At 53.7% G+C, this 67413-nt stretch overlaps 4 protein-coding genes and 7 non-coding genes across 16 annotated transcripts in view; 7 read left to right on the top strand and 4 right to left on the bottom strand.

The window, feature by feature from the left end:
• The window catches only part of VAMP2 (vesicle associated membrane protein 2), a 3816-nt gene extending 112 nt beyond the window's left edge, over positions 1–3704 (top strand). The window contains exons 1-5 of the mRNA XM_030861510.2: positions 1–42; positions 549–669; positions 1132–1290; positions 1387–1438; positions 2049–3704. The exon at positions 1–42 is cut by the window's left edge and continues 112 nt beyond it. Coding sequence (XP_030717370.1) covers positions 41–42; positions 549–669; positions 1132–1290; positions 1387–1438; positions 2049–2065 — 351 coding nt within the window. The 5' untranslated portion in view covers positions 1–40 and the 3' untranslated portion in view covers positions 2066–3704. The remainder of the gene's footprint in view (positions 43–548; positions 670–1131; positions 1291–1386; positions 1439–2048) is intronic.
• Positions 3705–5465: 1761 nt separating this feature from the next.
• PER1 (period circadian regulator 1) lies at positions 5466–20511 on the top strand. 4 transcript variants are annotated; one of them, XM_030861503.2, is made up of 23 exons: positions 5466–5556; positions 10904–11320; positions 11438–11536; positions 11625–11779; positions 11876–11997; positions 12089–12290; positions 12444–12495; positions 12634–12776; positions 13159–13237; positions 13315–13421; positions 13608–13761; positions 13836–13944; positions 14033–14164; positions 14580–14685; positions 14785–14956; positions 15044–15174; positions 15372–15551; positions 16184–16417; positions 17250–17815; positions 18241–18427; positions 18615–18804; positions 19142–19292; positions 19687–20511. In XM_030861503.2, the coding sequence occupies exons 2-23, from the start codon at positions 11046–11048 to the stop codon at positions 19954–19956; spliced, it is 3816 nt and encodes a 1271-aa protein (XP_030717363.1). In that variant the 5' UTR covers positions 5466–5556; positions 10904–11045; the 3' UTR covers positions 19957–20511. The 4 variants fall into 4 exon arrangements, with proteins under 4 accessions (XP_030717363.1, XP_060146496.1, XP_060146497.1 ...); XM_060290513.2 differs by lacking the exon at positions 5466–5556 and adding an exon at positions 5611–5918; XM_060290514.2 differs by lacking the exon at positions 5466–5556 and adding an exon at positions 6137–6289.
• Positions 20512–20922: 411 nt separating this feature from the next.
• TRNAT-AGU (transfer RNA threonine (anticodon AGU)) lies at positions 20923–20996 on the top strand. Its single transcript has one exon. It is a non-coding gene; the product is annotated as a tRNA-Thr (tRNA).
• A 401-nt stretch (positions 20997–21397) lies between these two features.
• Positions 21398–21479, top strand: TRNAS-CGA (transfer RNA serine (anticodon CGA)). Its single transcript has one exon. It is a non-coding gene; the product is annotated as a tRNA-Ser (tRNA).
• Positions 21480–35585: 14106 nt separating this feature from the next.
• Positions 35586–35656, bottom strand: TRNAG-GCC (transfer RNA glycine (anticodon GCC)). The gene has a single exon. It is a non-coding gene; the product is annotated as a tRNA-Gly (tRNA).
• Positions 35657–35811: 155 nt separating this feature from the next.
• Positions 35812–39907, top strand: HES7 (hes family bHLH transcription factor 7). Of its 3 annotated transcripts, XM_060291029.1 has the most exons (5): positions 35812–35920; positions 36278–36343; positions 38347–38442; positions 39012–39099; positions 39429–39907. In XM_060291029.1, exons 3-5 carry the CDS (start codon positions 38347–38349, stop codon positions 39905–39907), a joined length of 663 nt encoding a protein of 220 aa, XP_060147012.1. In that variant the 5' UTR covers positions 35812–35920; positions 36278–36343. The 3 variants fall into 3 exon arrangements, with proteins under 3 accessions (XP_060147012.1, XP_030718199.2, XP_060147011.1); XM_030862339.2 differs by lacking the exons at positions 35812–35920; positions 36278–36343 and adding an exon at positions 37373–37414 and having other exon boundaries at positions 39012–39094; positions 39409–39907; XM_060291028.1 differs by lacking the exons at positions 35812–35920; positions 36278–36343 and adding an exon at positions 37373–37414.
• Positions 39908–40454: 547 nt separating this feature from the next.
• On the bottom strand, positions 40455–40541 carry TRNAR-UCU (transfer RNA arginine (anticodon UCU)). Its single transcript is given in 2 exon segments — positions 40455–40490; positions 40505–40541. It is a non-coding gene; the product is annotated as a tRNA-Arg (tRNA).
• A 507-nt stretch (positions 40542–41048) lies between these two features.
• Positions 41049–41130, top strand: TRNAL-UAG (transfer RNA leucine (anticodon UAG)). The gene has a single exon. It is a non-coding gene; the product is annotated as a tRNA-Leu (tRNA).
• Positions 41131–41563: 433 nt separating this feature from the next.
• Positions 41564–41635, bottom strand: TRNAQ-CUG (transfer RNA glutamine (anticodon CUG)). The gene has a single exon. It is a non-coding gene; the product is annotated as a tRNA-Gln (tRNA).
• A 577-nt stretch (positions 41636–42212) lies between these two features.
• Positions 42213–42285, bottom strand: TRNAK-UUU (transfer RNA lysine (anticodon UUU)). Its single transcript has one exon. It is a non-coding gene; the product is annotated as a tRNA-Lys (tRNA).
• Positions 42286–42582: 297 nt separating this feature from the next.
• On the top strand, positions 42583–62776 carry ALOXE3 (arachidonate epidermal lipoxygenase 3). Its single transcript, XM_070044508.1, is given in 19 exon segments — positions 42583–42799; positions 43368–43605; positions 44212–44424; positions 45494–45571; positions 46118–46133; positions 46135–46241; positions 46543–46668; positions 49243–49346; positions 49884–50056; positions 50781–50847; positions 50850–50917; positions 51046–51249; positions 51343–51392; positions 51394–51427; positions 51842–52011; positions 52567–52688; positions 57223–57323; positions 57896–58066; positions 62579–62776. Coding segments are annotated over 19 exon segments (2457 nt in total).
• The last annotated feature ends 4637 nt before the right edge of the window (positions 62777–67413 follow it).

Below are 67413 nucleotides of genomic sequence, written 5' to 3'. Positions count from 1 at the left end.
ATCACTGCTGCTGCCAAGTTCTCCGCCCGCTGCCCCCGCCATGTGAGTTGGCGCCCGCGCCCGCGCCCGCACCGGGTGGCCTGCGCCGGCCGCCGGCCGTCGCCCTTAGGCCCAGGCCCAGGGAGGGCCCGGGGTTCGACTTGCGCCCCCCGGCGCGACCCGCATCCCGAGACCAGGCCGGCGCCAGTGACTGCGCGCAGGCAGCCGGAGGGCCCCGCGTCCCCGGCTGGCCGCGCGGGCCCTGGCCGCGGGAGGGAGCGGACCCGGCGTGCGCCCGCCCCGCCCCTGTCATCGCTGCCGCCTGTCGTTTCGGGTCCACCCTCATTTGACAGGCGGGGAAACTGAGGCCCGGGGGGGAGGGGGCCTCACTCAAGGTCACGCAACAACTCGCTCGCGGGGCCGGACGGAGTCCAGGGTTCCCATCGGGTGGCTTTCTTCCCGGGAAGCAGGAAGGGAGGGACGGATGGATGGACAGGCGGATGGGCGGGGCCCTGGCTGCGGAGCCAAGGGCTCCAGGCCTTGGGTCTTGATCCGTCCCTGCCCTTCAGGTCGGCCACGGCTGCCACCGCCCCCCCTGCCGCCCCGGCTGGGGAGGGAGGCCCCCCTGCGCCCCCTCCAAACCTCACCAGTAACAGGAGACTGCAGCAGACCCAGGCCCAGGTGGATGAGGTGAGTTGTGGGGGGCGGGTGTCAGGCCAGTGGGAAGGACCCTGAGGGTTGGGAAACAGGTGTGCGGGCCCATCTGGGGTTGGGGGTGACGGCACTTCATGTCAGTGAGTTTGGGGACAAAAATATGTCATGCCCGGTCCTTGTCAGCATGCAGTTGGGAGGGCCGTGAGGTGTCAGTCAGCCTTGCTAGCCTGGGGTGTTTCACCCTGGGCGGGTGTGCTCTGGTGATCGGCAGGCTGCTTGAGGCTCGGTAAATAGAGGGTGCTGCTGTGATATCTGAGATGTCTGCCTACCAGCATGCCTTGGCGCATCTGCGGCTATGCTAGGCATGTTCTGTGTATGTTCTTGTCATGTTAGCCAGGCAGCATCAGGGTGCGTGTTCTATATGTGGGCTCATGGTGGAGGAGTGCCCTTTGCGATGGGCCTTGGCACACTCCCCCTGCTTTGCGGGCCTTCCCCCAGGTGGTGGACATCATGAGGGTGAACGTGGACAAGGTCCTGGAGCGGGACCAGAAGCTGTCGGAGCTGGACGACCGTGCAGATGCACTCCAAGCAGGGGCCTCCCAGTTTGAAACAAGTGCAGCCAAGCTCAAGCGCAAATACTGGTGGAAAAACCTCAAGGTAAGGGTGGAGGCAGGCGGGAGGGCAGGTAGGAGGAGTGGGGGGTGGATGGGAGTATCATGGTCTGTCTCACTGACCCTCCCCTCTCGCCCCCAGATGATGATTATCTTGGGAGTGATTTGCGCCATCATCCTCATCATCATCATCGGTGAGTAGGTGGGAGTGGCTAGGGCCCCTTCCTGAAGAGGTTTCCCCTGTCATTTCTGGGTTTTGAAGGTCATTAACCTAGTTTTTACTATTCAGCAGAAAGCACATATAGCTGCCAATAGAAGTTCTGATTTATACACAGCCCCAAACCTTGAAGCTGTTTAGCTTGCTCTTTGCGTGAATCTGGGCAATTTCTCTTAAGATTTTTGGAAACAGGAAAGCTGGTGGATCCCCACTGCTCCCTTGAGGACCCTTTGGGCCTAGGAGCCCAGTCTGGGAACCCTGGAATTGGGGAGTGGGAGAGCAGCAAAGACCCAGGGGCTTGAGAAACAGCTAGGAAGCCAACCACCCCACTGTCTGAGAGCTGTGGTCTCAGAGGCCCAGAGAATTAGGGGTCTGTGGCCCCAAGGCCATACCGTGGAGTTGAAGAGACCTTGGAACCGACCTGTCCAGCCTCTTTGTGTTACAGATGGAGAACCTGAGGCCAAGAGGGGAAGGGATGTCAACCGGCTGGGAGGTGGGGAAGATGGGAGCAGGGCCGGGCTGACACACTGCTTTCTCTCTCTCTTTCTCCCTTCTCCCTCTTCTTCCTTCTCTTTCCCTCTCCACAGTTTACTTCAGCTCTTAAACCCCTGAGGAGCCTGCCCTGCCCAGAGAAGGGCCTCTCCCCCCCACCCCCAGCTGCTCCTCCACCTCTCAGCCATATCTTCCAGCCCACCTCCCTGGATCCGTGTGTGTGTGTGTCGTGTGTGTGCCCCCTTGTAAATAGCCAGCTGTTATTTATACATATATAATATTATATATATTTGGTCTGTTTGTAGTTTTATTACTAGAAGATTTTTTCCGGTTGTCCTTAACACCCCTTCCTGAGGTTCTCATCACCTCCTTTTTCTCTTTCCCTCCTTCCCTTTCTTCCTGACCAGCCCCAAGTCCCCTTCATTTGCATCTGTTATGCAGTCCCCTCTTCCTCCTTCCCTTGGATTTAGCTGATCCTTCCTCCCGCCCTGGACTTCCCCATACCTCCACCCCCTGCAAAAATTATAAAAAGCAACTGTCCAGGCCTCCCTAGGTGCATCTTCTTTGCATCTTTGGGAGGCTCCGAGACTGGTCCCTTATGGTCCTGAGAATCCCAAGGTCTTTTGGGAGCTTCCAGCATGTTAATTAGCATCCATTTGCCTACTGACATCCCTTTTGGTTTCCTTCTCCCCCCCATTTTCTCTTCTGTTCAGTCTTTCAACCTGTGTTTCTTTTTTACTGAGGAGTTAGTCCCTGTTGGTCCTTGTATCACACTTTCATTTGCATGACGTTACTTGCAGGTGGTGGGGAGCCTGGGCTTTTGGGGAGCCAGGCTCTTCTGGCCCCCAGGATTGCCTCCTCCTAGCCCCCCTAGTCCAGTTTGCCTCCCCTACCCCGATTTTCCAAACCTCTTGTCCCTCCTTTCCCTCCCCCCAGCTGGTGTGTAAGTGTCTTGGAGTTCAGTGTGTTATGATGGACCAATAATTCTGCCACTTGGAGTCTCTCCCCACATTCCTGCTCCCCAGTTTCCGTGTGGGGTGCTCAGTTGACATTCCCATGGGGTCTCCCTCCCTCCCATCTGCCTGATCTGCCTCCTCCTCCTCCCACCAGGAGAGTTGGGGGTTGGCCACAATCTGATCTCTCTTGGGAGAGGTGGCTGCCAGTGTGTCGGGGGGGTCATCACTGCCTTGGGGAGGATGGGGCAGGGCAAAGAATCCCTCCAGTTCCTTCCTGAAATCTCTGGCCCCACCCCTGCTGGGGGCTGAACTGAAATCCCTCCTCCCTCATTGGGGGGTGTTGCCCCGTCACTGCCCAGCTCCTCTGACTGCCCCCTTGAACTCAGGCTGGGAGTACTGGTCACTGCCAATGTGTGCATGGGACGCGCTGCAAGACGGGGATTCTTGCCCCTCTCCGGGTCTCCTCCTTAGGTGAAATGATGAAGGAAGGGTCTAATGTCTTTTTAAATGGCACAATTTTAGGGGTCTGAGGGTGCAGTCCCTTAACCTGCCACTGGAGGGCACCCCCTAAACTCTTTCTTCCCCCCACAGTCGAGGTTCCTGTGTGGAGGGGGAGCAGGGAGATCGAAGCTGTGGTGTGAAAGGGTAGGGAGAGATGCTGGGGGTGAGGGTGCTGTGTTCTAGACCCCCCATATTATCCCAGTATCCCCTGCCCCCCTTCCCTCACCCCATGCCCCCAATTCTGTGGCGCATCCAGATTGTGAAAATGTACAATAAATGTGTAATGAGTCACCAGGTGGTGTTTTAAGATCTTTTCTTAACCAGTGGGAAGCGTATTGGATCTGCAGGTGTAACAGGAAGGTTGAGAAGATACATCTGGAAGGGACAGCTTTGCCAGGGGGCCTGACCTTGGGCAGGGCAAAGGCAAAGTGTGATTCACCAAGTGGCCACGAGGGGGCACCAGGAGTTGATAATGGGAAATGTTCATGATCCCACTGTCTCTCGGTCCCGTGAACCCTGAGGTCTGGGCTTCCCAGCTCCCCCCCCCCCACTTCCCTGCGGGCATGCTCCTGCTGTTTATTGGATCCCTTTCTACTCCTTGATTTAAGTCTCAAATGCTCTGCAGTCTCTCCCGTGGTCATGTACTCCTAGGCGTGAAGTAGATGGACAACAGTGAAACGTCTCTCCCTCATTGTGCCTAGCACAGTGCTACATCCAGAAGGCGTTAGTAAATACTTATTGAACAAAACAGCCCAGGGAGATCCAGCTGAGTGCGGTGTGGAGCTGGCTGTAGATGGCCTGCTGCCCCTGCACTCTGTTGCCCGACTGGTGGCTCTAGACCCCATACTGAACTCCTTTAACCTCCAGCTCCATAACGCCCTTGACGTGGCACCCTAGCATCCCTGCCCACAGGCACTTCTAACAGTGGGTGGTGAGTGCTAGGTGAGTTCTGGAGGGCCCACTTTTCTGTGCTGCAGCATGAGGATTCAGCAGCCTAGGAAACCTAATAGTGTTTCCCAAACTTCTAGGCTCCTAAGAACTACCGGGAATGCTTTTAAAAATAGATTTTCAGGCCCCTTCCCCGGAGATTGATTCCGCAGTTGTAAGGGACCCCGGTGATTCTTATCATTATGTATACAGTCATTATAATGTTCATCACTTGTTGAGGGCTTACTATTTTCAAGACAGTGCTCAGGGCCTTTTTGTGCTTCATCTACTGAGTCCTTCACATATTTAGGGTTCCCGCAGGCCTTAGGGCCCACCTTTATCGTATCAGGGACCTGAGTTCAAATGTTGACCCCACCAGAGACTAGCGTGTTAATCCGGATACATTATGTAACCTCTCTGGATCTCAGTCTCATTTGAGACAGTGGGAAGTAGATCAGCCGCCTCCTCCGGGTTTGTAAGCGCATGGCCTGGCCCACAGAAAATATAATCTGGGAGGTGGCTATCATCTTCATCGTTACCACGCGGCACTGAGACCTGAAGATCGCTTCACCGTAATGCCAGCAGCTTCCAGCTTCAGGGAGCTTCAGGAACCCAGGTCCACAGTCCCAGCGCGGGGGCGCTCTTGTCACGCGCCTAACGGCTCACAAAGCGCCCCCACCAAAGCCACCACTGCTCACATCTGCGCCTGCGCAGACTCGGCCGTCCTGGGTTAGCGTGTCGTCAAGGAAAATCCCCAGCTTCTAGGTAAACAAGTTGCCGCGTGAGATCGGCCGCACGTGTCCTCTACAGCTCCGGGACTTCTCAGCCTATGAGAAAATTTGGAGGACTGGACTGGCGTCCGCGTCACCGATCTAGGCGGGTCGGGGGACGCTGCCACAGCCAGTAAGAACTTCGGAGGTGGAAGTGGGCGTGGCTTTCGGTCAGCTTCCAATCAACGTGCTAGGGTGGCCCCTCCCGGACGTGGATCTGTCACTGCTGGTTGGCAAACTGACCAATGAGAAGATGAGGGAGGCGGGTGGCGCCAATGGTGGCAGTGCGGGGGCTGCGCGGCCGCACGCGGCGCGGGGCATGGGTCGGCGCCCTTCGGCCAATAAGCTTGAGGGGCGTGGCATCCTGGTCGGCGGGCGGGCCTGGAGAAGCGAATCCAAGTCTCCTTGATCCTAGTTAGGAAGAAATTGGACGGCGTGCGCGCTGAGCGGTAAGTGCTCAGGCGTGGAGGGTGAGGAGCGGCGGTCGGTATGGGTTTTTCCACGGTGGTTCTGTAAGGAGGGGTGTTAATGCATTGCCGTGAGGGGGATCTTGCAAATGCGTGATCACCGCGGTGGGAGCTCTGATGGTTACGGGGGAATAGGGGCTGCGAACTCAGCTCTAGAGAGAGGGGAGCGGGAATCCTTGACATCAAATCCCTCAACGCCCTAGGGTCCCTGTACCCCTGACTGCCGCGGGGAGGGGCTCAGAAGCCAGCGAACTGAGGGAGCTGAGAACCCTACTCCCAGGGAGGTACGGGACAGGACCCCTGAGAGCCGGTGGGAGACGTTCCAGTGCGTGACTGCTGTTTTGGTAGGTGCCTTAAGCACTTGAAATAGGCAGGGGTTCTGAGGCTGGAGAGAGGTCCTGCTAGGGCAGTTGAGAGGGTACCAAAGGGGGTACGGTGATTTGAAAAAGGGTGGGGTGATGATTTGTGTGACCCTGAGCTAGTCACATCAGGGCTCTGGATGTCTTTCTCATGTGTAAAGGGGAGGGGTTGGGACTCGGAGCCATCTTTGGGAGTAAACGTGGGGTAGCAACTGTCGGATCCTGAGAGGGAGGATGGGCTTGTGCAGATTGGTTGTATACTTGTCTTCCTGAGCCCCTGGCGGTGAGGAGGCACCAACAGAGTGCTCTGGTGTCTGTCTGTACAAGCAACGAGGCCTGTGGTAAAGTGACCTGCAGTAAGGTGGAAGAGTGAGGAAGTGGGGTTCCTAGGAAGTCACTGGGGCTGGTGGCTGCTAGGGTGATCTCAAGGACTTTGTGAGCATGTGAAAACTGGGACTGTGATGATTTGAAGTGTGTGGAGAGTGCAAACTGAATGTCCCAGGGTAGAGGAGAGGTTGGATGGAGTCTGTGTTTTAGGCACCAAACTTAGAATTGGCTGAGTGTTTGAGAGGCCCAGGTTCCCAGAGCTGGTAACACCTCAAAGGTTCCTGAAGGGTAAGAAATCAGAATGACAAGCCATTATCAGAGCTCAGATTTGAATCCTGGGTCCCATTTGTTAAGAGCCTGAGAACTGATTATGGGACATTTTAGGCAAGTTTGGTAACTTCTGAGCCTTAGTTGGTCCTTGTGGAATGGGGATAATTATACCCATCTCACAGGATTCTTCTGAAGATTAAATAAGATAATGTATGTAAAGTGCTCAGCGCAATGCCTGGGTCATGTTTTTAATTTTTTTTTTTTTTAGGTAAAAGAAAATTGCTATAGGGTGACAAAAGAACAGTGACAGGGTGTAAGATTTATGTGAATGCTGTGGTTGGGAACTATTCTCATACTTTTTTTTTTTGCAAATTTTGGTGACCCCCGCCCCATTTCCCTCTTCCTGGTTCTTGTCTTGAGGCACCAGCCCCAAACCTTCATTCCTCCCTTTTATCCCTCTCCCAAGATCCAAGGCCCCAGGCTGGGCCACTTGCTCTTTCCCAGTTCGAGTTCCTCATCCTAGACCCATTCTCCTCCCTATCCCTCCTCCCTGTCTCTGCTACCATCGTAACAAGAGATTCAGGCTCTGAAGGGGGCCTCAGGGAAGGAGCAAAGGTCTCTTGCAGAACCTGGCCTCCAACTTACCCGCCCTGGCTTTGGGATCGGGCCAGCAGATGTGTACAGTCTGGAAGAGGGGGAAAGCCAATGCCAGGAGCTGTAGGAGCAAGCCAAGGGGAGGGCGGATGCGAGTCTGGAGAAGAGAGCCAGGCGTGGGGGCGGGGGAGGGGGGACCCCTTCCTCCTAATCCTCTCTCCAGGAATCCCTGGCGTTGGGACAGGATGGCTATCGTTGGGTTGGGGGGAGGCGTCCAGGCTCGGTGCATGTCCTGGGCTACCAGCCAAAAGAACATGATGTTCCCAAGTTCTCTGGCCGCCGCCCTCTCGGGCTGGCCGCCTCCCAAACCGCTGCCTCTCCAGCCTCCCTGCCCCACATTCCCCGGCTGCCTCGCCCCGCCCCCTTCCTCCGCTTGACGTCACCGCCGCCTCCCGCCCCCTCTCCTCCATTGACGGCAGCAGGGTCTGGTTACTGTGGGGACCGTGAGGCAGGATCCTGATTAGGGCCTTGAGAGCTGCTGGAGCGCTGGACCCTTTTGTCTACGCAAAAGGAAAATGTGGAGGTGGAGGTGGAGAGCAAGGATCGCCTGTGCCGGGGGAGATCACATCTAGAGCCCTAAGGAGTGCTGAGGAAGAAGAAAAAGGATGTTTCCAGAGAAGAGGTGTCTGAAAAGGAGACAAGGGACTGGGCCACAATATATGAGTTGGGGGGGCATTTTCAAGGAGAGAAGACTGAGAATCCAGGCTCCTCAATCCTTTATTTCCTGTGTTTTCTTGCTTTGGTTTTTCTGGGTTATTCTGTAAGCTTTTCTACAGAGCCCTGACCCTGCCCACCCCCTCACCCCACCATGGGGAACACAATTGTTAAGGAAAGCTTAGGCCACGTAACAGGCGTGTGCACCCACGCTGATTACGTCAGCATCAGCCTCTTCACTTGCCACCCACGTTTCCAGGGAGCCCTGAGAGGAACTACACATCAGTCTTGGATGGAGGGGGTCTGTGTAACTGAAGCTCTTCGCGGCCCAAGCTGGCACTTTATTCCCCCAAATTTAGGACTCAGTGTTCTGCTTCTTGCCTCTTAAAAAAAAAAAATTATAATTTCCAGCTCCTTCTCTATTACTGAGGCCCCTCCCCCTCCCCTAGCTCTAGTTACAAAGTCACCATGTTTATGATCACCTACTGCGTGTCAGGTTCTCTCCTGGGGGCTGCGGAATACAGTTAAGGAGACAGGTGATGAGGTCCTTGGCTTTCTCTTCTCCTTGCGGTGGGGACCTGAAGCCCTTGCCACCCCACCTTTGTCTAAGGTCTCTTCTCTCAGCCACCGCTTTGTTCCCCTGCAGCCCTGGCTGCCTGGCCCCTACTTTTGGTGCAGCCGTAACTGTGGGTGGCTGCATCCTCAGGAGAGAAGCACTAGTCACCACGTAGGTTGCCCGGTGACCTTTTCTCTGATTGGCCATGGAAACACCTGCCATTGTTTCCCTTCACAGCTCCTGTTGGCTCTGGCTGCCCCTTCTATTGTTTGCATCCTTCCCCCCACTCCACCCCCTCCTCAGATGTGGACCCTCGATTACCCTCCTCCTAGCTGTCCACAGGATTTGAAGTGTCAGAGGAAGGGATTGGGTAAAAGGGCTCTATTGTGATGACAAGGCTGGGGAGGGGAACCTAGGAAAGGCCAAGCTGGGTTTTCTGTCCATCTCCTCCCAGGGACCAGCTGTCTCATCCAGCTTGGTCCACCTCCTAAGGTCTGCATTCTTTCTGCCCACCCCTGGCAAGGCCAGGGTGTCCTGTTGTGCAAGGCTGGTCGGTTCAGGAAGTAGAGTTATCTTAAATACCTACTGTGGCCCTGGTATGTTCTCTGAAGAGGGACAGCTTACCTCCCCTCCCTTCCCCTCCCCTCCCTTCCATTATTTACTGTACAAGACGTCCCGCGCCCATTGGCTGGGCTGTGGTGTCTGGGGCCCTTCAGCCCAGCGCCAGCACCCAGATCCACGTGCGCCCGTGTGTGTGACACAGCCCTGACCTCAGTGGGGGCCAGTAGCCAATCAGGCGCCGGGACGAGATCCCCAGCCAATTGGGGGCGGGGCCTGTGGCTCCGCCGGCAGGAGGCCAATGAGGGGCAGCGCCTGGCGTTATGCAACCCGCCTCCTGGCCCCGCGGAGCTTGCACTCAGCTGCGGGCTGCAACGGCGGCGGGCAGGCGACCGGAGGGCGCTCGCGCGGCCAGGTAAGCATCTCCGCGGCCACCCCAGGGGCCGGTCTTCGGCCCGGAGGCTGACTGCCGCCACTTCCAGCCTGATGGGCCGCTTTCGGCCTGGGCACTCAGACGGCACACCAATAATCCGCCTTCCTTGCCGTTGTCCACCCGCTCCCTGTCCCCGGGGACCTAGGTATTCCTCACAATCCTGCACTGGGCGTCCGCACTCCTGACCTGCCTACCTTACCTCCAGCTTTGCCCCCAACTCCCAGCTGCCCCGGCCCCACACCTGACCCTCATCAGGCATGCCCCCTGCTGCCTTTGTCACTCGGGGGTCTCCGGTTTTGCCCCAGCACCAGGACCCCTTCGGGCTTTCCACGCTTCCCGCGCTCCCTCCTCCAGTCCCTGGCCTGGCGCCGGCTGTGATGTCAGCCCGGTTCAAACTGGAACATCTCGTTCCCGGTGCTAGTTCCTGCTGTTGGCCACAGCCTTCCCTTTTCTCCTGAAGCTCAGAAAATGCTCTGAGGTTGGGGGTGTGGTTGGAGGGAGAGAGTAAGGGAACAGACGTCTCTGGCCTTTGTCCGTCCCTTGGTCAGAGCAGAGTGTGTCTGCTTCGGATGGCTGTGGGGGGGGGGGGGTGGCGGTGGCGGCGAGTGTATAGAAAAGTAGGGGACCGAAGAGAGGATTCCTGGGTTCCTGACAGGCCTCGGTCCTGGGGGTCGGGAGAAGGTGCAGGGGCAAGAGGAGGAAAGGCTGTGTTGTCTTAACCAGAATGATTGGGATCCTGGAGAGCGCCGGTCTAGGGGCTTTTGCGCGGAGGGCGGTGGTGGTTGTGTTTTGCCCTGGGGAGCAAGGCCAGCCTCTGAAACCCCGATGGCTGCCCCTCTTCCTACGGCCACTCGGCCCTCCGGGGACTGGGGATCTATTAGAGGTGGGCGACCCCTGGTCGCGCTTGCGAGTGCGGGAGTGTGTCGTTGCCCCGTTTCCGCCGAGAAATGGGGGAGGGGTCGCCCCCTCCCCCGCCCTCTTGCGGGCCCTCCAGCAACCGCTGAGCTCAGCCGCTGACGTCGGTTTCCCTGGCGACCGCAGTGGCGGCGGAAGCGCGTGGTGGGGCCGCGCAAGTCCGCGCGCATGTGTGGCGGAGGTGGCACCGCCCCCGGATAAAATTAGCCCGGAGGCCTAAATATAGAAGGCGGCAGGCTCGCACCTTGCTCCGAGGCCTTGGAGTTCCAGGCGGAGTGGGGGCCTGCTGGGAATTTGGGAATGGGAAGTATCCAGGCTGTGGCTCACAGCTGAAGTTCTTTCTAGTCGACCGCTTAGGTATTACCTCCTCAGGCCACGCTGGCAGGGGATGTGGGGGAAGGACCAAGAGAGGCCCCTTTCCACCTGCAGCCCCCCGACGCTCCCCCGCCCCGTACGCGGACAGGAAACAGAAATTGCTTAGGCTCCATATTGGAAGCCTGGGTCTCAGGAGCGTGGGGACCTGAAAGGGAGGAGGCTGAATGAAATTGGCAGGTGTTGTGAATTTACAGCCCAGGTTTTTCTCCTTCTTGTCTCTCTTTTCAGGCGCTGGCTGTGATCAAACTTCTCAGCTCTCTGAGGCTTGAGTCTCCCACCTCGCTCCCCTGGCCAGGCCTCCCGGCCCCCTCGTGCCTCTCTGGTGGCCTCTCCGCCTTCCCTGTTCTCCTGCGCTCCCCATGGCCCAGACATGAGCGGCCCCCTCGAAGGGGCTGATGGGGGAGGGGACCCCAGGCCGGGGGAATCCTTTTGTCCTGGAGGGGCTCCATCCCCTGGGCCTCCACAGCATCGACCTTGTCCTGGCGCCAGCCTGGCTGACGACACGGATGCCAACAGCAATGGCTCCAGCGGCAATGAGTCCAATGGACCGGAGTCCAGGGGTGCATCTCAGCGGAGCTCACATAGCTCCTCCTCCGGCAATGGCAAGGACTCGGCCCTGCTGGACACCACTGAAAGCAGCAAGAGGTGTGTTTGGATGGGTTGCAGGTGCTAGGAGTGGTCTTTTGAGCAGACTGAGCTGGGAGACAGGCCCGTGCTGCTGCCCACTTTCTCCTCATCTTGGGTCTGTTGCTTCTCCCCTAGCACAAACTCTCAGAGCCCATCCCCACCCAGCAGTTCCATTGCCTACAGCCTCCTGAGTGCCAGCTCAGAGCAGGACAACCCGTCTACCAGTGGCTGCAGGTTCGTGGGGTGAGGGCTGGGGGAGAGGGCTGGGGGCCACGCTCTGGGGCTAATGTCTATACCCGCTCCCTCCCTGTGGGCCCTGCAGCAGTGAACAGTCAGCTCGGGCAAGGACCCAGAAAGAACTCATGACGGCGCTGCGGGAGCTCAAGCTTCGGCTGCCACCAGAGCGCAGGGGCAAGGGCCGCTCTGGGACCCTGGCCACGCTGCAGTACGCACTGGCCTGTGTCAAGCAGGTGCAAGGTGAGTGGTGCTTCCTGGGAGGGCAGTGTTCAGGTCCTGGGCTAGTACCATGGGGGCAGTCTCCTCACTAAGTGTGCTGCTGCCCGCACCCTGCAGCCAACCAGGAATACTACCAGCAGTGGAGCCTGGAGGAGGGCGAGCCTTGTGCCATGGACATGTCCACCTACACTCTGGAGGAACTGGAGCACATCACATCTGAGTACACGCTTCGCAACCAGGTCAGCGCAGCCCAGCCTCTGTATCCCGACGCACCCCCAGCCCCACTCCCACAGCTCCTGAACCTGCTCTTGTCTTTGCTTTCTCGCCTAGGATACTTTCTCCGTGGCTGTCTCCTTCCTGACAGGCCGCATCGTCTACATTTCTGAGCAGGCAGGTATCCTGCTGCGCTGCAAGCAGGATGTGTTCCGCGGTGCCCGCTTCTCAGAGCTCCTGGCTCCCCAGGATGTGGGCGTCTTCTATGGTTCCACTGCCCCATCTCGCCTGCCCACCTGGGGCACGGGGGCCTCGGCAGGTGAGGTCCCGAAGTGCTTGGGGGGAGGGATGAGCAGTTCCAGGAAGCACCTGCCATGAGGGGCCAGGGGCCCCAGGCTTTTCCTTGCTGGGTTCTTCTCAGCCCAGGAAGGGGATGGGGAGCTGTGCTTACTGTCCTCCTGGTCTGTCTCAGGTTCAGGCCTCAAGGACTTCACCCAGGAGAAGTCGGTCTTCTGCCGTATCAGGTAGGCAGGGGACGTGGGAGCAGACCCCTTGCACCTCCCACACCCCGTTTTTCTTTGCTGTGTGGCCCATGACCTTGAGGTGGGTGGTGGGTGGCTCTTCACTGACAGTCCCTAATGCCTCTTTCTCTTCCTTGCTAGAGGGGGTCCTGACCGAGATCCCGGGCCTCGGTACCAGCCATTCCGCCTAACCCCATATGTGACCAAGATCCGGGTCTCTGATGGGGCCCCTGCACAGCCGTGCTGCCTGCTGATCGCAGAGCGCATTCACTCTGGTTATGAAGGTGGGCGGGCCAGGCGCCTGGCCTGGTTGGGGTAGGAGGAAGGGGGCCTTCTCTAGGCTGGGGGTGAGGCAGGACGGGAGTGTGGGAGACAGCTTTGGAACACAGAAGGTATTGTTAAAATGAGGGTTTGAACGCCTCTTTAGAGGTAGAGTTGGGTGAGAGCCCTAAGCTAGGAGAAGGCAAAGGAGAGTACCTTGGTTTTCAGTTTCATTATCGGCATGGGGCACAAAGATTGTCCAGACCATCTTTGTAGGCTAGAGGGCCCAAGGCAGAGCTGTGGAGAGAACTGTCTGCCAGCCAGCCTGGGCCTGAGGCAGCATGGAGGGCTGAGGAGCTGGACCGTTCTGGAGGAAATCCAATGGCCACACTTTCTGTGCCTCAGCTCCCCGGATTCCCCCCGACAAGAGGATCTTCACTACGAGGCACACGCCCAGCTGCCTCTTCCAGGATGTGGATGAAAGGTGAGGTCAGGACCTGGAGAAAAAGGAGGTGTCCAGGGCCGAGGCTTTGGCCATTCTGATGCCTCCTGTCATTTCAGGGCCGCCCCGTTGCTGGGCTACCTCCCCCAGGACCTCCTGGGGGCCCCAGTGCTCCTTTTCCTGCATCCCGAGGACCGACCCCTCATGCTGGCCATCCACAAAAAGAGTGAGTTCCTTTCATCCTGCGCTCCCTTCCGGCTGTCTCCAGGGCTTCCTAACAGCTGTCCTTGTGATTGTGTCTTTCAGCGCCTTGGCCTCTTGGATTTCGGGTGGGGGGAGGCTCCAGGGGGCTCCACAACCTTACTTAGCTCTCCTTCCCACTGACCCGCACCTCATTTCTCACTCCCTTCAGTCCTGCAGCTGGCTGGCCAGCCCTTTGACCACTCCCCTATCCGCTTCTGCGCCCGGAATGGGGAGTACGTCACCATGGACACCAGCTGGGCTGGCTTCGTGCACCCCTGGAGCCGCAAGGTGGCCTTTGTGTTGGGCCGCCACAAAGTACGAACGTAAGTGGGTGGTGCCCTGGAGGGCGGGCCAGTGTGGAGGGGGCAGGGCTCAGCTCATCCTTCCCACCCCGCAGGGCGCCCCTGAATGAAGACGTGTTCACTCCCCCAGTCCCCAGTCCCGCTCTCTCCCTGGACCCTGATATCCAGGAGCTCTCTGAGCAGATCCACCGGCTGCTGTTACAGGTGAGAGTTGAGGGGACGGGGCTTGAGAATGAGGAAGGGGTGCGGAACAAGGCCTTGGACATCTGACCTGTCGCTCTTCCTGCCTCAGCCTGTGCACAGCCCCAGCCCTACCGGGTTCTGTGGAGTCGGCCAGGTGACTTCCCCAGGCCCTCTCCTCAGCCCTGGCTCCTCCAGTGCCAGCAACGGGGGTGACGCCGAGGGACCTGGGCCTCCTGCACCGGTGAGTGCCTCTCTGCCACTTTACCCCTTTAGTCTCCCGTTCCCTTGTTCTCAGAGTCAGCACTGCCAAACCCAGAGGAGCCGCGTCCACCTCCTTTTCTTTCTCGTCCTGCTCTCATAGTGATCTCTGCTCCTCCCCACTGGGGCCTTTTTCTTTTTTTTTTTTGCGGTACGTGGGTCTCTCACTGTTGTGGCCTCTCCGGACGCAGCGGCCATGGCTCACACACAGGCCCAGCCGCTCCGCAGCATGTGGGATCTTCCCGGACCGGGGCACGAACCCACGTCCCCTGCGTCGGCAGGCGGACTCTCAACCACGGCGCCACCAGGGAAGCCCTGGGGCCTTTTTCTTGCACTACGCTCTGGGCTCCCCAGGCTGGCCACGCCCCCCCAATGCTGCCCACTGCCCTGCCCCACAGGTGACCTTCCAGCAGATCTGTAAGGACGTGCACCTGGTGAAGCATCAGGGGCAGCAGCTTTTTATTGAGTCCCGGGCCCGGCCTCTGCCCCGGCCCCGTGTCCCTGGTGAGTTGGTGAGGGTGTGGGTGAGGAGTGAGGCCTGGGGCGGGGCGGGTCCCATGACCCTCAGCCCAACCCAGAGGAGCTTTTCTCTCCTCGGCCCAGCTGCAGGCACATTCAAGGCCAAGACCCTTCCCTGCCAATCTGCAGACCCAGAGCTGGAGGTGGCACCTGCTCTGACCCAGGCCCTAGTAGCCTCAGCTCCTGAGGAGGCTGAGCGGAAAGAAGCCTCGGGTTGCTCCTACCAGCAGATCAACTGCCTGGACAGCATCCTCAGGTAAGGCCATCCTGGCCCATTCTCCCGCTTGGGCCCCGGCCCTGCCCCACCCAGGCGCTGCTCTCATGTCTTCTGGTGCTTCCTCAGGTACCTGGAGAGCTGCAACCTCCCCAGCACGACCAAGCGCAAGTGCACCTCCTCCTCGTCCTGCACCGCCTCTTCGGCCTCCGACGAGGACAGGCAGCGGGCGGGAGCGGTCTCTGTGGGGGCCGAGAAAGGTGAAGAGCCAGGCCATCCTGCCTCCACAACCCTGTCCTCTGTTCCTGCGTCTGCATTTCTGTCTTTGGGGCCCCACCTCACTCTGTCCCGTCCCCGCCCAGCCTCCAGATCTCCACGCTCCTCTCTCTCCCCACCCCCACTGGGGTTTCCTCTCCCAGCCTCCCAGCGGGGCGATAACCGGCATCTCTCCGTACAGATCCATCGGCAGTGCTGTCTGGGGAGGGGGCCGCCCCTCTGAAGGAGCCGGTGGTGGGAGGAGGCGCCCTGAGCCCGCTCGCCCTGGCCAATAAGGCGGAGAGCGTGGTGTCCGTCACCAGTCAGTGTAGCTTCAGCTCCACCATCGTCCATGTGGGAGACAAGAAGCCCCCGGAATCGGGTACGGGCGTGGCTGAGGGGGGTGGTGCCCGGGCTCCCTCTGCTCCCCCAGCCAGCGTCCCCCCTCCTGCCGGCTGCCTTCTCCCGCCCTCTGGTTCCTGATGGAGAGAAGGAGGCCCCCGTCTTAGCTCAGGGCTGCCGCTTCTTGCTCTCCACCCGCCCGCCAGCCTCTGCCGCCTTGTCTGTCCCTCATCCTGCTTCCTGTGTTCTCACCGTCAGTTCACACACAAAGTCTGGGGTGTAGGTCAGCCTGAGGTGCTGCCCGCAGACGGTCGAGGCAGGGACTGTTGAAAAGCCCTGAAGGGTCTTCGGGCATTGACCTGGAAAACGAGTGAGGGAAGTGCGAGGTGTGGGCTTCCCTTCCAAGGAGTCACGGGGGGGTCATCCTAGGGTAGTGCCACTGACGAGGACTGAGTATCCCTTTCTTACCCTGGGACGGCTTTACACGGGGAAGAAGGCCCAGAGCCAGTTCTCGGTGGGGAGGTGGCCAAGAGATGCAGGGGAGGCCCAGGCTCGGCCGCAGGGCAGAGCCCAGGTCTTTGGCTAAGCTGCTGGACATGGAGGGTGCCGTGTGGTGTGGGTGTGCTAACACTTAAGGTGATTCTGACCTTTCCCCTGTCTCATCTTCCTCAGACATCATCATGATGGAGGACCTGCCTGGCTTGCCTCTTGGCCCAGCTCCCAGCCCAGCCCCCAGCCCCACGGTGGCCCCTGACCCAGCCGCAGGTGCCTACCGGCCAGTGGGCCTGACCAAGGCTGTGCTGTCCCTGCACACCCAGAAGGAGGAGCAGGCCTTCCTCAGCCGTTTCCGCGACCATGGCAGGCTGCGTGGACTTGACGGCTCCTCCACGGCCCCCTCGGGCCCCGGTGAGTTGGGTAGCCACCTGCCTGCACCTGGTCTAGGGCCAGACTGTCGGGGGAGGGGTTCTTGAGGGAGATCCTTGTGCTCCAGGGACCCAGGCTATTGCCACCTCCGCCACCAGGGCCCTGCCTAGGGATGGCCCCTCGCTAGCTCCTCCCCAGCGGGCAGGGGTCCAGGCTGCCGCCAGAGGAGGGCAGCACTGAGACAGGCAGGCAGGGGCGCTCTGCTCCAGGTAAGCCACTCCAGGCCCAGTCTGGGGGCTGGGGCAGGAAGCGAGCCCACTCAGGACTCAGTTGCTGCTGACTGGGAGATCTGTGTAGACCGGCAGGGAGGACTGGGACGACTTCGGGTGGGGGCAGGGCTTCAAGGGCAGGTGGCAGCCCTCCAGGTGCCTGAGGGAGGCCCCCTGCAGGCGGGCATAGGGCTAGGAACTGGGCTTTCCCGCCCACCTTGGCTCCATCATGAGCCATGCGGAGCACAGCCCCACTGGCAGGAGGGTCGCCCAGGCTGGTAGTTGCCTGCTGGACCGGAGCCACCTGCCCATTCGTCCACGACCTCGCCTGCCTGCTGTCCGCCAGCAGGCCTCGGTCTTCTGCACACCTGCAGCACCCCGCCTCGTGTAACCTCTCCTCCCCCGGCCGCTTTGTCAGTGATTCCCGCGTCTTCCCTGAAGGTCCCCCCACCTCTCCAGAGTCTCCTCTGTTACATGTGGGCCAGGGAGGCAGACTCTCTGGGGCCTATCCTCTCCCTGGTCCGAGTGGCAGGGCAGCCGGCCGGGGTGGCAGGGCTGCTAACCCCCAGGTCGAGGGCCTTGCTTACCCTAGTCTCTCCCCTCAGGCTGCCGCCACGGCCCCGCAGCCCCCGGCCGCCGCCACCACTGCCGATCCAAAGCCAAGCGCTCCCGCCAGCACCCGACCCCTCAGGCCGAAGCCCCCTGCCCCGTCTCCCACCCGTCACCTGTGCCATCCTCTGCCCCCTGGCCCCCACCACCAGCCACGCCGCCCTTCCCGGCTGTGGTCCAGCCCTGCCCCCTCCCCGCGTTCTCCCCCAGAGGAGGCCCCCAGCCTCTCCCTCCTGCACCCACATCTGTGTCTCCTGCAGCTTTCCCTGCCCCACTGGTGACCCCAGTGGTGGCCTTGGTGCTCCCTAACTATCTCTTCCCTGCCCCACCCACCTACCCCTGTGGGGCACCCCAGGCCCCCGCTTCCCACTCCCCTTCTCCGTCCCTGCCCCTGCCGCCCCCCAGCCCTCCCCGCCGCCCCGACTCTCTGCTCTTCAACTCGAGATGCAGCTCCCCGCTCCAGCTAAACCTGCTGCAGCTTGAGGAGCCCCCTCGTGTCGAGGGGAGTAGTGCTGGGCACCCCCCTCCCAGCGAGGAGACTGCCGACCCAGCGGCCAGACCGGTGAGCACCGAGGCCCGCCCCCATCCTCTTAGGGCCCCCACGCGGCCCTCTCCCCTGCTCCTCCCGTCGCTCTTCCTCCTGCCCCCCGCCCACCTGGCGTCCCCAGAGGGTGGTGTCGTGGGGTGGGAGGCCCCAGCTGCGTTTCTGAATGAGGCAGAAATCAGCTGCCTCATCTGTGAAGTGGGGACAGGCCCGTCTGTCTGACAGGTGGCGAGGACATCCCAGTAACTTCTGAGCGTGCCTCTGCTGCTTGGAAAGGGCCCAGCGCCACGGCGCTGCTCTGCGCCAGCTCTCATCACTCAGCCTGGGCCCACTGTCATGGAGTGGGAAGAGGCCGCTTGGCTTGGGTGCGCTCCCGGCCAGAGGCAGCAGTTGAAGGGAAGCCTAGGTGCTGATCCCTTAATCCCTCCCCTCCCCTCCCCCAGGTGGAGATAACTGAGTCCTCCAACCAGGACGCGCTCTCGGGCTCCAGCGACCTGCTGGAGTTGCTGCTGCAGGAGGACTCGCGCTCTGGCACGGGCTCTGCTGCCTCGGGCTCCTTGGGCTCTGGCTTGGGCTCTGGGTCTGGCTCAGGCTCCCATGAGGGGAGCAGCACCTCAGCCAGCATCACGCGTGAGTGCCCTGCCTCCCACAACACCTCCCGGGGTAGGACAGTGTCTGGGGGGTTGGGAGGCCAGGCCCCACTTTGGCCAAGCAGCCTGGGCCCCTGCCCTGCTTCCTAAGGCCAGTGGGCTTGAGCGAGGCCTGGTGGAGCGCCGGGCGGCCTGACTCTGTTGGTTGCCCGCCCCTCACTCTACAGGCAGCAGTCAGAGCAGCCACACGAGCAAGTACTTCGGCAGCGTCGATTCTTCCGAGGCTGAGGCTGGGGCTGCCCGTGCCAGGGCTGAGCCCGGGGACCAGGTCATTAAGTACGTGCTCCAGGATCCCATCTGGCTGCTCATGGCCAATGCTGACCAGCATGTCATGATGACCTATCAGGTGCCCTCCAGGTGAGGACTTTCAGGGACCTCCTCTGCCTCTTCTTCAGAGGAGTGGGGAGGCTGGCGGCCCACCCTCACTGCAGCTAACTTGGGGTTTTCTTTCTGGGCCTGGCTCTGCTCTGGGGCTTTCCTGTTCTGCCCTCCGCCCCTTGGAGCCCCACCATTAGTCAGGCTGAGGGCAGCTTTCCTGGTCCTGGAAGGCCTGAATTCCCAGAGCACCGGTTCAGGGGAGGAGCATGAGGCAGTGAGTGGGGAGCTGGGGAGTTGAGGTAAAGGAAAAATGCCAGCCTCGTGGGCCCTGGCCCCAGCTCCCATTCTCTGCCTCCTGAACCCCTTCCCGGAGCAGGGACATGGCCTCTGTGCTGAAGCAGGACCGGGAGCGGCTCCGGGCTATGCAGAAGCAGCAGCCTCGGTTCTCAGAGGACCAGCGGAGGGAACTGGGTGCTGTGCACTCCTGGGTCCGGAAGGGTCAACTGCCTCGGGCCCTTGATGTGATGGTGAGAAGTCAAGTCTGGGCCAGGAGGGAGAAGAAAGAATTGAGCTCAAGTTGAAAGGGTAGAGGCTAAGGGCTGATCCCCTCATTGTTCCTTGAATCATTAATTCTGAAGGACGTTAATTCCACTAAATTTGCTGCTGGGTTATTTAGTGTTAAACCACGTGTGTTTTGGTAGACCTTTTCTCGGCCAATCTTATGCTAGTGTATAGTGCGGTCTGGGTACAGGGTACGATGCATTTTCCAATCTTGTTGACCCCATGCGCATCTGTATGGATTAATGTTTCTTGGGCATACATTTTGGGAAGTACTCTCGAGTTGGGGAACACGGGGAACTGGGGTGGCAGGTCAGCAGTGAGAACTCTGCCTGACTCGCTCATATCCTTTCTTTCTCCAAGGCCTGTGTGGATTGCGGTAGCAGCACCCAAGACCCTGGCCACCCTGATGACCCACTCTTCTCGGAAATGGATGGACTGGGGCTGGAGCCCATGGAGGAGGGTGGGGGCGAGGCGGGTGGCGGTGGTGGTGAGGGCGAGGGCGGTGATGAGGCCCAGGCCCAAGCTGGGGCCGCGGTCTCAAGCTCTCAGGACCTGGCCATGGAGGAGGAGGAACAAGGTGGGAGCTCATCCAGTCCAGCCTTACCTGCCGCAGGAAATGGCACCAGCTAGACTACATTTGGGGCCACCTCCGGGAATGCATGAGAAGCTTCCTTCTCCCATGTCCCAACTCGCAGAACTCAGACGTGGCTGGACCAACCAATAGAAAACTGTCCCGGCTTCTCCCGCTGTAGGGGGTGTGGGACCTCCCCCCGTCAGCAGCCCAGGATCCAGGGGCTGCCTCTGGCCTCTTAGAGAACAGAGGGTGGCACTCTTTAGCCCAGCCCAGAGAAGCCGCACCTCCCATCCCTGCTGAGGAGTCGTTCCTTCCCCTGGACAAGGTTGCTGACAAGCTGCTGAAGTGGTTCTCCAAGCCCCAGCTGAGCCGGAGTCCCTGTCCCTGCGGCTTGGGGCTGCGTTTATTTATTTGGAGAGCCAGCCCTCTGAGGCCCAAGCAGGACCCGGTGGTCCAGACCCCTAGCTGCTCCGGGGTGGGGGAGGTTGGTGGACCGTGGAGTCCCTGGTGCTGCCCCTCAGGTGGGACCCAGGTGTTCTCAGCTGTACCCTCTACCGCTGACATTTGTGTTTTTGATATCGTGTCTGTTATTTTTTAATATAAAAAGAAAAAATACCAGGACTTTGTGGAATGAACTTTGGGGGTTGGGTTAGGGGAGCTCTTTGTGGGGAGGTGTGGCGCCCCCGTTTCCGGAAGGTTGTAGTGAGAGTGAGCCATTCCCTCCTCTCAGGACCCGCATCCCTCTTCTCCACAAACCCTTTCTCACTGAGAAAGCAGGTCAGTCTAGGTGGCTAAGGGACGGGGGGCCACGCAGCCATTCATAGTCGAGTTGGTCCCCAACGGTGTGGGAGAGAGGCGGGTGGTGCAGAGTATTAACCCTCAGGCTCAGAGCTTGGGAAGGAAAGGGGGAACCTTGGAAAGGATGAGTCACTGAAGCCCCGTGGCAGCCGTTATTTCGGTCGTCTCGATTAGTGACCCTCAGGAACAGCTGATCTACATCTAGACTCAACAACCCACCCAACGGCGCCGTGGCTTAGCTGGTTAAAGCGCCTGTCTAGTAAACAGGAGATCCTGGGTTCGAATCCCAGCGGTGCCTGGGACGGTTGACTCTAGTATATTATTGCTGCGAAGGGGACACATTTCCAGACTTTGACAGGGCGCCTCTCTGTAGTACATATGGAAGGATTATTCTTCTTACCAGCCATCCCATTGCTACTTGAGTCTCCCTCCCTGTGCACTTTTAGTGCGAATTTGGAGGCTGACCCCAGCTGTCAAGAACCAGGGTGTAGCGGCATCCCTTTGTCTGCCTTCAACGGTGTGGGAACGGTTGGGCCCATTTTGTACTGTGGCTCGGGGCAGGGAGAGAGAACTGGAAAGTCGCCGCTTCTGTAGGGCCGTTGCCTCATAAGCGCACGCGCACTGACATCAAGACAGCGCTCGCAAGAGGCGGGCGTGTTGATAGGCAGCTATAGTTCCGCAGGCCCCGGTCCGCAGGCGGCTGTGATGGCCGAGTGGTTAAGGCGTTGGACTCGAAATCCAATGGGGTCTCCCCGCGCAGGTTCGAATCCTGCTCACAGCGTCAGTAGTTTTGGGAATGAATACTACTGCCGCCTCCGGTGAAGAAAGCAACTTGTTTTTCCAGTGCTGTCTTTCCCTGGAGCAGATCCCAATTTTATTCCAAGACTCTCAGGGACTCAGCCACCCAGGACCTGTCCACGAGCGCCCTCTTGCGGGCCTCAGATTCCTGCTTCTACTCCTCCTCCAAAGGTTATATCAAGCAAAAAGCCGTTTTAACTGCCAATTTGAATTCATAACTCCAAACTCAGGTGTTTTCTCAGTGCTATTAGCAATCATATCACATTTCCCCATCCATTTCCCCTCCATCTCTCCTATACGACTCTTTCATTCCTTTTCACACCAAACCACGAATCCCTTCATCCTCCTTCAGCTTTACTTCCTGTTTCACTATGTTTCAGTACCAAAACACTATGGTACTGGCACAAAAACAGACATATAGATCAATGGAACAGGATAAAAGCCCAGAAATAAACCCACTCACCTATGGTCAATTAATCTACAACAAAGGAGGCAAGAATATACAATGGAAAAAAGTCTCTTCAATAAGTGCTGCTGGGAAAACTGAACAGCTACATGTAAAAGAATGAAATTAGAACATTCTCTAACACCATATACAAAAATAAACTCAAAATGGATTAAAGACCTAAATGTAAGGCCGGAGACTATAAGACTCTAGAGGAAAACAGGGAGAACACTCTTGGACATAAATTGCTGCAATATCTTTTTGGATCCGTCCCCTAGAGTAACGGAAATAAAAACAAAAATAAACAAATGGGACCTAATTAAACTTAAAAGCTTTTGCACAACAAAGGAAACCATAAACAGAATAAAAAGAACCTACAGAATGGGAGAAATATCTGCAAATGATGCGACCAACAAGGGATTAATTTCCAAAATATACAAACAGCTCATACAGTTCAGTTCAAACAACCCAAGCAAAAAATGGGCAGAAGATCTAAATGGACATTTCTCCAGAGAAGACATACATGTGCCAACAGGCACATGAAAAAATGCTCCATATCGCTAATTTAGGGAAATGCAAATGAAAACTACAATGAAGTATCACCTCACCCTGGTCAGAATGGCCATCATCAAAAAGTCGACAAATAATAAATGCTGGAGAGGGTGTGAAGAAAAAGGAACCCTCCTGCACTGTTGGTGGGAATGTAAATTGGTGCAGCCACTATGGAGATCAGTATGGAGGTTCCTCAAAATACTATAAGTAGAGCTACCATATGATCCAGCAATCCCACTCCTGGGCATTTATCCGGAGAAAACTTTAATTTGCAAAGATACATGCACCCCTATGTTCACAGCAGCACTATTTACAATAGCCAAAACATGGAAGCAACCTAAATGTCCATCGACAGATGAATGGATAAAGAAGATGTGGTATATATATATATATATATATATATATATACACACACACAGTAGAAATATTAGCCATAAAAAAGAATGAAATCATGCCATTTGCAGCAACATGGATGGACCTAGAGATTACCATATTAAGTGAAGTAAGCCAGACAAAGACAAATATTATACGATATGGCTTATATGTGAAACCTAAAAACAAAACAAAACCAAAACAAAACAAATGAACTTATTTACAAAACAGAAATAGACCCATAGTCATAGAAAACAAGCTTATGGCTACCAAAGCAGAAGTAGGGGAATAAATTAGGAGTTTGGGATTAACATATACACACTACTATACATAAAATAGATACCCAACAAGGACCTACTGTATAGCACAGGGAACTATACTCAATATTTTGTAATAAGCTATAAGGGAAGAGAATCTGAAAAAAATGTATATGTATTCACTGAATCAGTGTGCTGTACACCTGAAGCTAACATAACACTATAAATCAACTATACTTCAATTTAAAAAAAGGCATTCCGAAGAAATTTTCCTACTGACATCGGCAATCGCACCTGCCTACCTACCTGAGTCTGTGACCACATGCTATTCCCCTTCCTCCTAACTGTAGATGAACCCTTCCACCTAACTAAGGCCAACCCCCACACCAACTAGATCTCCCATTCCCTCTGGCCCACTCAAGGACATTGCTCTGTTTTCTTTCTTTACCATCAATTTCCCCCTTTTCTAACTGGATTATTCCCACCAGGCTACAAACATAATGAAGTTTATCTCAATTTAGAACATGCAAGACAACAAACGCCATCTTAACCCCACAACTCCCCTCCAGCTACCACTACGTTCCTCTGTTCCCCTCTACAGCAAAACAACTTCTCTTATGCCCACTGTTTCCAATACCATCTTTCCACTTTCCTTTGAACCCTCTCTAATCAGGTGCCCCCAACCCTGCACCTGCCCCCAACAAAACTGCTTTTGTTAACGTACAAAATGACCATCACGTTGCTAAATCCATTGATCACTACTGAGCAGCAGTTGACACAGATGCTTACTCTCCCTGCTTAGAAACGCTTTCTTCACTTGCCTTCTAGGACACCACACTCTTCTTATATTCCTTCCACTTCGTTAACAATTCATTCACAGATGCCTTTGCTAGTTCGTCATCTCCTGGATCTCTAAATGTTGAGGTGTTTCCAAGGCTCAATTTTCTAGCCTCTTCTCTTCTCTATCTGTATTCATTCCCTTGATGATCTCCAGGCTCATGGTTTAAAATATGAACCTACATTACATTAACGCATCCCCAATTTTCATTTCTAGCTCCAAAACTCTTCCCTGCATTACAGATGCATATATCCTATTGCCCACTTATTGTTTCTACTTGGATATCTAATAAGGAATCACAAACTTAAAATGTCCCAACCAAACTTCTGGTCATCTCCCCCAAAACTGCTTCACCTGTAGTCTTTCCATCTCAGTAAATGGAAATTCCATTTCTTCAGTTAGCCAGACCAGAAACCTTAGAATCATCTCTGATTCATCTCCCTTTCTCTCACACACACACAGTCCACATCAAATCAGTCAACAATTTCTTATTTAAAATAGGTAAAAAATTTGACTCTTTGTTACTACACTTCAATACTACACCTTGGTCCATGCCACCCTCATCTCTCACCCAGATTATTGCAATAGCCCCTAAATTATTTCCTTGCTTCCACTCTTGTTCCTTGTTCCCTTACAGTCTACTCTGAACACACTGGGCAAAGTGATCCTTTTAAAACATAAATCAGATTCTGTCGTTCCTCTCTTTAAAATCTCTCAGTAGGGTATAAATATGAATTCATGGTTTTAATGTGTATAGTTAAGGAAGGAAATGTAATATAAGGAAATGTATGCACATACACAATGTATACATTCACCTATATTTCCTAGCTCTGTCTGCTGAGGGAGCCTAAAAGGAATGACACACAAGTAGTGATAAACACACCAAGTGCTCAGATCTTGGTTACTAAATACCATTTTCTACTAAAATGAACCAGCACTCCTTGGAGAAAAGGGTGTCTCTAGGGCTGCAGCTGGGGAATTACAAAATGATCTTAGAACATTTTGTTTCACCAGAAAGTAAAGAAGTGCTCAGAAATATTGGGTGTATATCAAAAAGACACAGCAGCTAGGGGCTGTGGCTAAAGGGGCTTCCACTGGCTAAATCTTGGACAATCTGAGCATTAAAATAAATAATGCACTGAATCAAGTAAGAATCCAAAGTTCATATCAGTATAAATAAATAAATGGGGGCTTCCCTGGTGGCGCAGTGATTGAGAGTCCGCCTGCCGATGCAGGCTACACGGGTTCGTACCCCGGTCCGGGAGGATCCCACATGCGCGGAGCGGCGGGGCCCGTGAGCCATGGCCACTGAGCCTGCGCGTCCGGAGCCTGTGTTCCGCAACGGGAGAGGCCACAACAGTGAGAGGCCCGCGTACAATCAATCAATCAATCAATCAATCAATCAATCAATCAATAAATAAATAAATAAATAAATAAATAAATAAATAAATAAATAAATAGGACCTAGTCAAACCTACAAGCTTTTGCACAGCAAAGGAAGCCATAAACAAAAAGACAACCTGCGGACTGGGAGAAAATATTTGCAAATGATGTGACTGACAAGGGCTTAAGTTCCAAAATACACAAACAACTCATACAATTCAACAACAACAACAACAACAAAACCAATCGAAAAATGGGCAGAAGACCTAAATAGACATACAGATGGCCAACAGGCACATGAAAAAATGCTCATCATCGCTAATTACTAGAGAAATGCAAGTCAAAACTACAATGAGGTACCACCTCACACCGGTCAGAATGCCCATCATTAAAAAGTCTGCAAATAATAAATGCTGGAGAGGGTGTGGAGAAAAGGGAACCCTCTTACACTGTTGGTGGGAGTGTAAATTGGTGCAGCCACTATGGAAAACAGTATGGAGGTTCCTCAAGAAACTAAAAATAGAGTTGCCATATGATCTAGCAATCCCACTCCTGGCATATACCAGGAGTATATCCCACTCCATAGGCATGCACCCCTATGTTCACAGCAGCACTATTTACAATAGCCAAGACATGGAAACAATCTAAATGTCCATCGACAGATGAATGGATAAAGAAGATGTGTGTATACACAATGGAATATTACTCAGCCATCAAAAACAATGAAATAATGCCATTTGCAGCAACATAGATGGACCTAGAGACTATCATACTAAGTGAAGTAAGTCAAAAAGAGAAAGACAAATACCATATGACATTACTTATATGTGGACCCTAAAATACAACACAAATGAACATATCTATGAAACAGAAACAGACTCACAGACATAGAGAACAGATTTGTGGTTGCCAAGGGGGAGGAGAGGTGGGGAGGGAAGGATTGGGAGTTTGGGATTAGTAGATGCAAACTATTATATATAGGATGCTAAACAACAAGGTCCTACTGTATAGCACAGGGAACTATATTCAGTATCCTGTGATAAACCATAATGGAAAAGAATATGAAAAAGAATACACATAAGTGAGTCACTTTGCTGTACAGCAGAAGTTAACACAACATTGTAAATCAACTATACTTCCATAATTTTTTTTTAATTCCAGGATATATATAAAAAAACTGAAGATCAAGAATCTTCCAGATTAAATGAAACTGAACAGACAGAACAACTAAATGCAGTGTGGGATCCTGGATGGAATCCTGGATTGGGAAAAAAGGGCTATAAAGGACATAATTGAAACATTTGAGGAAATTTAAGTATGGACTGGCATTAAATAATACTATCATATTAATTTTAATATTCTGATGTTGACAGTTGTACTACTATGTACTATTATTACTACAAATGTCCTCATTCTCAGAAAACACACTGAGTAACTTGGGCAAAAGGGCCTGACATTTTCAATTTACCCCCAAATGATTCAGAAAACAAATATTTTATATCTATATTATATTTGGAGAGAAATGATAAAGCAAATGGAGCAAACGCGAACAATTAACAGAGAAAAGAGTACACAGGAGTTCCTTGTCCTTTCTTCCTTTTTTTTTTAATTGAAGAATAGTTGATGTATAATCCTTGTACTTTTTTGTAACTTTTCTGAAAATTTGAAATTATATAAAAATTAAAAGTTCCAAAAACAAACAAAACAAAAAAGCTAGGGGGAAAAAAGTCCCCCAATGGCTTCACATTACACTCAGAGGTGACAGAGTCCTTGCGATGGCCTAGAAGGTTCTACATAATCAGCCTACTGCTTTGTCGCTCTGATCTCACCTGCTACATCCACTCCAGACAACCCCACTCCGCCCCCTGCTGCTCTGTTCCCTTGACAAGCCTGGCAGGTTGTCCTACTAGCCAGCCTGTCCCTCTGTCTGGAGTGCTTTTACCCCAGGTGGCCCTGTTTGTGCCCTCACCTCTGTAAATTTCACCTTCTCAGTGAGTCCTTCCCTAATCTTACTGTCTAAAGTCACAATTCCCACTCTCCACTCTTCCTTGCTTCACTTTTCTCCATAGCACTTATCACCAACTGACAAATGATAAATTCTGTACGATGTGCATTTGACTGTTTCCCCCACAAGGACGTATGTGCTGTAAGGCAGGGATTATTGTCTGTTTTGTTTGGGGCTCTATAGAGGTCTTCTATCCTGATTCTTCCCTTGGCCCAGGGGCCTGGGCCTCCTACTTCCCCACCCCCAACCCCCAGGTCCCAACTCTCCAGGAACTCCCCCCTACCAGGACCCAGGGGGTCCCAGGAAGCCAGCCTTCTCTTTGAAGAACAAAGAGGGAGGAGCTGAGCCTCGGAACCCAGGCCTGGGGAGACGTCACAGCGGGGGAGGCAAAGCAGCGACACTAGGCCAGCTGTGCTGTCTCAGTTCCTTCCCCGCCTCCCGCCTCCCTAGGGCCCCAGCGCGTGTGGGACACGAGCTCCCCTCCCCCAAGCCCTTACGCTGCCCCGTATTGAGAGGGCGGCCAGGAACAGGCCAGAGGCCCAGACACCCATACACACACCATGTACACAGACAACCACAAGGGACACGTACACAGGCCTGCGCTGACACGGAGGCGTGCCATCCACAGAGGCCCCCAACCCATAGCCTTAGAAACCCTGGGAATGGGTGTGGAGGATGCCCTCACAGCCACATCTACACAGGAGCGATGGCTGCAGAAAATCCCCCAACCAGGCCAACTGGTCTCAGGTTTGGGGAGCCTGAAGTGTATATAATTGTTTTGGGGGGTGAGAGCTTTTTAAGAAAATAATATAAAACTAGGTACAGGGGCTTCCCTGGTGGCGCAGTGGTTGAGAGTCCGCCTGCCAATGCAGGGGACACGGGTTCATGTCCCAGTTTGGGAAGATCCCACATGCCGCGGAGCGGCTGGGCCCATGAGCCATGGCCGCTGAGCCTGCGCGTCCGGAGCCTGTGCTCCGCAGCAGGAGAGGCCACAACAGTGAGAGGCCTGCGTACCGCAAAAAAAAAAAAAAAAAAAAAAAACACTAGGTACAAAAAGTAATATTTACAGTGTAAAGCAATTATGCTCCAATAAAGATAAAATATTTACAGTGAAACAAGAGATCATAACCTACAAACTGAAAAGGCTGGCAAATGACACAAAGGTTACAAAGTCCAGAAAAATACCTTATTGGTATCAGTTAATTGCCTGCATAGCCCTGTAATACTCTCCACAGACTGGCTACTGACTTTGTATATTTCAAATCTCATTTTTCCTCATTTTTCCTCTACCACCCATGTACTTATAGTGACAAGAGCACTGGATGCATTCACATCACATGGGCCCTTGGGCTTTGCACCTTCACTGCACGACGCCTAGTGAGTGGGCACAGGTGACAGGAGTTTCCCTGGAAGCCATTCCCACACCAGGATGACTGGGCTAGCTTAACTATGTGTGGGAGTGACTGGGAACCACATTAACTGCATTACCATTAACATACCCTCGAATGCCCACAGCGACTCCAACACCGGGGGCGGTGGGCGGGGGGAAAGGGTGACAGAGGGGAAGCTGGAGTGAAAACAGACAGTGGGCTTTACCATTTGCAGTTAAAGTGTCTTATTTTGGCAAGTTTTACAGAAGCATATGGCCATGTGAGCACATTGCTGGGACCCTCCCAGGGGCCTGAGTGAGAGGTCCTGAATTGTACATTTCATCAGCTTCATGGTGCATTCACCTCTGAAATTGTCATTTTTGATTCCACATCTCAGATGGACTCTCAACCTGCCTAGAAATCCTATTCTATCATAGAAGGTTTGTTTTCCTACTCCCCAAAATGAACATTTCACACCTTCTTTCTCCTCAAAGGACCTGTAGCTCTCTCTCCTCCAGCAATAAGCTTGATTCATTCTTTCTTTAAAAATTCTCTTTTATTGAAGTATAGTTGACTTACAGTGTTGTGCTACTTTCTATGTCTATTTCTAAGTGATTCAGTCACACACACACACACACACACATACATACATATATATATATATACACACACACATTCTTTTTCATATTCTTTTCCATTATGGTTTATCACAGGATTAATTCATTCTTTGGGAAAACAGGAACCACTGGAGGGAAACTGCCTCATCCTTCCCACACTCTAAGTGACCCACACCCCCTGTCTTCCCCATCTCCCTGGGGGTGAGGACTCTTCCCTACTACCTGAGACCCATTTCTCCACCTGGTAGCGAAGTCTACCCACCCACCCACCCACCCTTAGTTACTCCCACCAGCATCAAACACACTCTAGCAACCCTCATCACTTTCTTCTGCCCCGGCTGCCAACAATGTTCCTCCCCATTCACAGCAAAGCTTGACAGAGTTGTGTCTATAGCCACCGTCTGCATGCCTTCACATCCCATTCTCACCTCGACCCACTCAAGTGGGACCGCACAGAGTCACTCTCCCCCCAGGTCATCTGTGATCTCTAAGAGCTAAACCGGGTGGTTGCTTAGCTCCCTTCTTACTTGACCTCCCAGCAGCTTAGCTAGAACTGACGGCTCCCTCCTTCACACACTGTCTTTTCTTGGTCTCCAGGTCACTTGGCTTTTTTGCTACTTCTCTAACCCTACATCCCTTTGACAAGTCTTCCTCCTCAACCTGACCTCGAAGCGTTGGGGTGCTCCACGCTCCTTCTCTTCTCTCTCCACACTCTCTCCCTAGGCACTCCAGTCTCATGGCATTAAAAGCCATCTATCTTCCAATGGCTCCTCCATGTTTACCCTCCAGCTCTGACCCCCAAACTCATGAACAGAGATGAGAACAGTGCCCAGCGTTTTTACATAATTGGCAAATGCTAGGTCTTTTAGAGCATTTATAGATTCTCCTGCTGGGCAGACACCTGGAATGGCCTATCACACAACATTTCAAAGGGGCTTAATTTAAGCCTGCTTCTGTGAGCAGGGCAACTGGCAAGGCCTTATCCCAAGTTAAATTAGTCTCTCGACATATATTAATGATGTTCCTTTTTAGTGTATGATTTCTTTTCTTTTTTTTTTTCCCTTCTGTTGATAGAAAGGGATACTGAAGTTCTTGGCCGTCCCCGAGTAGGCTTCAGGGCTAGTGCCAGGGTTTTTCCGGATTGATGTTCACACACAGATCCAGAGAGCTGACAGCATCATAGGGCTCTAGGTGGATGACGTACTCAGAGCAACTCTGTGCTTGATTTACTATCATGGTCTTCTGCAAACACCGTTGGTTATGTTCTTTAAATAAACCCACAGAGGTTTATTTATTGGTCTGCATCAATTGTGATGTTATATAAAGTGGCCACTGGATTGTTTTGCTTAGTAGGTGTAAACTTCGCACAGAAGTAGAGAATTTGAGGTTTATCTCAGCATTCTTGCTGAGCAAAGTGATTTTTTTCTGGTGTGAAGGAAGCATTAGCAATACTCTGTGACCAGAGGGGAACGACCTGTCCAAAGACACCAATGGACACATCGGTGATGGAATCCCCATTTAAATCTCCACGGCCATCCAGGGATCTCCCAAAGTACTGAAGATGGCTCCTAAAGGCTCCAACAGATCCCAAGATTTTCTGGGAATACCTCATGCAAACACTGCCCTCACGACCATGGTAGATGTACACAGCTCCTGAGTTCTGATTTTCCAAAAGTGAACCAATGATCACGTCATGAAAGCCATCCACGCTGACATCTGAAAGAGCTGCGACTGCTGAACCAAACCGAGCATTTTCAACACCCTTGGGGCCTTCCAGAAATTGGTGCCAATTCAAAACGCCCTTTGTGGTAGAGAACAGCTAGACTCTTCCCTCCTCTTTCTTTAGGTCATCTGTGTACGTTGGTGCAGTAATGTGTCTTTATCCACATCGACTGAACTCCGCACACTACCAACTTAGGAGCCAATGTGGTTACCCCCGTGAGACTGAATAACTGCGACACTGTCATTCTCATTAACACTGTACAGTAGTATCCGGTCAGTACTATTTGTCCGAGGGGCACCAGCAACGAAGTGGACACTTTTTCCAATAGAAATTGAAGCCACAAAGTAACATAACTATGAGCGCCATCTGTAGGCTTAAAGCCTGTTCTGATGGGACTGACGTCAAGCTGTCGTGGTGAAAAAACTTCAGGGTGAGGTCTATCAGAAGGTTAATCAGCTCATTTCCCACTGTCGATTTTACCCGGGACTCCTGTGGGGAAATTGGAATTGGGTACCTCAAGTCCAAGGGAGTCCCTGGGCCTCTTCATTCATCAGAGTGTTCCTCTCTTTCTGCCACGCGAGAGGCTGTCTTCTTTTATCGTTTCTTCTTCTGTTTTAACCTAGGGCAATCTGTTTTCCAACGTTCTTCCTCCTGACAGTAAGCACGTTGTTCCTTCCCCAGTGGGGGCTTACTTCTTCTCAGGTTACTCGCCTTCTGGGAATCCAACGCCACTATGCCAAAAGAAGTGGCATTTCCTTCTGCATTCTCTTTCTTCTGTTGTTGCTTTTAAAGTGTTCAACAGGGAACGACATCTACCAGCTGAGAAGGGTTCAATCAAGCACCATCTCACCTTTGCAGCTCTCTCCTGATATCTGAGGCACTTCGCCCCCCGAAACGTCAACTTTACCATTCTAATATTTTCAGGGGCCTCGGGGTCTCCACTAGTATGATGTTTGTAGGCCTGATAAATCCTTTCTAAAAATTCCGAGAGTTCTTCATTTGTTTTGCTGAATTTCTTGAATTTTGTTCAAACCCTTTTGCTTTGGTTCCCATTTTCAAAGCCCTGCCAAGGTGCACGAAGAAGCAGTGCTCTAATAAGGGCCTTCTTCCCTCGCTGGGGTCCCAACTGGGTTCAGCTGTGGGGGCTGCCAAGTGGGCTTCAGGTGTAAAGGATCCTCCTTGTGAAGTAGGGTTGAAATCTTTCCAATTAAACAAGCCTGAGAAGCCCCGCCAGCCGGCATTCAGGCCCCCTAAGAGACAACCGCATAAGGGAAATCGCCTCGCCCCGGGAGTACCCTCTGGCCCGAACTGGGCGCCCAGTTGGGTCTTATGTGACAATACCAGACCAAGTCCCTGTGCCCCAGAAACTAACAAACACAGGATTTTCTAATGGATCCCTATGAGGAGGGGAAGTCCTGAGCCCCAGTGTCAGGAAGTGGGGCTGGATAGGAGTGCAAGGTGGTGGAAGGAGTGGATATATTGGCATAATGATCAGAGCAGCTAAGACAGCTTGCTTGGCTGGAGGAGTTAAGGTTTGCAGCAACATATTCTCGCTCTCATTCCCTTCCTTTTTTCATTTTCCCTGATGTAATAGCACAAATGCTTACACATAAAGGATTTCATTATTCTTCCCTGCTTTCTCACAGAATAGCCACCATAAAATCATAAATGCAATTGATCACTTCTAACCATCAAAAGGATGCCTTTTTGCTTTGGCATCAACCAACCAGGCTGAATTCTGGGATGGGGCTTTTGGTGATTTTAGGAACCAAGTGGAACCCTTCTCTTCTCTCTGGGAAAGTCCCACAGACTTCTTTTTTCTTTTTCCTGTTGTTCCTTTCCTCCATTTGACATCAGTAAAAGCACTAACTATCGCAAAATTGATTTGGTTGTAAATGGAGAAACAGTACCAAACAAAATGAAATGAAAAACCCAAGGGACAACAGAAAATCCTAAATAAATCCTCAAGTTTGGTCTTGGGATTTTACATATACCAATGACACAGGAGACCACAAATGACATAATTAACACAGCAAGGGTAGCAGTACATGGTGCACAGGGTCCCAAGATAACCGTGCCTAAACCCCTTCTGGAGATCCTAACAGGTACTGTGGCCACACATTGTTTCAATAAAATATATTCGTCCCACTCATGAGTTCTTGGCTGTAATCCGATCATTTATCAAAACATGCCTCAGAGAACTTTCTTTAGGGATAGTTGAAACATTTCCCCATTTTTAAATACAGAAATGCAAGACAAACAAAACACAAATGGCACACACAAAGGCTAGCATCCAAAGAAACAAACGAACCGGTTCACAAATTAGGTAAAAGTTCAACAACTCTTTCCTCTCTCCAACAAGGCACCTCCACTCAAATACAAAACAAATTGGCTTATTCCAGACAAAACCCCCCAAATATAGAGGAAATAAAGTTTCCCGCTGTACACACCGGAGTGACTTACCCTACAGTATAGAGCCTGTTAGCTCCCAAACGTGGATTCCTTGCTCTGCCTGCCAAGTGCTGGGGCAGTCGGTGCTGCTTTGGGGAATTTTGAAGGGCAGATCCTCAGGACGAGTGGTCCTGGCAGCTGCTAGGGCCTTACCCGAGAATTCCTCAACCAGGGTCAGCTGGCCGTGAGCAGCAGCGAGGCTTGCTCACCAAGTCGAAGCCCCTACTGCTCACTGCCACAAGCCGATAAATCAAGAGATGAGTTGTTGGGGGCAAGGAATAGCTACTTTACTTGGAAAGCCAGCTGACCAAGAAGATGGGGGACTTCTGTCCCAAAGAACCATCTTGCCTGAGTTAGAATTCAGCTTCTTTTATACCAAAAGGGGAGGGAGTAAAGTCAAACATTTCTTGGTTCTGGTCAGCCTCCAGAAGGGATGTGTCAATGTCTTCCTTCCTGCACAGGTGGGCCTGGTCAGGATGTTTCCTGTGAGCTAATAAAGGTATTTTATCTTAATGCTCATTACCTGGGAGGCAGGGTTCCCAGAGACAGGCCATTATGTGTAATTTAAGATTATAGGCAACATCCCTTTAGTGATTAAGTTGTAACAGAACACAAAGGTTCTTCCCTATTACGTGATCACCCAGAGTAAAGCAGCCCTTCACTCTCAAGTCATTGCCACGACCGGTTGTCCCTGGCCCCACCCTCATAACCATCTTAGATTATTTTCTGCTTTCTTACTTATTTTCTGTCTCCTCCCCGCCCCCACCATAATGTAAATGTAAGGAGAGCCCAGGTCCAAGGCACCCTCAATGCCTAACAACACTTGGTGCACAAGAGGCCCTCCATAAATAGCGGCTTCGTGACTGAGCACAGCGGCTGTGCACACCGACATACAGATGCCCAGACAGTTGTAGAGTTTCCTTCTGGGGCCCACTGTCACGCCTCAGAGTTGAGAAGAGAGCATGCCCAGTCACTGACACAATCCAGAGACGAAAAAGAAAGACCCCAAGCCTACCCCAGATGAAGCAGGAAGATGAGGCCCAGATGGAGCTGGAAGAGATAGGAGACAGGATCCAGAGGCAGAGACCCAGACCCGGGGCGAGCTCCGGAGAGAGGGACCGAGAGGGACCAGACTCAGCGAACTAGAGAGGCGGGCCCGTGGCAGCCCGGGCAGCAGCCAGAGACTGTGCCCGGAGGAGGGGCGTGAGCGCGGGGGAAGACGGCGGAAAACCAGCGCCCGAGCCCGGGAGCCTGGGAGCCCGGGAGCCCGGGAGCCTGGGCCACCCCGCCCCCGCTCACAAGTGGCCGCGGCAGCTGTCTGGAGCCCGGCCGCCCGCCGGCCCGACGCGTGCGGGATCAAAGCGGCCGGGAAGGGGCGGGCGGGGAGTGGCAGGAACCTGGAGGTGTGAGCGAGCTTCCCAGGGGATGGCCGGAGCGTGGGAGCACAGAGGGCCGGCAGGGGACAGAGTCCTGGAGACACGATCCCAGAGATCGAGACGCAGACGCGGAAAGGGATGCAGAGGCCGGAGAGACCCGGAGCCAGAGATACAGAGACCACAGAAGACCCAGAGAGACCCAGCGTAGCCGTTGTGAAGATACCTGGAAAGAATGTGCAAGAGACAGAGACGCCGATAGAAGGCGGGACAAAAAGGCCGTGACCGTGGACTTAGAGAGAAAGAAGGCGGGCTCCAGAGAACAGAAACAGAGAGCGAGGAAGAGAAAAGGAAAGAAGAGCAACTGGGCCTTAGAGCTCAAGGGGCGGAGGACCTCGCCCCTCCCCCGCGGAGGGCTGAGAGGACCCCCGGGGCAGGGATCCCAGCGCCGGGTCCTTTCTCAGGGTCACGCCTGCGGAGGTGCGGGCAGGGGGCGGAGGGAGGGGTGTGGACAGCCGGAACCCCAGGCTGGGAGGATGGGAGTGTGAGGACGTTCGAAATCAGGGGCTGGATCCGGCGCCTCAAACTCTGCTACAGAGTAAAAAATCTAAGTATTAATATTAATATTTGGTAGAAATCTTAAAGATGCCTTTCAGATACATCAGAAAAGACATCTTTGGAGAAAGGACGAAAAGTCAGACGATGCATTGGCCGGGAATCGAACCCGGGCCTCCCGCGTGGCAGGCGAGAATTCTACCACTGAACCACCAATGCAAGTGAAGGTTGAGCTTCGGTAGATCCAACTCAGTTTGTAAGGAGTCGAGGCGACTACGGCCAGGGAGGCTTTATGGCCAGGAAGGCTTTATAGCCAGGGTCTTCGCAGAGAAACGGTCCCAATAGTTGACATGGGTGGAGCGCCAGGCCATCCTTCCTCCCGCCTGGATCCGGTCACCCGGCCATAAAGTCGCCCCATATGGCCAGGGGCGGCCCCACACCCGGGTGCGAACTGCCACCGGGGGCCCCGAGCCTCGCGTGCAGGTGAGAAAAACTCAGCCCAGCCCAGGTTCCCAAGGAGGGGGGCAGCGGGGGGTTCTGGGGCCACACATCTGCGCTCCCATTTGGCTCAGGTAGGGGGAGGTGGGATGTGCTGGGTTCCCTGATTCCAAATGGGAGCGCCCTCCCCAAGGTCTGTGTTCCCCTGGCTCGGACTTTGGCAAGGCAGGCTCCGTGAAAAAACCAAGCTGTGGACGGGCGCTGGGAGGGCTCGGAGGAGCCCCATCCGTCTCTGACTCCGCAGCTATCTTCTGACTCGGTCTGCAACGCCACCGTGTCATTCTGTGTCCTTGTCCCTGGCATTCTTGCTGTCCCGTTAGATCTCTGATTTTATCTTCTCAGGCACTTTGTCTTGAAGTCTGCAAGTCTCACGCATCATTCTGCAGAGTGGCATACTCTTGGTTTGAGGTGGGTGTTGATCCCTTTTTTGTTCCCTTTCTTATCTTTTTAAGAAAACTGCCTTCTCCTTGTCCCCCCCATAATCACGAGGGATCCCCAGGAGCAAGCAACACGAGCTCACTTGTATCAGGTGTCCTGGCAGCCGCACCCCTGAATCTCCTATAATTAGTTTTGAATCAAATACTTCTAAGTGGAAAGATCTCTCCACCCGTGCTTCAAAGCCTTGCTTCCTCTTCCATGAGGCTTCCCCCACCCCAGTCCAGCCGTCCCTCACGATGACCCTTTCCCAGAGCACCTAATTCACTGTGCTTCTAAAATAGCTACTTGACAACACATAAGCGTTTTCTACCGAAACTTGCAGGAATAAACTGGGCCTCCAGTCCATATCTCAGTACGATCGGTCCCAGCCTAGACCAGTGCCCAGTGGGCACAATGAATACGCAGATATTGGGGAACTGAATATGACTGACTTAGATTGAACAGAGCTTCTCTTCCACCTGCAAAGTCCCAGTTGAATAAACGGATCCAGCCAGCACACTCAGGTGGCTCATTATCTCAAGTAGGAGGTGAATTTTGGGGAAAGATGTATAGGATCCAGCCTAGGGGCTGAGGGATGCTAACTTTTCGATTTCAGGGTTAGTGGGGAGTACAGTGAGCTCCCAAGAAAGCTGAAATAGTGAACGGGGGGGAACTCTGAACTCCACTCCTGAGTTCTATCCCCAAACTACTCAAACTCTCTCTTCTCCTAATTACCTCCTCCCTTCAGCTGGGTCCCGCCTCATTATACAGCCTTATGGTCCTTAAACAGCCGGTGCTGCACTGGCCTCTCATTTCCCACACTCCCAGGCCAGTTCCACTCGTACCCCTCCCCCTTGTGCTCCTCCCCTTTCCGGGAGCCTCGTGCCCAGGGTAGAGTCCGGCAGGAGCCAGGTGCCGAAGGGGCGGGTCCGGGTCTTTACCACCCCCTACTCGGGAGCCTGCGGGATATAAGGCTCAGGGAGAGCGGGGACTCGGTCCACACAAGGGTCCGGAGGAGCAATGGTCACCCGGGATCGAGCCGAGAATAGGGACAGCCCCAAGGTGAGAGGCGGGAGAGGAGGAAGCAGAGGTCCCTGGGCTGGTCAGGGGACAGGGTCCCTGAGACCGAAAGTCAGAGAAGAGGCTGGAGATGCAGGGCTGGAAGGGGGAGAGGTGCGCGGGGAACCCGAGGAGCCAGGAGCTGGGGAGGAAGCTGCGAAGTATGGAGAAGGGGTTAGCGTCAGAGCTGGCACTGGGTGGGCGGCAGAAGCAGAGGTCTGGGGCGTAGGTAATGGCAGTTGACACCTTGCGGCCTGGCGGGCTTGGGCGGGGGTCAGAGTCCGAGTAAAATAAGCAGGAGGAGCACAGAGCTAAGGGACGAGAGTGGAAACAAAAAGCGGAGAGGATAGGCCCTTGCTCCATGCGGGCTGTGAGCCGGAGCTGGGCCAATGCAGCCTTGTAAGAGAAGGTCTGGAGGGCATTGGTTCCAGAGGCCCGAGCCCAGGTGGAAGATCTTAGAACCAACGGAGAAGGGTGACCGCACAGGCGGGTTAGTGGGAGAAGAGGGGGCGCGGTCGCTCTGGGTATCTCCCTTTCTACACTCAGGGCCACCAACTCAGCCCGCCGCCTTGCGGCCCACGTGTCTCGGCGCAAAGAGGGCCCCCAAAGTTCTCCACTGAGACAGAGAAAGACTGCACGAGACGGAGACGTAGAGAGAAAAGAGGAGGAGGAGAGACACAGAGAGGGGAGGAGGGAGGACAAGAATGAGAGAGGAGAATGCAGAAGACCCGGGAGAGGAGGCGAGCTACAGAAATTGACCCTAGGGGCGTTGGGAGGGGGAGCGGAGAGGGATCGAATGGGTCCGGCCTTAGGTTCTCTGGCGTCTTGGGGAAGAGGTGGAGGCCGGACTATCCCAGCGGCGGGATTCCGACGCCTGCGCGGCCGCGCTGAGTCTCGGTCGGGTCGGCCCGCTCTCCCTTTCCTGCTGGTCGCAGATGCTGAAGCCGCTTGTGGAGAAGCGGCGCCGGGACCGCATCAACCGCAGCCTGGAAGAACTAAGGCTGCTGCTGCTGGAGCGGACCCGAGACCAGGTCAGTTCTTCCGCCATCATCGGACTCCCAAGCATTCCGTCCTCCTGTCTCAGGGCTTCCCACTTGGGTGGGGACATATGCTGCTTTGGCGACCCTGGCCCCAAGGCATCCTGACCCTTCGAATCCCATCCCAGACCCCCTCTCGCTCTCAGAACGCGATCTTCATCGCCACCCCTCGGGTCTGTAAGTTTCACACCCGGCTCTGTAAATTTCATTCCCGGGGGTCAGTTTCAACCTTTGGGTCTGTAAATTCTCCCTCCTCCTCCCCCACACTCCCCGAGATAGCCAGCAAGGTGGTTAATTTCATTCCCCGGGTTTTCTGTTCAAATCCGCTCCTCACACTGTGGGTTGGTTTCATCTCCTCGGGTTGGACAGTTTCGTCTCAGGGTGGGCCAGGACCATTCTTGGTCATCTCCACTCCACATTCGGTAGCGCGCTCTGTGGTCCGCGCACAAACGCGATCCAGGGGCACCCCCAGCTCCTGCATCCCCCCTCCCTTCTTCCCCCTGCCACTTTCCCCCTCTCTCCCCACCCCTTTCTGTCTCTGCGCCCTCCCCTCCCATCTGTAGAACCTCCGGAACCCGAAGCTGGAGAAAGCAGAGATACTGGAGTTCGCCGTGGGCTACTTGAGGGAGCGAAGCCGGGTGGAGCCCCCGGGTACAGCGCGGGGGTGGGGCAGCGGAGGGAGGGAGGGGAGAATTCACTGGGGCCCGGGCCGGGGTAGATGGGGCGGACCCTGTGGTGGACGGTGGGCTTGGGGTGTGGCATGCTCCGCTCCGAGGCGAGGTTAATAATAACACCCGCGCGTGTCTGTCTCTGTGTCTCCCTCATTTTCTCCCTCTGTCGGTCCATCTGGCTTCCTGACTCTGTCTGTGCGCCTGTCCGGCCTCGGTATCTCTGCGCCCCGCCCCTTCCCCACCCCCTTCTGGGACCCCTGCCCTGCCCTCCCGTCCTCCCGCCGGCCGTACCCGCTGCCGCGGCTTCAGGTGTTCCCCGGTCCCCAGCTCAGGACGCCGAGGCGCTCGCCAGCTGCTACTTGTCCGGCTTCCGCGAGTGCCTGCTTCGCCTGGCGGCCTTCGCGCACGACGCCAGCCCGGCCGCCCGAGCCCAGCTCTTCTCCGCGCTGCAAGGTTACCTGCGCCCCAAGCCGCCCCGGCCGGAACCGGTAGATCCGAGGCCCCAAGCGCCGCGCCCACCGCTGGACCCCGCCGCCCCAGCGCCCGGCCCCGCGCTGCACCAGCGCCCCCCAGTGCACAAGAGCCTCCCTAGCCCGCGCTGCGCATGGTCCCCGTCCCCCTGCTCCCCCCGAGCCAGGGATTCCGGCGCGCCGGCCCCCCTCACCGGACTACTGCTGCCGCTGCCGCCGCCGCCGCCGCCGCCGCCGCCGCCGCCGCCTCACAGACAAGACGGGGCGCCCAAGGCCCCGCCGCCCCCGCCGCCCGCTTTCTGGAGACCTTGGCCCTGAGCTTTGGGGGGGTGGGGGTGGGGACTCCAGCCCGAGCGCAGCAGAGGGACCCGGGCGTTGGGGTGAGGAGGTGTTGGGGAGGGCGGCGGGGCGCGCGTTCGCAGCGCGCGGGTGAGATGTGGTCTATATTAGAGTATCTATATAAATATATATTTCCCTGGTTCCTGTCCCTTCTCCCTGCCCCCTTTGCGTCTAGGATTGTACCCTCTCTGCCCCCGGCCCAGCCCCAGTCCCTTCCCCAGTCCCTAGTGCATGGAATAAAGTGGTTATTAAATCCCCGTGTGTCCCCGAGCCAGGGGCCTGCCTTTATCTCGGCGTCCACGCCCACTTTCCCTCCCATTCTGTCTCCCGCCCCCCCCCCCCAAGTCCTGCTCTCCTTGGCCCAAGACCCGGGGCAGACAGGTAAGTAAAGAAGAGCAGAGCGGAGGCTGAGGTTGGAACTGAAACCAGATGGAAAACAGTGAGATAGGATGGGGGAGAAGGGATGGGAGCCTTTAAGAAAAAGCCGGATAAAGAGGAAAGGGAAAAAAATAAAATAAAATAAAATCGACTCTGGTGGGATTCGAACCCACAACCTTTGAATCGCTCTTTCGTCACTAGAAGTCCAATGCGCTATCCATTGCGCCACAGAGCCACCTGGCGGGCGGCGGCGTCTGACGGCTTACGGGTACTAGAATGGGAAAGGGGCGGGGGGAGGGGGAGGGTTGTGAGGGAATTGGGCGGGGCGTGTGACAGAAGCGCGTGGTTTGGACCTCAGAGGCTTGCCTGGAAGAGGTAGCGTGCGCAAAGCACGTGAGCCAGGTGGGAGTGCGGGAGCATAGGGGTGGAAGAAACTGGGAGCGCAACTGAATATGAGCGAGCGAGTACAGAGCTCCAGCTGCCCGCTTGGGGGATGCTTCCAGTCCAGGCGCATCCCACTCCCAGATGTGGCCCCACCCATAAGAATAAACTTGTTTTGTTGGAAATTTTCTGTGTGTCTCTGTTTCTTCTGGTCTCTCTGCCTTCCCATCTGCTGCTCCGCTCTCCGAAGGAATCTCGATAGTTGCCAAAGAAGACCAGCCAATTTAGCAGAACTATTTGTAGCTCCACTCCTCCTTTCTAGTCTCTTAGGAAGACTGCGAGGAAAGGTTTCCCCCACGCAGGTAGCGTGGCCGAGCGGTCTAAGGCGCTGGATTTAGGCTCCAGTCTCTTCGGAGGCGTGGGTTCGAATCCCACCGCTGCCAGACCAGAGTTTTTCTCGAGGCTTAAGCACTCTTTAATTCATAAAGTAAATTACTTACTTTTATGAGAACTCCTGGTAGCGGTCTCACCAACGTGTATTCCAGACAGAACTTAGGTCTGCCTCCCAGCCCCAAACCAATACATAATGGAAACTGCCAAAGAAACCTCGGACCTTCATAATCGATCTCCACTTTAACATGTCGTCAAATAACATTCCTATCAAAATTAGTGCAACTTTCTATATATTTAAGTGACTTACTGTATGTTCTCCTGACGGTGTGCTACAGGCTCGAATTACCTAGCCTGAAAAGCTCAGAAGGTAAGACCCTAGTTTAATTTTCTTTCCAGATCCTTTCAGAACATAAGAGAATATCATACATGAAGCTAATGAATAATATAATAGAACATTGGTATTGAGTGAAAACGAAAAAGGAAAGGTTCCACCGAGATTTGAACTCGGATCGCTGGATTCAGAGTCCAGAGTGCTAACCATTACACCATGGAACCCATTCCCTAAGAAAAGCTTCTGACAGTATATATATTATTGTACTTCCTATTCTGTGCCTTTACATACTTTGCCATTCATAGAAAACAAAAAAGAGTTGTCGGATTAGGGTGGATACCGCTATCGAGCACCTGAAATATGAATTTAAATGTGCTGTAAGTATAAAATACACACTGTAATTAGTACAAAAAATGGTTAAAATTTCATTAATAATTTAAAAATATTGATTACATGATAAAATAAGATTTAGGATATAATGGGTTAAGTAAAATGTTATTAAAATTAATTTCAAAAAAATTTCACCTATTTCTTTGTACTCTTTTTAATGTGTGGCTCCTAGAAAATTTAAATTCGCATGTATGGCTCGCATATGCACTGCTCTAAAACATCTCCGCTCTCCCTCCACTGTCATTCGTTCTGCCTTCTGAAAAATACCCTGACGCACTTAATACCGTTTCCTCTTAACACCAGGCAGCAATACTTGCGTTACTCTTTTCCTCTGTTATGTTTGAATGAATACAATTATTTACTCAAAAATATTCTAAAGATTTTCATGTACCGGTGGAGAAAAAGGGCAGACGCCCGAACAGGGACTTGAACCCTGGACCCTCAGATTAAAAGTCTGATGCTCTACCGACTGAGCTATCCGGGCTCTGCTGCCCAAGCGCTTCTACTTCCTATAAGAGATTCGCATTTACGAAAATGCTGAGGATAAGCGGTATCCTATGCACGCGCGCAGGAGACTACAGAACGCACCTCGAGGAAGCCGGTGAAGCTAATGGCGGATGATTGCGCTTTATCGGACCCCCCTCCGTACAGCGGCCGCACCTGTTAGGACGCTGGGGGCTGGAGCGCCGCGGAGGCTAGGTGGGTGCGGTGTCGGTATCGGCAGCACGGGGGCGCTGCCGGCCGCGGGCTTCCCTCGAGGAGAGGTTTCCTCCCAGTCCGGATGACCGAGACCCCAGGCACCCCACGCACCTGGGCTCTCCCGCCTACCGCCCCAAGGCCAAGGGCGGCCCGGAGCGGAAAGAAGGCCACATGGGGCCTTCAGATGCTGTGCGCCCGGAGACCACTTCGGTCCCCAGACCGGCCCTATTCCAAGCGAGAGACTGAGATCGGGCGTGCCAAGGACCGGGGACACAAGAGGGCCGGGCTTGCGGGTGGTGGTGCCGAGTTTAGGAGGTGACAGGAGGGCTGTTTCTGACCCCTGTGCAGTGTGCAGAGATGCGTGTCCGACTCGCGTGTGGCTGTAGTCACGTGTGATTTACGGCTCACTTGTGTATAGTGATTCACATGGATGATTCACAAGTAGGAATACGGGTGCCCTGTGGCCAGTTCTGGCTGAGAGAGAGGATGAAAGAGTCTTGGGGGAAGTTGGGGAGTGGGTGGACAAGGGCCCCAGGGCATCAGTCGGCCCCTGACCAGGAGCAGATCAGTGTCCCAGTCATACAGGCATCACCTAATCCCTGTCTCCCTCTTGGCATCTGGTCCTTCCCTTCCCAGTGGGACCCGGGCTCCTGACAATCATCTGGGTGAACCCGGTCCTGCCAGTCAGAGGGACCGGCTGTGCCAGATGCAAACAAACAACTATTAGGGCGAAAGGCTGTGGGCGGGAAGAGGGAGCCCTCAGCTAGCAACAACAGAGAGCTTCTGGAGCCAGCGAGCCAGCGAGTGAGCCCTAGAGCATCCCAGAGACAGCTGGACTTTTCCTCAAAGGCCTATCCTGACCCCCAGGCTCTGACACAGCGGCTCAGCAGCCCAGCCATGCCTGGGCTGCGGCTCACCTCCTCCAGGCCGGCTGCCAGGGGCATCCTTCCTTCCCTCCCATCAGGGCCGTGTACCGCGTGTGTGTGGGCACTGCTCCCTACCTGATGGCCGGCACACTGGACAACATTTTTGTCACACTGGTGGGCACATGTGGTGAGAGCCCCAAGCGGCGGCTGGATCGCATGGGCAGTGGCTTCGCCCCTGGAGAGAGGGAGGAGCCACCCCGAGGAGCAGAGCGGACAGGGGACCCTGAAGGAGGAGAGGGTCTTTCCTCCAGAGTTCATCAAATCCTGCAGAACTCAGGATGCCGGTCCTGACCTCATCACTACCCCTATTCTGGTCTTGTCTTTTCTGGGGATGATAAACCCTATCCAGGCAGGGCTGTGGAGAAGGAGCCCTGGGCAGTGGCTCCGGAGAATTCCACTGGCTTCCTAGCTCCTCCTCCAGTAACTGAAGGTGGGCTTTGGGGAAGGCGCTTGCCCTCTTTGAGCCTGGGTTTCCTCTTCTCTGGAAGGGGTCCACCTGCCTCTGCCAGGCCCCAGGATTGTTTGCTGCTGGCCTACATAAGGTGAGGGCTCCAGGGAGGCTAGGGAGATCCAGAATCCACTCTGCTCACACAGGACTCCTGCAGCGCCGTGGCTGCTACTGCCTGGATGAAGGATGCCTTTTTCTAATTCATGCAAAGGCACCACATGGGTTACGGTCAGCTCGGGTTTGTATGTCAGACTAGGTGTCGGTGTAGTCGCACTTTTCAAGGTGCAAGGATGACGTTGGCAGTTCCTTGCCTCTCAACTGCTTGCTCTCTTGCCCCCCAGGTGCAGAAGTACAAGGTACGCTGCTCAGAGGAGCTGGGTGAGCTCTTGCTGCTGCGGCTCCACAAGGAGCGCTACGCTTTCTTCCCCAAGGACTCCTGGTACTGCAGCCGTATCTCCATCACTACCCCTGGTGGTACTCTTTGCCACTTTCCCTGCTATCAGTGGATTGAGGGCTACTGCACCATAGAGCTTCGACAAGGAACAGGCGGGCCAGAGGCAGGGGCTGGCCTGGGCTGCAGAAGACATCTGCTGGGATCAGGGGGAGCTCTCACAAGAGCCCAGGGTGTAGGGAATAGGGCTGGAATTAGGGTAACTGGAACTCAGGGCTCCCAAGTAGGTGCTTTCTGAAAATATAAGCCTCTAACGCCCTGAAATGCAGGGGCTTTCTGGGCAGTATTTACCCACCACCCCCCAGACACACAGAGACTAGGCACACACACACTTACATACACTCACACCACTCAGAAACACACACACAAACACACAGATATGTGTGCTCACCACTGACACCCTCTGCCCTTCCCCAGAGCCAATTCCTCTGAGAGGAATTAACCTGCAAGCTGAGTTACTGAATTTCAACAGGGGGAGAAGCCCTGAATGTTTAGAGAATTTAGCTGGAGAGGCCCTGGCCACTACCACTGGCTTTTCTGGTATGGATGAAGTCCCTGTGAGGGGCTGTTCAGATTCTTTCTTGAATTTGGGGGACATTTCAAGGTTGCTGGGCTGAAGGTCCTTCAGCCCCTGGACCCCCATATCTCCTGAGCAGCTCTCTCATCTGCAGAGGCAAGACTAAGGCGAGTCCGAGCGTGGAGATGAGTCTTAGGCATGAGAGATGATGTTCTAGGTCAAGGTGAAGCGAGTGAACATCACCCTTGCTAGTACTGTGAGTTACTCATAGATTTCACTCTGAATCCCCATCTGTCATCACAGCACATCCACCCATCACTTCACAAAATATACTCGTTCATCAGTCCTTTGTCAAGTGCATATTATATGCACGGTGCCAGGCACCATGCTGGATGCTGGGAATACACAAAATGAATACGACGTGTCTTCTGCCCCCAAGGAGCCAAACATGCAAACAACTAGGAAGATTGTTCTAATCTGGGGGTGAGGTTGTCCTGAATCCCTTCTACTGATGAATGCACAAAGAATGTGGGACATCCGTGTCACTGAGGGATGGGGTTCAAGGGTTGGGGGGTTCAGGACAGGCATGCTGGAGGAGGTGTCATTTGACAAGAGACTTACCAATGAGTAATTTTCATTTCTCACGGCAAGAACTATTTGTCAGGACTCCCTTCCCCTCCTTCTGGATCACAGGAAATGGGAACTCCAGGCCCGACAGGAATGCTACCGGTGAGGGTGGCCTAATTTGACCTCTTTGCTATCTTAATCTGACCTCATCCTTAATCAGACTGGTACTAACTCTAAACTCAATTCCAACTTTGGCGGCCCAGCTCTGATCACGACCCTCATTTAAACCTAACCTTAATCTAATATTGACCCTGAGCCCAGACCCAAAATGCCAGTACTGACAATTGTCCCAACAACATCAATGAACCCACACTCAACCCCAGCTGTCCTGATGTGACCCAGATACCAGACATGACCCTAGGATTGACCAACTTCAGCCCATCCTCAGCCTCACCCCCAAACCAGCCATGATCTTGATCTCAACACAAACCCAACTCTAAACCAGTGTGGACATTCATGTCATCCTCAAATGCTACCCTGATCTGAAGCTTAGTGCCTTCAGGAAAAAAAAAAAAAACAACTTTAATTCTTTGTCATCTACCCAGAAAATGGGTGGTTTCTGGGAGTTTTAAAGTCATATCTTTGAAAGCTAAGGTTCCTGTTTACCCTAAGCTTCACTTGCCACCTCTGACCTCTTTCTCCTGGAAGCTGGAAAGTCTACGCCTGCCCCTGGCTTCCCGGGCATTGTAGACGTCAGCAGCTTTGAGGAGGTGGAGTCAGATAAGAAATTTGCTTTGATCAAGAGGGTGCCTTGTGCAGACCAGGGCGACAGGTGAGGGTGAACTGAGATTTGGGGAAGAAGCTGGAGGGGAGTGAAGGGTCTGTTGTGAGGACTGGGTGGGCGGCCTGGAAAGCAGCATCGGTGACAAACGCAGTTTAATTCAAGTGTCTGGAGAAGAATGGGTGGGGATGGTCCCTGGGGTCTGGCAGAGAGGAGGGGAGAGGGCAGGGGAGGAGCCTGGAGTGAGGGGAGGCCTGGGGATTCTGGGGGAGGAGAGAGGAGAGGAATTAAGGGGAGTGGGCTGCAGGTCCCTCTGACTGGTTTCTGTCTTTCTGCTCCCTCCACTCCCCAGCAGTGGGAATAGGTACCTGCCTGGCTTTCCCATGAAAACTGACATCCCGTCCTTGCTGTCCATGGAACCCAATATTCGCTACTCGGCCACCAAGACAAGCTCGCTGCTCTTCAACGCCATCCCTGCGTGAGGCCACTGCCCTCTCCGCACTCCTGCTCACTCTTCCTTCAGCCTCTGTCCCTTTGATGCACATCCATGTCTCTGCCCCCAGTCTCCCATCTCCCTGTCTCCAGTCTCCCCTCTCCTTGTCCCCAGTCTCCCCTCTCCCTGTCCCACCACCCCGTCTCCGCTCTCTCTTTAAGCAACTCCATTCTCTAGCTCCCCATCACCACCTCTTTGCTCTTAATTATCCCTTCTCTTTCCATTCCTCAAATCAATAGAATTAATTCAGCACCTACTCAGAGCAGAGCATGGTCCCAGGCACTGTTGGTGGGACCATGTTGAGTAGGACCAGAGAGGCCCAGCCCTTAAGATTTAAGGAGGTGGTCAGGCCACCTCAGGTTCAATTTCCAGACCAAAACTTTCTAGCTTTATGACCTTGATTTTCACTTAGCCTCTAAACCGTTTTCTCATTTGTAAAATGAAAATAATATTCATATCTACCTCATAGGTGTGGGGGAGACTTTAATGTGCTAACATCCAGCACAAAATAATCTCTCAATAGAGGTTACTGACTAGTATTAGGATAGAGTTTTGGCCAGGAGGAACTCACAGTCTCCCTCGGGAGACGTGCAGCACAGTTAATCAGCAATCGGAGGGGTCACAAGCAGCTCAAGTCTGAGGCTGTGAGTGTGATGTGGCTGGAGGGGGTACAGCTGACATCTAGTGCACAGAGGAGGCGGGTCAGCGGGGCTCAGGAGGTGGTTGCTGGGGAGACACGTGGGATTGAAGCTTTGGGCAGGCGGCGGGGGGGGAGGATCAGTGAGGGGAGAGCGGGTGGGCTCTGGGCAGACCCAGGTCAGTATGGCAGGAGGAGTGCAGGGCTCGGCCATCTGTGCAGGGGCTGCATTAGGAGGCCCAGAGGAGGCCAGGGCGAGGAGCCGGATCCTCGTGTTCTGGGCTTTGGTGCCAGAACGGTTCTTCTGGAGAAGCACTAGTGGGAGGGGATGCAGAGGTGAGGCGGAGTGTGGAGCTTGAGTGTGTCCACAGTGGATTGGGGTGCACAGGCAGACACGGGGGCTCAGGCTTCAGGACAAGGACCCGCTGAGAGGCCCTGGCAGGGCTAAGGGACCAGGGGAGCATCCCGGAAGGTAGAGTCACCTGAGTTGGTCCCCGGATGGATATGCGGGTCTAGGCAAGGGAGGGCCCAGGAGACCACGTGGACAGCCTGTGTGAGGCTCAGAGAAGGGCCCATGGGAAGAGGAGCTGGCGTTTGGCAGCCATGTGGTCATTTACAGAGGGGAGGGAGTCACTGGGTTTTAGTGTGAGGTGACTGCAGGGTGTCCTGAAGGACATGTGTGGCAGGCCTTGGAAAAGGAAGGCCTGTTCTTTCTTCTCTCTTGCCTCCTCAGCCTCTGCTTTAATGACCAAGCTCCCATCCAGTTTTTCCCATCCCCAGGTCCTGAGCGGGCAGGCGCTCAGCAAAGACCCATGGAAGGAGGAGTGAGCGGCTTAATGAGCACGTAGGAAGCTGCCCTTGGGCTTGTCAGGTTACTAAGGCCCCTGCGCCCTCTCCAGGTGCCCACACTCTTCATGGCACATCAGCATCCTTCCACAGCCTACCTTACTGACCAACTGCCATAACCTCCTAACCTATGTTCCATTCCCTTCCACTTGACTTGGCCTAGCTAGTGAGCAATTATTACGAACTGGGTATGTCAGGCATACACAGCCCAGTCCTGGCCCTAAGGAGCCCACAGTATACTAGGAGCTGATTTGAGTACACTGTAGGATAATAAAGGGAGTGATGTACTTAAGGGTTTACGATGGAACGAAGGAAGTCATGGGTACTTTGTGAAAGACACACACAAGGCATGTGTTTGGGGGGCCATCAGGCCATGCTTCATGAAGGACTTTGCATCTAAGATGCACACAGAAGAACAGATAGGTTTGATACTAGGTGGAGATGTAGCAGAAGGTTTTCTAGAAGAGGCACAGCTTGAACAAAGCCCTGGACAGGGGAGAAAGCTGACTTCATTTCAAGCATTTTTTTCTGATTATAAAATAGTACATGCTCATTGTAAAATAATTAAAACAGTACTGACATCCACAAAGTGAAAAGTGCCGGCCCGTAGGTTGGCAAGCCCACTTTTACTGGTTCAGTGTACAAAGTACATCTCTGGCTATGTTTAGCAAGAAGGCTGTGACTGGATTGGTTAGTGCAAAGGGTGGGAGAAAAAGCTAGAAAGGTTGTAGAAATCAGCTGGTGGGGAGCTTCCTAGGCAGCCTGAGCAGTTGGGGCTTTGTCATGTGGGTGGAGGGGGACCAGGGAAGGTCTGTGACAAGCTGAGAGCTTGGAGAAAGCAGGACGAAACACCAACGAGGAGACTTGTCTGCACCCTGCACGCCACCTTTGCACACACATGTGGAGTCACCCCTACAAAGCCTCAAGTAGCCTCTAGACTTTTCTCCCATGTGGACTGTTAGGTACCTCTTCTCTGGGCGCTGACCTCGTCAGATCCCTCCAGGCCTCTAGGCTGGGGGCACAGTGCAGTTGGCAGCCCCTAGCCCCCCTGCCCACCCCCACTTCCCCTCCCACAGGTCCCTGGGCATGAAGGTTCTGGGTCTGCTGGACCGTAAGGGCTCCTGGAGGAAGCTGGATGACATCCGGAATATCATGTGTTGCCACAAGACCTTCACCTCAGGTGTGCAGAGCCAGGCAGAGATGTCCATCCTCCACCCTACCCCATACTCAGACCCCTCCGCCCCATCCTGGGAAAGGGCCTTCTTCTGGCCCTCTCAGGGGGACTGCTGGATCCCAGAGGGAGGGGCTCCTGGCTTCACTGGTGGCAATCTCCCAGATTCCCCTCAGGAACCAATCTCTCCTCCCTCTGGGAGGGGACAAGAATAAGTGAGTGGGGACAGAGAGAGGGTCACGGGTCACTTAGGAGTCCTGATCCTGATCAGATGCACTTGCCTTTCTTCCCCTACCCCTGCCACCAAGAGTTCTGGGCTTTGGGGCCAGACTTTGGTTCAAATTCCTGCTCTGCCACCCAACTGAGCAAGTCACTCTACCTCTTGGAATTTCGGTGTCCAGTGTTAAACTGAAGATATAATTATACCTACTCTCATAGGATTGTTGGAAGGAAAGGCTAAACCACGGTGATGAGCAAAGGGCTGGGTTGAGCATGATCTAGTGAAGCAGTTTCCAGCTCAACTGGCCCCCCTCTGTTGTCCCCTAGAGTACGTCACTGAGCACTGATGTGAAGACCACTTCTTCAGATACCAGTACCTGAACGGTGTCAATCCTGTCATGCTCCACTGCCTCTCCAGCTTGCCCAGCAAGCTGCCTGTCACCAGTGACATGGTGGCCCCCTCGCTGGGACCAGGCACCTGCCTGCAGACAGAGCTAGAGGTGGATGAGTTGTCAGTAGGGAGAAGGGATGGGTATGGAGGGTAAGGGTGGGATGGCTGCATCCAGCCTGCAGGCCTCGTCCCCCAGCCCTGCGCCTTTAAGTAGAGCAGATATGGGTGAGAGCCAGATGGGGCTCAGGCTTGAGGCGTGAGATGGGGCCTGCTGAAGTGGTATGAGTGAGCATGACAGCCTGGAGGAGGAGGCCCTGTCCCTGTTCTGGGGCCCCCAAGATCCCAGGTGCTGAGGCCTGAAGAAGGCTGTTTTAGGACAGGCCAAAGGCAGCACCACTAGAGGAGCAAGAATGATCCTTGAGAACTAGAAACTCCGAGGGTGTGGGAGGAGATGACGGCCCAGTCAAGCCCTCAGGCATCCTCCAGGAGGCTGGAGATGGGGTTGGTGGATTCCCCTCCTGTGTTGATTTTGCTGATACTGGATACAATGAAGTCATCTCACTTGAGAGAATAGGAAGGCCCAGGTATGGGGAAAGGGGGAGAGGATGCCGGCTTGTCCAAGCTGCTGGGAAGCCAGGTGAGAGGCTGCACAAAGAAGGACTCAGCTGGACCTCATTCCGGACATTTTGGGAAGGGTGGGGTACCCAACACTAGCCTTTAGTGCAGGCACCAATAATTACTGAGACCCAGGCTGGAGTGGGAGCGGCCAGAGAACGGAGGGAAGCAGAACGCGGGTGGGGAGAGCACTCTAAGGCTCCGTGCAACTTCCCCAGAGGGGGCACATCTTCCTAGCGGACTACTGGATCCCGGCAGAGGTCCCCATCCCCTGCATAAACGGCCGCCCGCAGCCTCCCCACTCTGCCTGTTGTGGCTCAACCCCCAGGGGGCGCTGGTGCCCTTGGCCGTCCAGGTGAGCCTGGGGCCGGGCTCTGGGGGGTTGCGGGGGGTGGGGGGGCGCGCGGCGAGGCTGCGGGGGCGGGGCCTCAAGGGGCACACTAGCAGTCTAGAGCCTCAGCCCCTTATTATTCCTGGACGCAGCTCAGCCAGACCTCCGGGCCAGGCAGCCCCATTTTTCTGCCCACTGACTCCGACTGGGACTGGCTGCTGGCCAAGACGTGGGTGCGCAACTCGGAGTTCCTGGTGCACGAGAACAACACGCACTTTTTGTGCACGCATTTGCTGTGCGAGGCCTTCGCCGTGGCCACGCTGCGTCAGCTACCGCGCTGCCACTCCATCTACAAGGTCTGGGTGACCCCCGGGCGGGGCCAGAGGGAGCGGGGCCGGGGCGGCCTTCTCCCCTGACCTTCGGCTCCTGTGATCTCAACCCGCTCGCAGCTCCTGCTTCCGCACACTCGCTACACGCTGCAGGTGAACACCGTCGCACGCCACGCTGCTCAAACCAGAGGGCCTTGTGGACAAGGTGCGGCCTCCCGGCTCCCCGCCCGCCCCTTCCAAGGGGCTCCTTCCCGAGGGCACCTTGCCCCGCCCACAAACCCTGTCTCCCTCCCTTCGATCCCACCCACCGGCCCCACCTCCTAGGGCTCGGGTTTCAAAGGCTCCTAGAGTTGGACGAGGCACCCCGGCCTGAGCCCCGGCCTGCCCGGCCTTCAGTTATTCTTCTAGTTCCCACGTACCTAAGGATTACCGCCTACGCACGTAGTAAGGCCGCAACCTGCGCAGCCCATGTCGTGCTCTCATGGGTGTTTGATCCTTGGTCTTGGACTGCTCGATTAACTAAAAAATGCCCTCTGCTGAGTCACTAGACCAATCTCATCCCCAGGCACTGGGGTGGGGCATGGGCCGGTCCGGGAGCCCAGCTGTGTTCTGTCCTCAGGTCACGTCCATCGGGAGGCAAGTCCTCCTCTACCTCATGAGCACCGATCTGGCCCACTTTACCTACACCAATTTCTGCCTTCCAGACAGCCTGCGAGCCTGCGGCATCCTGGATACCCCCAACTACCATCACCGAGACGACGGCCTGAAGGTCTGGGCGGCCATTGAGAGGTGTGGGCCCGGGACCTGCAGCCAATCTGGCCCAGGGGCAGGGTGGACCCGTGTGCTCGTGCAGGCTGGGGCGCTTGATGCTGGGGGTTTCAGGTGTCCTCAGGCCCAGCGTGGGGCACCTCAAGGGTGAGAGTTGCGGTTGGGGTTCCTTATGAAATGGCAGGTAGCCATGGGCTGAGGAGGGGCTGGGCTGTGTGTGAATGAGCAGAGGACCGGAAGGACGGGCCGTCCAGAGGAGTCAGGGCAGCAGCAACAGCTAGGTGTGGGCTGGGGCCTTTAGGTGGGCAGGTCTTCCCTTCTCCTGGGTGCTGAGTGGCGAGGGGACACAGCATGTCAGGCTCTCCTCGGTGGCCTCTCTGGAGTGGGGGTGAGACTTGAGGCAAGCCTGGGCACTGGGGTTCCAACTGAATCTGGGGGTCCCCACTGAACCCCCATGGACTCTCAGTGGAATCTGGGCAGCTGGCTCTCCCTAGCCTGAGCAGCACTGGGCCTTGGTTTTCAGGCGAGGCCGGAGCCCAAGGTCACTGCCGTAGCAGGGACATCTCTTTCCTACAGTTTTGTCTCAGAAATCATGGCCTACTATTACCCCAGTGATGCATCTGTGCAGCAGGATTCGGAGCTGCAGGCCTGGGTTGGAGAGATCTCTGCTCAGGAGTTCCTGGGCCAGGAAAGCTCAGGTATCCCCTCCCCATCCTCCAAACCCACCGTCCCCCTTGGCCCTACCATGACCCAGTTCTTATTCATTGACAAGCCTTGGAAGTACATGCTGTTGTTAGCCCCACCAAGCAGATAAGGAACAGGCACAGAAGGCTGCACAGGTAGTAAGTGGCAGAGGCAGGATCCAGAGCCAGCGCCCAACATCTCCAAAGCCCTTGCTTTCAGCCACTACATGGTGCCTGTCTAGTCCCTGCTCAACCTTTACCACCCATTCACCTCTGCTTGCTGAGGTCTGAGGATGAGTCACATCATGTGGTAGGAGCCATCTCCAGCTGCAAGTACTAAGGACTCTGGACTCCTCTCTCATACCCTCTTACGCCCGTCCTACCGGGTGGCCCCTCCAGCCCAACCTCTCTCACTTTTGGCTTCATGGAGTAGCTTGGTACTGCTGTTGCCTGATTCCTCCTTATTTACACCTGTCACTGGCCCCTAACTCTCCCCTCTCTTCTGACACTGCCAGAGTGGCCTCTGAGACCCACCAACACCAGTGGCCCCCTCTCAGGCCTCCTTTGCTTAGTCCTCCCTTCCTTAAAGTCTTCCCTTTGCTCCACGGAGGACGTGTCCTTCAGAACCTCCCACTTCTTTCAGGCCTTCTGCCGCCTCCCCATCCCAGCCCTGGCCGGAGGGTGGAAGACTGTCACTGCCTGGGATGTCTTCTCTTGGCAGGGATGTGACTTTTAGCTGACTTAGCACTTTTGATGGTCACCCAGAGGAATTCCCGTTGGGGGAGACCCAGGAAGGAGGCGTGGTCTCAGGTCACCAGGAAACAGAATGAACGGCTGGTGTAGCCCTACCTGTAATGGGCTCCAAAGGTTTTTTTGTGTTTTTTGTTTTGGCCACTCCGCAGCCTGTGGGGATCTTAGCTCCCCGACCAGGGATTAAACCTGCACTCCCTGCATTGGAAGAACGGAGTCTTAACCACTGGACCATCAGGGAAGTCCCGGCTGTTTTTTTTTTTTAAACAAAATTTTGAACATACAGAAAAGTATAGGATATGATGTAATGAACACCCATTTACCCACCACCTAGACACAGTTCCTAACATCTTGCCATATTTGATTAAGCTGTTGCTTTTGCTTATTGCTGAAGTCTTTTAAGGTAAATTACATACATTTCATATTTTACCCCTAATTGCTATGCATCTCAAAAAAACCCCCAAACAAACCCACGATGCCGCTTTTCTACACAACCGCAATGCTGCCATCATATTTAACAAAATTGACAATAATCTCCAACATCACCCTCTTACCAGTCCATATTCAAATTTCCTCACTTGTCCCATTCTCCCTCAGCTGATCCTGCTGATTCTGGAGCCAGTCAAGGACCACATGACACCTTTGTTTGTTTTGACTCTAAAGCCTCTCTCACTTTAGCACAGGCCCCTCCACCCTTTCTGAAATCACATGACATCTCACAAGGGCTACTGAAAAGCTAGGACTAGTTGTTCTGCAGAATGTCTCACCTTCCAAATTTATCTAATTGCTTCCTCATGATGTCATTCCTCTACCCTCTGTGTATGTTGTCAACCGGAAGCAATACCTAAAGGTTAAATGTTTTGGGCAAGAGTATTTCTCCAGTGATGCTGTGTTCTCTGCATCGCATCATATTGGGAGGCATGTGACGTCAGGCTGTCTCACTATGAGTGATGCCAAGTGTGACTTCTGGGTTAAGGTGGTGACAGCCAGGTCTCTTTTGGATCTTTTAAAGGGCAGCCCCTCCCTGTGCTTTGCACCCCTACTATTAATCAGGGGCGTCCTGATCCTGACTGCTTCTCCTCCAGGGACAGCTATTTTTCTCTTTGGGGTTATCTGTTTCCTATTCAAGACCCAGAGCGGGATCAACTCTCTGATCTTTCTTTATTCAACTTGTCTCTGATTTAATACATCAGGACATCCTTCAGATAGACAAACATCTCTTCCAAACAGCCCAAAGTAATTCTAGACTCATGTTTTAAGGTAAAACACATTCATTCATTAACCTCAGTCAGCATGCCTCTTGCTTCCATATTTCAAAGGGAAAAAACAAACAATATGCACTACAGAAAAATGCCCGTAGACGGTCTGTCTTTGCTTTTTTATTCTAGCCACCACGAACAGAACATTCAGAAAATTCCCACACACTCCCAGGCAGACAGACACCTGGTCCTTCCTCCAAGCCTCTCTGCTCTGTTGCATCAGCCTCTTTCCTGTCATCCTGACTCCAAACCCTGGAGCCATCTTGACTCATGTTCCCCGATGTCTTCCTCTCTCCCTACATCCAGTAGGGTGGCTAATCCTATTGTCCCCATCATTTTCTACTGTCACCGTCCGAGTCCCAGTCCTCTCACTACTCGTGCGTTGTGGCAGCCGCCTCTCAACCCGTCCCACCCCTCCCAGCCTCTCGCTGCTCGCCTGCCAATTCAATTACTGGGGCCACTGCCCCAGTAATCCTCTGAAACACTGCCCAGAAACTACCCTGCCTGGCACACTGCTGCAGCCTCACCTCCAATTAAGTCTGCTCCTTTTCCCTCACGTTGTTTATGCCTCTGTGCCTTCCCACTCTGGCTTCCTACCCTCTCACGCTTTCACTTCAGTCAACCAGTAAAATTTATTAAGTACTGTTAATATTTATTAAGTATTGTTCGAGGGGTTCAGCAGTGAACATGACAGACAAAAATCCTGGCCTTCATGAAGCTTAACATTCTTGTGGGGAGATACAGATAATAAACTAGCAAATATGTCAGGTGGTTATGAATACTAAGGAGAACAAAAGAGCATCAGGGGATATAGTGGGTCGAGGTAGGGGGGATTATTTCAGGTAGGTGGTCAGGGAAGGCCTCTCTGAGGAGGTGATTTTTTTTTAAAATAAATTTATATATTTATTTATTTTTGGCTGTGTTGGTTCTTTGTTGCTGCTCACAGGCTTTCTCTAGTTGCAGAGAGCACAGGGCTCTAGGTGTGTGGGCTTCAGTAGTTGTGGCACGTGGACTTGCAGCATATGGGATCTTCCCCAACCAAGGCTCGAACCCATGTTCCCTGCATTGGCAGGCGGATTCTTACCCACTGCGCCACCAGGGAAGTCTCTGAGGAGGTGATGTTTGACAGAGATGTGAAGGAAGGGAGAGAGCTAGTTCTGTGGATAACCGGGGCAAGAGTGTACAGGCAGAGATGGAGTCAGTGCAAAGGCCCTGAGGTGGGAGTGTGCTGGTGGGTTTGAGGAATCAGAAGACCCATGTGGCTGAGTAGAGTCAGAGGGAGAAAAGTAGGGAAGGAAATTAAGTTGGAGAAGGAATGAGAGCCAGATCAAGCAGGGCCATGGCGAGGCAAGTGAGGTGGGAAGCTCTTAGTGGGCTTTAGCTAGGGGTGACCTAATTGGATTTATGATTCTAAAGGATCACTCACTCCAGCTGTCACGTGAAGAACAGGCTATCAGGGGCAAAGGCGGAAGCAGTCAGATTCATCCAGGAGCGAGATGCTGGAGACAGGGTGGCATGGAGACTGGAGGTGATGGGACGAGATTGGTTTCTGCAAGAATTTGCTGACTTGTGCGGTATGAGATAAAGAGAGGAGCCAGCGCACGGATTTTGGCGGGAGCACCTGGACAGAGAGCACCGAAGTGGGACCACTGGTGGGGGAGGGGGAGATGGGTTTGGGGAGCGTGCGGGGTAGGGAGTTAAGCATTAGGCTTGGCAGGTGTCAAGTCTGAGATGCCTCATAGACACTCAGGCAGAGGTATCAGGTAGTAGCTGACACCCACTGCTGAGTCCAGAGTTCAGCGGCCAGGAGGAGGAGAGATGTGAACTTGGGAATCCTCAGCCAGTGGGAGGTGCTTCAAGCCACAGTCTTGAATGAGACCACTAAGGTACAGAGAAAAAAGGACCAAGGGCTGAGCTTGAAAATGCCTTCCTCTGTCTTCTTTTCTCCATTCAAAGCTCACCCATTCTTCTACCCAGGGAGGCCCTTCTCTTCCTCCAGGAAAGTCACCCCTAACCACGCCAGCCCCAGTGCCGAGCCTGCCCTGCTTGCCCTCTCCTCAAAGAGCCAAGCCCTGGCCTTAAAGCTTCCCTCTGCTTCTACCACTGCAAGCTTATAAGTAGCACCCTCTCTGGCCATCTGTCTCTGCCACTAAACCCAGCAGTGGAGGATCTGCTCCTGAGCGCTCAGACAAATCGTGGTGAGCTGGGCAGAATTAAGTCATTAAGCACTACTATGGGCGGCAGAAAGAAGTGCCTTGGTGTTCAAGGAGGGGCAGCTTGGCTGTCACACTGAATCCACTGGGCTCTTCGGTTGTGAGCTCTGCCAACTGGGCATTTTCTGGTCCCGTCCCAGTACCCCCTTCAGAGACCACACCTTGGTGAAGACCATCCCTAACCTCAGCCCAACCCTAATCCTTGTCTAAAGACAGTGGTGGCCACATGTTCAGTACGCACGGCTCACTCTCTGCCTGCGGTGAACCCCAGCCCTGGGGAATCTGGTCCCCTCCATCTGCACCCTCTTCCCTTCCTCCCACACGCAGGCTTCCCATGCAGGCTGTGCACCCTGGGAGAGCTGGTGAAGCTCCTCACTGCAGTCATCTTCAACTGCTCCGCCCAGCACGCCGCCGTCAACAGTGGGCAGGTGAGGCTGCGGAGGGTGGGCCTGGGGGGCACTGGGTCACGCGACATTAGGCCCAGCAATGGACATGAGGCCAGAGTTCGGGTTGAGAGCATGGGAGGGTCGGAGCTGTGATGGGTTTATGAATAGGGCTGGGCACTGGGGCTGGATGATGACTGGAGTGGAGCTGGGTCCAAGCTTGTAATGGTGACTCGAGTTGGGTTGTGGAGGGAGTGGAACTTAGGGGCTGCTGTCTCGGATGGGCCGCGGCCAAGTGGAGTAGCAGCCTGCTCTGTGTGTGGGGCCAATGCAAGACCCGTTTCTCGGGTGACCTCTACTCTGGGTCTTCCTCCCTCCTAGGTGACTCACTCCACCCAGTCCTGGAACATTGGGTGGGGAGTGACAAGGGGTGACCCAGGCTCCTGCCACCCTTCTGGAACTTTCAACCTTATACCCCTCCCTCTCTTCCCTCTCCATGACCCCCTTATTTCCCAACTGCAAAATCTGGGGTGGCACGTGCAGGAACAGGGATGTTGAGGAGGGAGAGGGTCCTCTTCCTCTGGCCAACCAACTCCACTGGGGTGGGGTCTCCACAGCATGACTTTGGGGCCTGGATGCCCAGTGCCCCATAATTCATGAGGCAGCCCCCACCGCAGACCAAGGGGACCACCACCCTGAAAAGTTACCTAGACACCCTCCCGGAAGTGAACAACACCTGTAGCAACATTCTCCTCTTCTGGTTGGCCAGCCAAGAGCCCAAGGATCAGGTGTGTTGGGGGGTGTCTAGGGGTGGGGGGAGTCTGCAGGGCCTGGGCAGTGGAGGTGGTGGCAGCTCTCCCAGGGAGTTTGGGAGCCGATAGCTGGCATTTATGCTCACTGCTGAGCTGCCTTGGGTTCTTCAGTTTCTTCAGGAAATGACAGTTGGTCCCCAAAGACATACACCGAAGCAAATACCAGTTTAGTGGCCGGGGCACAACTTCCATCTAATTCACCAGTTTACCAATCTATCCACCTATCCATCCGTCTATCCAACCACTTACTCGTCCGTCAACCACTCATCCATTCACCCAGATATCCAGCGCACATCTGCTGGATCCCTCCCATGTGTCAACGCAGTGCTGGGCGCCAGGCTCATAAAGCTGGGTGAGAACGTCCTCCCTTCAAGAATCCTGTGGCCAGGTTGAGGAGACACACAGGAAAATGGAAAAGGGCACCACCGTCTTGTAGGAATTATTCATGAACTCCTCCATTCAATCAGGACTTCCTGAGAACCTGCAATGTGCCAGACACTGGTGGGCAGTTATGAACCTTGATGTCATAAGCTTACAGTCTAGTGACAGAGGTGAGAATGGGGCCCCAGACTTGGGAACCTGACCAAGTCTGGGCGAACCTGGGACAGCTTCTTGGAGGAAGTGACATCTCAGATGAAACCTCTGGGATAGGCAGGGGTTTGGCAGACAAAAGAGGGGCAGGATTAGTTTCTAGGCAGAGGGAAGGACTCTACCAAGTGAAGCCAAGTGAAGGTGAGAGTCTGTCGGTGGGTTTGCAGGACCATAAACGGCTCAGTGTGGGTGCGGTATTTGTTCACAGGACAGAGGGGAACCATTGAAGAGTTTAAGCCTGGGGGTGACGTGGCTAAATTTGTGTTTTAGGGAGGGTGCTTCTGTGGCTGTGCGGATGGATGGGAGCGGCAATTCTGGAGGCAGGAAGGACGGCAAGGAGCCTGTGAGTTAGGCTGGGCCAGGGGAGCAGCCCTTTAATCACCAATTACTATCACCTCCATTTACACACCACGTTACCAGTCATGTCTCTGCCCTCCAGGTCGTGTCCCCAAGCTTTCTGACATTACGTGATATCCTCATCTCTCCCGCTTGCCTCCATTTGGCACAGAGGGTTTATCTCTCTAACAAGTTTTAACTTATCTCATGCCCGGGAATGCAGGAACTTGTCCCTGGAGGCTGCTTCTCTCTGGTCCCACCTCCCAAGGATCTGGAGACACCCATTTCTGTCCTTATAAAGGAAAAGCTCTCTCTGCTTTTTGTCTACTCACAGAACGCTCTGTGGGTACTCTCGATACTCTCAACTCGATTCTTCCAGCCAGAAAATGTGTGTGAGTGCTTCCCACCACCCCAAGCAGTTCTCCGAAACCAGCTGGGTGTCCCATGACTTAACTCGGTTCTGACACTGTCCACCTGGAGATAGTGTCAGATCCCACAGGTCAGGGGCTCAGTCCCACAAGACTGCTCCTCCACTCCACCACCCTCACCCCCTTCAGGTGCCAATCGCAAGTCCAGCTTGTCATCTGAGCTTCTGACCAACCAGCTATAAGAGGTTTCTATGACCCCCTCCTCAGTTTTGATCATTTGCCAGAACAGCTCACAGAACTCAAGCCAAGTTTACTGACTAGATGACGGGCTTATGCTGAAAGGATACAACTCAGGAACAGCCCGATGGAGGAGCTTCATAGAGCGCGGTGCTGGGGAAGAGGCGCGGAGTTCCCCTGCCCTCTCTGGGTCCACCACCCTCCCAGCACATCCACGTGTGCAGCAACCTGAAAGCTCTCCAAACTTGTACGTGAGGGATTTTTATGGAGGCAGCCTTACCTAGGCATGATTGATTAAATTATTGGCCATTGGGGATTCATTCAACCTTCAGTCCCTCTCCTCTCCCCTGAGGCTGCAAGGGTGAAACAAAGTTCTCACCCTCTAATCACAAGGTTGATTCTCCCGGCAACCGGCCACCCCAGGGGCTTTCCAGAAGTCACCTCATTAACATAAGCTCCGGTGGGGTTGAAAAGGGCTTATTATGAATAACAAAAGACACCTTTAACATTCCATCACTTAATGAAATTATAAGGGTTTTAAGAGCTCTATGCTAGGCACGGGAAGACCAAATATACATTTCTTATTATAAATCACAATGTCACAGTACAGAGAGAAGGGTATACAAGATGATGAGAGTGGAGAGTTCCCTTTCTCATAAGCCAGTGGGAAGTTCAACTCAGAAAGTTCTAACAACAACAACAACAATAATAATAGCACCTATCACTTTCTGAGGATCTACCATGCCTCCGTCATTAAATCAGGTATCTTGTGTACACTATTTCAAAACACAAAATAAATAAGTAGCTATATTTAAAATGCTTAAGACAGTGACTGGCATATAAGCGTTCCATAAATGGCAGCTCCATTTTACAGGGGAGAAAACTGAGATTCAAAGGCACCAAGCAGTCTGTCCAAGGTCACAGCTAGTAACTAGGCTTTGAACCCAGTCTATCATATTTCTGTGTTCTGCTTTATCAGTAGTGACACTATAGTTTTGGAAATTAGATGTCAATCTGGTAAGTAAGACGTAAAGCTGATTCTTTGAAAAGACCGATAAAATAAAGAAACCAGAAACAATTCAAATCAAGAAAAAAAAACCCCCATAAATGTACATCAGGAATGTAAAAGGCATATAGCCACATATTCGAGAAGACTGAAAAAATTTAAAAAAAATTAAAAAGGAGAAGAAAATACTTAGTTTTATGCAAATAAATTTGGAAACCTAAATGAAATAAGTGATTTTTTTAAGAAAACCTAAAAAACAAAAAAACCAGAAGAGGTGAAAACCATACATAAATGAAAAAGGTTGTGAAAGATCTGATCCCTCTCCTTGTAAATGGACATTCTATTAAACCTTCAAAGAACAAATAATTCCTAAATCATTCAAACTGCTTGAAAGTGTAGAAAAAAGTAGAAGCTTCCCAAATCATTTTACTGGGAACCCTGATACCAGCACCTGGCAAAGGCAGTGCTCCTGAGAAGTGAGTCTCAGGTAGAGGGTTCTAGTCCCAGATCCACATTTCCCACCTATGTGACCTTGGATATGTAATCGGGCTCTCTAAGCCTCAGTTTCTTTATCTGTAAAGTGGGAATGATAAGAGTACCTGTCTTATAGAATTGTTGTGCCGTTGTGATGGTCCATGTAAAGCCCTTGCAACATCACCTGTAATTAAGAAAATAAAATTACAAACTCATTCCACTTAGCTACAACAATCTTAAAAATATATCAGTAGTCCGTGAAGGCCAACAGTAAATAGTAAAACAATAATACATCATGATGAAATCTAGTTTAATTTAGGAATGAAAGGTTGGTTCAACCTTATGCAACCTAACAATACACTTCCTTACATCAATAAAGAAACACCATATAATCATCTCAATATATGCTGAAAAAACGTTTGATAAATGAGAACAGCCATTACTAATAAAAACTCAGTATAAGATGAAACTCCCGGGACTTCCCTGGTGGTCCAGTGGTTAGGACTTTGCCTTCCACTGCAGGGGGTGCGGGTTCGATCCCTGGTAGGGGAGCTGGGATCCCACATGCCTCGCCGCCAAAAAAAACCCCAAAAGCGTAAAGTAGAAGCAATATTGTACCAAATTCAATGGAGACTTTGAAAATGGTCCATATCAAAAAAAAAAAAAATCTTAAAAAAGATGAAACTCCCTTATGGAGTTTTGATAAAATATATTTCGGAAAACATTGTCCTCATGGTGAAACAATAGAGGTCGTTAAAGTCAGGGACAAGAAAACAAGGCTGTGATTTAACAGTGTTTTGGGAGGCTTCACTGGCGCAATAAAACAAGACAAAGCATATTTTAAACAACAGGATTGTTGGCAACAGTTGTATTGTATGAGCAGTGTGTGCTGGTTCGGAGACTGGCCCCAGGAACCGTGATGGCGAGCTGGTTGTGCATTGCGGTCAAGCCCAGATGGGCAGTTCTGCTCCGCCACAGGATGGCACTGACTGAAGTTCACTGCGCTGTTTCTTGACTGTGATTGGCTACGCTGTAAAGCACGAGTGTATGGTGATGCTGCTCATGCTGGCAACATTGATTGACTGGGAGATGCCTCAGACCTGGTTGTCTTCAGGGGTTTCCATCTGTGAAACTGTGAGGTAACAGGTGTATCCTTGGGCATAATTGCTCGGGCGTGTTTACGTTTGATTTCAGGTGTGTTCTGAATGTGGTTGTATTTAGTTCATAGAGCGGTGGCCCAGGGACAGGAAGGGACCTTTTTAGGGCCCCGTGGGCTGCGGGTGTCCAGGCTGCTCTGCGCAGGTCGCTGGAGTGGTGGTTTGGAGGTTTGAAGGGTTTGCGTTTACAGTAGCCGTGGCTGCGTCACGCCCGCCTTTACAAGCCACTTTGACTGTATTTGCTGGCAAATATGGTCCTTCATTATTCTCCATCCCGTCCTGAACATCATCCTGACCCCGCACCTGATTTTTCTCCCAGCGGCCCCTGGACACCTACCCGGACGAGCACTTCACCGAGGAAAGGCCTCTCCGGAGCACCGCCATCTTCCGGAGCACCGCCATCTTCCAGAGCCGCCTGGCTCAGATCTCGCGAGACATCCGGGAGCGGAGCGGGGGGCCTGGAGCTGCCCTATACTACCTGGACCCTCCCCTCATCGAGAACAGCGTCTCCATTTAACCCCTTCCTCCTACCACGCGGAAAGCCCAAGCGTGAGGAGGCCCAGCTTCTCAGGGTCCTCAAGGCTCTCCCGTCTTCCCTGTTCTCGGTCAGCGTGAACTTTCTCTGCACGTGGGGACCTTTTCCACCCACGGTGGCTCTAGCATCCCATGAACTGGGCCCTGAGCTGCCAGTACAGCGGTGTCCAGGGTGAGAAACCGCTGGCTAAAGTCAAATGCACAACAGGCCCTTCAAAAGGAAGGAACCCCAACACCCCTTGCCCTACTTTGGGCAGGCTCCTGTGAAAGCCTAGCCTACTCCCGCCTTCTGTGAAAACTCTTCCTCCTCCCATTGGGCCCAGGTTGGGACTCTGAGGGCGCCTTCCCAGTCCTCCCCATTCCAAAACTCCTTCTCCTACTTTGCCTCTTTGTTTCCACTTTCCTCCCATCCTAGGACCAACCCAATGCAACTTCCTTCTTTGGAAGAGCCTGGAAACTGGACAAGGAAGGATGTGTGCCCTGGATCTGTCATGTGGTCCACTTTGACCCCAGCATCTTTAGGGAGAGGGTTACAATTAGAGCCCAGCTTACCTGTACCTCTAGCTGTAGTTCTCAGGGCCAGCCTCCCTGGCTTGTGTGTGTGTGTGTGTGCGTGTGTGTGTGTGTGTGTGTGTGTGTGTGGAGTCTCTCCCCAGCTCTTTCCTATCCCCACTATCATTCCCCACCATTTTTGTCCTTGAGCCCAGTAAGTTCAATAAAAACCAATATACTTGGCTCCCATTTCATTTTTGTTTTTGTTCCTGTGTGCACGTAGGTGGGTGGGGAACCAAGGGGTTAGAGAAAGAAAGAGCAGCAATGAATCCCTGGATCACCTGCTCTGGAGACAGGAAGCCTCCCAGCTCAACCCACCACCTAGCCAGATCCTACATTCCTTCACCTCCCAGAGTGTGTTATCCATCAGAAGGTGAAGGGATATCCAGACTCAAGGGGCCGATACAAAAAAGTGGGTATTTTGCAAAGCCTGAGAATCCAGCTTCTGGGTGTGGGAGTTGTTAGCATTGCCACTGAGATCTGGTTCCTCTTCTGGACACATGGAGGATTCAACCTCTGGCTCTCTTGTGCATGGGTGGAGTCATGGATGAGTTTTGGCCAACAAGCTATGAGCAGAAGTGATGTGGTCATCTCCAGGCTGGAGCATTTAACTGCTGGCATGAGCCCACCAGAGTTCTCTGCTCTCTACCTCTCTGTTCTAGAAGCATGTGATGAGATGTTGCTTCCATCAGCTTCTGTCTCTGAGGGACTAGAGCAGAGCCCCGTGATGACCTGAGCTGGGCATGGAGCTGAGTGAGAAATGAACTTTTGCTGGGTTAAGCCATTGAGATTTTGAGATTATTTGTTGTTGCAGCATAATCTAACCCACCCTGACTGAAACAGATGGTAATCTGGGGGGGTCTAATGTTCTCCCTTCCAGCCCTGTAGCCCTTAAAAATTGAGATTTGTGCAGCCCTCAAGCCAGTCATCCACATCTTTCTCCACAGCCACCCAACCTTCCCATTTTCCTGCTTCCCTAGACTTCAGATCTAGCCCCCCTTACCTATTCTGCCTCCGGAGTCAAATTTTGTACCCGACCAAACCCTGGTCACAGTGTCTTTGGGGAGTGGACGTGGGGCAGACTTTGGCTCTGCCAAAGATCGGATTTTCACTTCCTGAACATGTGATACTGGGAGAATAGGATCCCCATGGCATTGTGCATGAAGAGGCGTGTTTGGGGATGTCTCACCTGCAGATTCCAACCTAAGAATTTAGCCAAAATCACCAGTTTCTGCTCGCCTTTGAACAAAATCAAGGAATAAGACATACCCAATGGCGCCCCCTTGTGGCTAGAATAACTATAGCAGAGGCTGGATGTGCCATCCCCGTAAACCTGGGCCTTGACTTAGAACAGCAGGACCGGGATACGCTGGAAGGATGTCAGGGCACAGTCAGGCAGCTTGTCTTTCCAAGAGGACGGACACTCCTTGGCCTGCACCAAAGTTAGCATTAGAAGACATGCCTCGTCTGCAAATGTCCCAGAGCCAGAGACGGTGGAACCAGGGGGGATCACCGGAATCTGTTTCCCCAGAAAGCCAGCTTGGAGGGAGATTTACTGGGGAGACACACCTGGCCACACGTAGGATCCTCCGTGGGCTCTGGAAGCCTCTGGGGACAGGATGTGGGGAGGGGGCCCATGTAAAGCTCCAGCCTTGTCAGACAGGTGGTGTCCCTCAGCTTGCACCCTGGACCCCCTCTGTGCTTTTCCGTAAGTCTGGAGGGCAGCTGGTATGGTGTAAAGAGAAGATACCAGCCCCCTTTCCGAGTCCCTCAGCCTCAGTGGCCCAGATTTTTCAGATAAATGGGAGGAACGTGAAGACCGGGAAAGTCCCTTCCAGCACTGACGTTCTGGGGTCTGCTTGCCTCATGGCTCCTGTCTCCCTAGACAGTATGTGGAGGACGCGGCTGTCAATTCCCCTGGCATGACCCCTACTTCAACTGGCTTATGGGGGCAGACAAAAAACACATAAACAAACACATAAACAAATACATCCTTTCAGATGGTTGCAAGTGCAGTCAGGAGATGAAACCAGGTGGTGTGTTAGCATGACCTGGGTGGGGGGGAGCATTAAATGTGGTGATCAGGGAAGGTCACTCTGAGGAGGTGACAGCTGAGTTGAGACTGGGGGGAAATGTGTTACAAACAAGGACAGGGCAAGTGCAAGGGCCCTGAAGGGTGTGCGTTCAAGGCCCGAGTGGCTGTAATAGGTGACCCAGGGGTGGATGGAAGCTGAGTCATGCACGATCCTATAGTCCACAGTTGAGTCCTTGGATTTGACTCTAAGGGAAACATGGTTTTAAGCTCTGGCTTACAGTAGGGGAGTGACCCAATCTGATTGTTTTCCCTCTGTCTTGGGGGGCGGGGGGCTCCAGGGGTTGCTCCCCTGCCTTGCAGAGCTCTGGGTGGGGCAAGGTGGGGGTGGGGTGGGTGCCCCAGCAGTGAGGGCTCAGCTTCCTGTGTGGGTGGCTCATTGTGAGCCAACCCAGCGAGCTCACATCCTTCCCTGGGGCCTCTCCTGCTCTCCGGGTCCACCCCTGGTCAAGGAGAACCAGTTCTTCAGCCCAATGAGCACCTACCCAGAGTCACACATCCACATTTTGGTTGTAACTGGGGAGCGCTCCATCTACATCCTCGTGCCTAATCCCATCCATGTCCCCGGCCACATCCACGTCCCTACCATCCCCATCTCCATCTGTTTCCCTTGGGAACCTAATTTCCACTCCAGACTTGAGCCCTGATCAAACCTGGAGCCACCACTCCTACTTTTTTTGGGACAGAGGGGTTGGCTGGGGGACACCTATTGAGAATGGATTGTGATTTGGAAAATGGCGCCCAAACTCTTCTACACCATCAGCTCCCTCCCCTGTTTCTTCCAAATCCCCTCCCACAATCCCCTCCAGGCTGACTGTGTGCCCCTGCCTCCTTCCCACCCCCACAGAGTGATGCTACTGCTGGATTAGAAGGTTAAGGCTGGGCCTCTCACCCCTGCTCCTCCAGGACCCAGCATCCCAGAGGGGCCTGGAGGTGCAGTTTCCCAAACCTCTGAGCCTCAATTCCCCCCTCCACTGGCCCTGCTCCTTACAGCCCCCTGGGGGCACAGTCTCAAGAGAAGGGCAGTGGCTAGAAGGCAGGAGGCTGGGTAAATTTGCATCTTAAGATGCAAATTTGAATCATCAAGTTCCTCGCATCACACAAGGGTCATCAGGGTGGCTGAGCAGAGCCCAGGAGGGCAGGCCTGACCGGCCTGACAGCTCGTGAGAGTACTGTGACCAGGCAAATGAGACAGCTCTGCCAGTCACAGAGCATGTGCATGACCTTCATCCCCAGCCTCTTCTCTGTCCTGCCTCCATCCCCTTAAGGCATTCCCCGCCCTCACGTCACTTCCTACCCCTCATCTCATCCTTACTGAATATTCATCCTAATTCCAATCCCATCATTGATTCAGTTCCCAACCCTGATCTAGTCCTCATCACTAACCCGTGTTTCGAGAATCTCCCAGTTACCAGGTACTGTGCCTGGAGGTGGGGAGAAAACCAAACCAAATTACAGACAGTCTAATCTAGTGGAAAAGAAAGATATCCATCCATCTACAGTGCTCTGGGAGCCATTAAGAGTTAAACCTGGTCTTTCTTGATGAAGCAATTATCAAGCTAAGATCTGAAGGAAGAGGAAACATTAACCAGGTCTAAGAGGTGGAGAGGGAACAGTATGTGCAAAGGCCCTGTGGTTGGAAGGAGTCGACCACACTTTATACCTTTACTCAAAAGTCCCCTTCTAAAGAGCTCTTGCCTGGCTACTCTATATCTAAATTTGCTCCCCTATACTTTATACAGTAAGTCCCTTACATACGAATGAGTTGTGTTCTGAGAGCACGTTCATAAGTCCAATTTGTTCCTAATTCCAGCAAATTTAGCCTAGGTACCCAACTAACACAACTGGCTGTACAGTACTGTACTGTAATAGGTTTATAATATTTTTCACACAAATAATACATAAACAAACACAAAACATAAAGAAAACATTTTTAATCTTACAGGACGGTACCTTGAGAAGTACAGCAGTGCAGT

This window comes from Globicephala melas, chromosome 20 (genome assembly GCF_963455315.2).
Source record: "Globicephala melas chromosome 20, mGloMel1.2, whole genome shotgun sequence".
NCBI classification, from domain to species: domain Eukaryota; kingdom Metazoa; phylum Chordata; class Mammalia; order Artiodactyla; family Delphinidae; genus Globicephala; species Globicephala melas.
This window is presented reverse-complemented; position numbering and strand designations above follow the sequence as displayed.

Excerpts from the sequence above, each read along its gene's own strand:
- PER1 (XM_030861503.2), top strand. The coding sequence starts at position 11,046 with ATGAGCGGCCCCCTCGAAGGGGCTGATGGGGGAGGGGACCCCAGGCCG. Across the intron at positions 13,238-13,314 it reads TTCCAGGATGTGGATGAAAG|GGCCGCCCCGTTGCTGGGCT; the intron begins GTGAGGTCAGGA and ends CTGTCATTTCAG. Across the intron at positions 14,957-15,043 it reads TGCCTGGACAGCATCCTCAG|GTACCTGGAGAGCTGCAACC; the intron begins GTAAGGCCATCC and ends GTGCTTCCTCAG.
- HES7 (XM_030862339.2), top strand. The coding sequence starts at position 37,373 with ATGGTCACCCGGGATCGAGCCGAGAATAGGGACAGCCCCAAG. Across the intron at positions 37,415-38,346 it reads AGAATAGGGACAGCCCCAAG|ATGCTGAAGCCGCTTGTGGA; the intron begins GTGAGAGGCGGG and ends TGCTGGTCGCAG. Across the intron at positions 38,443-39,011 it reads TGGAGCGGACCCGAGACCAG|AACCTCCGGAACCCGAAGCT; the intron begins GTCAGTTCTTCC and ends TCCCATCTGTAG.